The following is a 69,594-nucleotide window of genomic DNA, read 5'->3' on the forward strand; positions in this document are numbered from 1 at the left end:
TCCCACTTCTGAGTGTGACCGTTGGGAACAGCTATAAAAAAAAAAAGATTGACAACTGACACCCCTACAGAAAGGAAAGGACGGAGACGATCTAACTTTGCTGCATGGCAGACAACACTAACATACAGTAATAACACATTTAAAGTTTATATAGCAAACACTTCCCTATTTAGATATGCAGCAGGTACGGAGCAACATTTGGAGTCGTGCTTCTGGCCACCTGGCAAACAGAAGTCCAGTATTCCTTCTCTTTTAGCTCTGTTTTGATCTCCACCATCCTGGTTTGGTTAGTTGCTAAATGCTCCACTATGTTCACCAGGTAGAGTACAGGTGAGTTACCGCTGCGGTGAGAGTGAACCACAACAGTCAAGTAGTGGGTGGTAAAACCAAGTCAGTGATCTAAAAGGCATCTCAAAGCTCAGTAGAGCTGAGGGGAACTGATGAAGAGTCAGCGGATAAGAATCACACGTAGTCCTGTAATCCATTGTTAAAGTAATTCATTATAGCTGCTGTAAGAACTTGAAATAGACAAAAGACATGATGGCATCCAGAAAACTGCTGCTTTTAGTTCTGGACCAACTTTTCAAACCTCCCTGAAACTTGAAAACACCAGGGATACTTTCTGTCCCACTTTAACAGGCTCTTTCCAAGGCAGGGGGACAGATACTCAACAACTTCTCCATGATAATTCAGCCATAGTGGGAGACGCTTCTGATGCTGCCTTCCATAGGATGAACCACATTCTTTAGCTGGGCAGAAATTACATTTCCAGGATCAGTCTGAGAGGCTGCACAGTGATGTGGTCTGCCTTATTGACAGTGGGAAAGATCAGGGGTTAGAATCTCTCAGCGGAAAGATTGTAATCACAAACTGTGGTCCGTATTCATTTTATGTTTGAACTTTTCATCAAAGGGTTGAGATTGAACTTTCTGGACAAAGTAGATGGGCAGCTCTCCCAGGAAAGCAGCATGCGGCATCGTGACTCATAGAGTCCAACATTTGTTTTAAGCTTCTCTGGCAACACCGAGCTCCGCTGTGACGGAAGCAAAATGCCTCCTGAAAAGTTGCCTTGTGCCTCTCTGCGGTTAATGGTGGTTCTCAACATGACAAAAGGGGCACATGGTGGGAGAGAAGAGTACCCCGTAACTTATACAATGTAGAAAGAAAATGCTGCAAATGGCATTAAACACATTTATTTGCCATTCTAATCATCATCCTATTGATTTGTCTGGAGAATTAAAACAAAAACCTATTTGGTATCAAAGTCATCTTTCCATACAATCAACTGTACTAAAGCATTTTCATAATGCAATAAGATCCAATAGTAACCTGCAACATTTAAGAAATACTGACATTATTTCTAAATGGGGGGCTCCATCAGTTCACCCGAATTACACATTAACACATATGTGTTGGACGTGTACACTGAAGTAGCTGAACGAATAGAAAGTGAATGAATAATAACTTCTCCAGTGGTATTTATCCAAACAGACAGTTTTGTTGTGGTTGTGCTCTTGGAAACAGCAGCTGAGAAAACAGTCTCACCACAAGGTCCATTTAGTGGCTGTTCTGTGGATTTTGATCAGGAGGAAAGGTGATCAGCAACATCATCAGCAGAAGGAGTTTGCATGGTTGACCTGGAATCATACTGCATTTTTTCTTAGCATTTTGGGGCACTTTCCGTCTGCTGATGAAGACGCGATATGATTAAAAGCTCCAGAAGTTTTGGGTTTATTTTTCCAGGTCATGATTTATGTTGCCACAACATTTCAATGAAGGTGAATGACGTTCTCTTCGTGGTGCTCACAGGATGAAGATGTAATGACTTGTCACGTAAACATCCACAGACATCAATGTGAACGGTTTTCAGGGACCTTTCCTCCTGAAGAGAAGGTCCCTCTGAGAACTGTGGATCGTCCAGAGTAATAATGGATCAGTGCTGTGAGCACCAAACATAAAAGCTCCCTCTCTATTATAGTGATGGCAAAAATCTCAAAACCTGGTCAAACCTCCATGACTAGATACCACTAGTGATCAGAAAATGCTTAATAATTTTGGTGAACCTCAGGGACCTCGTCAAGGCTACCAGAGGCCTTGACCATGAGTTTAATTGGTTATTGATCCCTGCGCTGTACAGCCTCACGACTCCTCTTTCTATCTCCATCCTCGAGCCGTGTGCGGGCGGCGCTGCATGAAACAGGCTGCATGAGGTTGTGAGGACGGTAATTGACAGGAGCAGGGGGTCATTTCTGCTCAGAGATTTGAGTCTCGGCCAAACATGCGATCAGGCTGGTCGAGAGTTCAGAGGACTCATCTGGTGAGGACTTGGAGGGTGGGATGAGTGTGCGAGGTGTCGGGATGGAAGACAGCCAAGAGCTGAGAGAGGAGGCAGACGCTGGAAATATAAGAGCAACATGGGGCCTGGAGCTGTCAACAGAGCTCAACCAAGACAGTGGAAAATGTAGTTAGAAGTAGAGCTAACGGTTATTTATCATTATCGGTTAGTTAACAAACACATGGACTTTAATCACCACAGAGAGAGCTTCAACTCCACCTGTAAAAACAGTTGCACAATGTCGTCTTTGTCAAGTCTGAAAATATAGTCATCAGGGTTATCTGGGCTTGGGCTCGCAGACACACATTTTTAATAGAAAGTCTGTATTAGGGACCGGGGGTGAAGAGTTTGAAAGATGTGGGTGTTTACCAAGCAAGAAGGGTCTACTGTAAAGATGCTATCAAGTTGCATTATGGGAACTTTAGGATCCATTATTTTTGGAGCTTGGTCAGGATATCGTCTGCATTTACTTTGACCACTCTTATCTTCTGTAAATCACCTAACTGCAATACTAAATGTACACTGATATGAAACAGAGTAACATCTGGAATACGGAAGATGATGCCTGCTGGTTTTGGTGATCCCGACTTTGTGGTTTTGAGTGAAATATCTCGACTATTGGATGAATTGCGATGAATTTCGGTACAAACAGTCGTGTTCCCTTAACTTTTCATTTAGCACCTTCATCAGGTCAAAACTGTCATTTATTTATGACAAAAACCGGCAAAACTAATGACATTCCCATCCGCCTCAGCTGAACTTTTAGTGTTTAGTGCTAATTAGCAAATGTTAGCAAGTTAGTGGTAAAATTACCTGCTAAACACCAGCATGTTAGCATTTAGCTGAGAGCTTAAATACAGCCTCACAGATCCGTCAGCACGGCTGTGGACTCTTAGTCTTGTTGCTTGATGACTTTGTGAGATGAAACTGTTCATTTTCTCTCATTCTTCTAATTGCAGCTCCAGTTAGATACCCTCACGAACAATCCCGAGGAGCGAGAGCCTTAAAGCTCAGGTCTGTACAGATTTTGGATTTTGTGTGATAGTTGTTGTTTTGGATTAAAAGAAAAACATCTTACTTGTGGTCAAGGTTTGGACTTTCAATGAGTAACATGACATTTGGTTTCAATAAAAGCAGAATGTGCTGTCATATTATTTTGAAACTTCACTTAAATGTGATGCCACTGACACATTCAGAGCAAAAAGGCATACAAGAGACCTCTTTATTGAATTTATTAAGTTGTATTCAGACACTCAAAACTGATCAGCCCATCACTAGTAATGCTGTTTTACGTCATTAAAATTCATTGAGCTGGAAGAGAGACCACCGGTAAGGTTAATTATGCTACCTGCTTATAGCTGTAGGTTAGCAAGTCCAATACAGTCCGTCATATAAAATCGAAGGGCATTAATTAAAACATGATCAACACTGTGCAATGCAATAAAAGTTCCTTTCAAACATGACCATGGACCATTGCTGAGAAAAGTAACAAGACACCAGAGAGGGATTCTGTTAATAACACTACATATACCTAAAAAGACCACCACTGCTTAACATTTGACCAGTTTGTGACAAGGTCTAGGATGAAAATGAAAAAGAAAATGAAAATAAGCAGACCTATGTTGAACTGTACAATTGTTCAGAATCTCTAGAGAATTTCCTGGTGAGCTCACGAGCTCTGCAAGCTGTACTAAAGGAGGAAGAAGACAACATTGCAACATTGCACCCTATAACAACATTAGAGTATATTTTTTTTTCCACAGACTTGCGACAATGGCTAGTAGTCCAATTTTCTGTTTGTGTGCTGTTTGAACTCTATTCTAAAAACAACCCCCCCCCCCCCCTTTGATTGAGATCACCCAAATTGATGCAGGTTGCCTACTGGCCTGAACAGAAACAGAGCTGATTAACAAAGACAAGAGTTTAACATAGAACGAGTCGTACGTTCAAGTCTTTGCAACTCACAAAGCAGGATGTTCAACAGTCTTCAAGTCGCGTGCTGATTTTCTTAACACGGGACTTCTGTGATTGACTTGATGAATTTGTCAAATAGCAAAGCCGAATTTAAAAATCCCGTCATACCGGCTTCACGTTGGCCTGAAGGTGTTGGTTCCTGATGTTCCCACACTTTCCACAACTCCACGAAGACTTTGTTGTTCAATATGATGTACGGTAACGTGACAAGCCCGTGTTGCTCTACAGAAGGTTGCGCATAATGGGAAGCCAGATGTGTTTTCAGGTTTTTTTTTTCTTCTTCTATACTTCTCAAGACTTTTTTGTGTATTTTCCAACTTTTTCCAAAAGCTGGACAGTACCAAATATATTTTCCGCACTTTCCATTAGGAGCCTTGGATGAAGGTGTCTTCTTGTGTAACAGATGTGAGGAGGGAGGGATTCTTGGTTAGCAGTAACAGTCCTTTCCTGGCACTGTCTCAACACATTGATGCCTCACAACAGACAGTCTGAGAAGCCAGGCGTCTCAAGATGGGAACAATTTGGTTTTTCTTCTGATTGTGAGCGTAACTTAACCCGCACGTAGAGAGTATTCCAGGCAACATCACTTGCATCCAGTCGACCCTGTGAAGTGACAAATGAGGCTACACCTTCTCATCAGCAAATCACACTTGGAAAATTCACACACGACACAATCACACATTCACAGGTTTCTCGCTCGCTCATCTTTCTTAAATGGGGTTAGTCTGAACTGAATAAGAGATACAAATGTGTTTTTTAGGCGTTGTAGTGATACATGCATCCATTATACTGATATACACTTCTTAAAAAAAGTTTTAAAAAAAAAGAAAAAAAAAAAAAAAAGAAAAGAAAGAACATCAACAAAAAAAGGTATTAGAAATGCAGCTATACAGAGTCTTTTAGCTATTCCAGGGGAGTGAGGTTGACGGTCTGACGCCAGGAAGCCACGGAGCCCGATGTCCAGATGGGGGGGGGGGGTATGTGTGTGGGGAGGACGAGCAGGAGGAGCCGGGTTAGTTACTGCAGCAGGGACGGCTGGTGGGCTGAGCCGACTCTGTCAGGTCCACTCCCCGGTTCCGCCCGCTGCTGGCTCCAGCGGCTTGAGGCTCATTCTTGGGAAGCTTCTTTGCTGCAATGACGTAGCAACAAGGTGAGTGATGACATCAACATAACTAATCAGATAACCCCACCTATGATGACACCAAAATGTACTCTTAAGAGTAGCTTAACAGTTTGAGTTAGTAAATTACATGTACAGTCACTTTACACTTGCAGCTGATCCTGGTGCCAGTCTGCAGTGTTCATTATGAAAGAATTTAGTTTTTAGTTTTTCAGATAAACACATAACATAAACAACCATTTCCCCTTTGAGGCCCTGCATGCCCACACAGGCACTTTGCCCCGCCCTCACAGGAGAGTGATGGAGCCGACAATCAAGCACAGTCTGCTTGAGAGGAGGCCTAATTAACAGGCCAAGTAACATAAGTGAAAACACCTGTGTGGGTGGAGTGTGGGTGGAGTGTGGGTGGAGTGTGGGTGGAGTGTGGGAGTGTAGGGAACGAACAAGACATTTTACAATTGAAAATGTAATTTGTCAGCACTCTCTAGTAGACAGTTTGTCTACTGGCAACATCGTTTCTACACCTCAAACTGCATTTAAATTGTGAGATGTCAGGCCTTATTTTGCAAGAAATCTATGTGATTGCTTTATGGTAGAAAACCTGTTTTCAAAGGTCTCAGTGTCCTTTAGACAACTAAACGCCCGGCTACAACCACCAGGAGGTTACCAAAAGAGAGTGGTGAACTTGGGCCACAACACCTATGAGAACATTATGGGCTGCAACATTTAATTTCAACACATCATGGACCAACACCGGCTAAATAGTAAATATTGTATATCCACTTCCATTTATCTGTAAAACTCCAATTGGATGCTACTAACACAACCACAGTCTTTTACTGTTGTTCAAAGGACATCTGGACAGTCGGTCAGGAGATGGTTGTATCAGGGCACCAACAGTGCGGCAGCTGATAAATAGTTCTGCTTAGATGTATTTCATACGATGATACTTCTTCATATAGATAAGAATAGGAAGTTTGAGATATAAGAGATACTTACCAATGGCCATGAATATCTCATTCACGTTCATAGAGGTCTTTGCTGATGTTTCCATAAAAAGCAAGCTGTTATCATCTGCGTATGACTGCGCATCCTATGGGAGTGAAACCAACATCAGGAAATCATTGGTTAAAATCACTTTCACAACTTCAGGTCTGCATGGACAAAAAAATTAATGTGGGGGAAGCAAAGCAGGTGTGTCCCAAGTATCCAACGGACAGATTGTGTTATTCTGTCAACAAGTGTCATGAATAATAATCAGTCTGTGAATGTTTTTTGTTAGCTTCAACAGACAATAACACAACCTCCAATTTATTAGTAATTTCTTGTTCGGTTTACATTAATAAGGATTTAAGGAACACAAACCTGGAAGTCCAGTGCTCTCTTGTTTGCGAGATCAGCCTTGTTCCCAGCCAGAGCTATTACAATATTTGGACTGGCTTGTCTCTGAAGCTCTTTAACCCAGTTCTTCGCCCGTACAAATGACTCCTGGCAAACACAACAGGGAGGGGTGGGGGTGACTCAGTTAGTGAAAATAACAATAAGATCCATGTGATGGAAAGATGAGGACAACAGGAGCCAGCTATGATGCCTGGCTAGGCATTTACCAATCTTCTGATCAAGACCCAGAATAGAGAGAAGAATGAGACAAATTATAATGTCCTAAACTCAGGTATGGTAAAAAGCTGCATTTTGTAAAGTATGCTATACTGCCATACTGGGATACATGTCTGTTGTTTGAGTTCTGAAGAGAGAGGACTCTTTGTCCATGACCTTGTCTTTAAAATCTACTGTAATAAAAATTATTTTAGCAGGTTGAGTAGAAGTGTCAGAAGGTACTTCATACCTTTCTGTGCTTTACTTTTTTATAAAAGTTCAGATTAACGTAAATTACTGATGGCTTCGTCACTGAGGGGCGTGTAGCCGATAGTAATGTTGACAAAAGATAGGATGAGGGGGTAGATAAACTTTTTGCAGAAACAAGCAGTCACGGTCTATCTTTCAGGTATAATTTACATATACAATGTACTAAATCAGCTGCTGTCTTGATGGGAGCTGTTTTTATTTTATATTATGGCTGTTTTCAAATGCAATCAACATTTCAAAATCTAAAAGACAGTGAAAGGTGGACACTTACTGTTTAATATATAGACTATGTGGAGGTTCACACAAAGTCCAATATCTTCTCTTTGTAATCAGCGCATTTAATATATGATGTGATGTGTGATGTTTTTGAGGTCAAGTGACTCACGGATGTATTAAGTCTATATAAACTGTCTACAAAACACCGTGTGGTTGAGTGATGATGACTCATCTCTTAATTTGTCAAGATACCAAAATAAAGTTCTTTTTTTGGCTTGACTGCTACCAAGAAAATGTAATACGGAAACCCCCATTATCTCCTCATCACTGACAACAATGTTGTTCCACTATGGTTAGTGAAAGCAGCGTTGGCAACAGCAACCACATGACAGAAAACCTGGCACCTGACTCACCTCATTTGTTATATCATACACAACAATGGCTGCCTGGGCGCCTCTGTAGTACATGGGGGCCAGACTGTGGTAGCGCTCCTGACCAGCTGTGTCCCAAATTTCAAACTTGACTGTTGTGTCGTCCAAACATACCGTCTGAGTCAGGAAGGCAGCTGCAGGGGTACAAAGCAAAGGAACCAATGACAAATGGGCCTGTAGCTACTGAGCTACACAAAATGGGTTATTGTGAAGGTAATAATCTAAGACGAATGTTGGAGACACACACGGGAGGATTATCTGGTCGACTCAGTCCACATTTCCACATTTGGGCCTTAGTGATATCAAACTCAACATCCAAAATCTAGATGGGCTGCTGAAGCATTAAGAAGGGTGGGAATCACTCAAACATTTTTTTTTACCTTTATTTACTTAGAGATGCTTCACTGACAGCAATGCTCTTTTTACAGCTTCTCTTTTGTCGTTCTGGGGATCGTACCGGCGACCTTCAAACCTTTTGACACTTTGTTTAACTGTACCTTTGTCATGTTTGTGCCTAATCATCCAGCGTGAGCGTTTCTACTTTTTGTGATCTGTGCTGTCTTGAATTTAGTCTCCAGGTGTTTTTATTCGGCCTAAGGTGAGTCTGAATATAGAGATGCAATGGAATTTGATTCAACCAAGCGATATTCAGTGTTGTCTGCCAAAGGGCAATAGGTGTAAGCTTATGTAGATGATAACAGACTGCTTTAACCTCACGTAAGCTGCTGGACATACCAGGAAGTTCTCGGCTTTGATCGGCCATTTTCACTCACAATTCCATCTTTCATTTCATCTTCAATGTAAACTGAAAACTCATCTTTAATTTTTAGCATGTTAAACAACTTTTCTACCAATTTCCTCTGCTCTTAGTAATATTTCCTATATTCTGACAACACAAATGTTGATTTTATTGTCATTGTAATCTATTTACTAATCGGCAACTACGACTCTTGTATGTTTGTATCCTTACGATGATCATCTAGATATTCAATGCTTATTCCGATGAGAGATTCATTGCAAGTCTCTCCGTGACAAGAAGGTAAATAAAAGTAAGTCAGTAATATCAACCCTTGCATGCACGTTTGCAGGGCTGTTCAGAGAGGCCTCATGAAAATACATACCTCCGATTGTGCTCTCTTGGAATTCGTGAAACTGTCCCTTGACGAAACGAAGTACGAGACTTGACTTCCCCACAGCTGACTCTCCTAAAAGCACAAGTTTGAACTGGCAGATCTTGTTGCCTGCATTTGGCCCATTGGGTCGCGTAGCTCCGCCTCTACTTGCCATGTCACACTGTCCGGTCTCTTCCTCTGGACGCTGACGTGCTGTAAAAAATGCAGAAAATACCTAAAGCAGGGGAGAGAAAAGAAAGCTGAGTGTCACTGTCAAATAAAAAATCTGAACTATTCAAAAATCAGGAGATAATTTCGGTTAAAAAGGATGTTGTTGTGTTCATTTGAAAGTCAAGCATTTATTTTCACATTTTATTGTCTGCAACTACAAATCATGACTACGATCAGCAAAGCACTGACTGATGATTTTCTTGAATTATTTAGCTGAGGCTTTTTGGTAGCATTCATAAAAACATACAAGCAAACCCTATTTTAACAATTGGGTTTTATGTGAAAACAAGTGCACAGTCCTTAATAGAGGAATGCTGCTGCTTAACTCTATATGTTTATTACAAAGTAGAAAAGTCTTGTCCAGGTGTACAGCTCATTAATGACCTACTGTGCACTGTTAAATCAAGACCATTCTTGGTATAATCCAGAATTCAAAATATATTATACCATGCTTTATGTAAGATTTTCTGACAAAAAGGACTATTTATACTATTGAAGCACATGCTTTCAGAAATCATGGACTAAAAAGTTAAACTAAGTTGTCTGTTAGAAACTAAAATGTTTATGCACAGATGCCACTCATTGTTTGTCGAATGGGGTAAATATTCAGGAATATCAATGTTACAGTTTTGTGCTGTTGTTCTAACAATATTTCCTTTAAAACAAACAGTCCAAACCCTGAGGCCAACGTGTCACAGATGATACAATGACCATTAAGGGGAACGTTACTGTAGTTCATTACACACCAAGTCAACAAGAGTTTCACATTACCAGCCACACTTTCTTTCCTCTCCAAACAATAGTTGGTTGCTTGCCATATCTCACTCAGCAAATAACAGGTACGGCAAAAACATACTGTGTTTGGTAGATACTGTAGTGAGTGTCAATTTTACATCTGACAGTAACCCCAACATTTTGGCAACCGGTGTCACACAACTGTGAACTTCTGCTTTCAAAGTTGCCAAAGTTTCTCACCTGTACCAATTTACCTGTAGCGTCTAGAAATGACAGAAAGTTGACCAACTGGTGTAGCTGTGACAACAAACCTCCTGCTTGTAGCTTTAAGTTATGCAGGCAGATTGTCAGTGTGACACGGGTCTGGGCACATATGTGGGAAAATGTTTCAAGGTTAAGTTACAGACAGTTTTCTATCTGCCAGTGTGTCTGTCTGTAGATTTAAGGTGAATAACAACATCAACATACCAACCACACAACAGATTCTCTCTGTAGCTTAGACATTTCTCATTGCCACCAACCAACTAAACACAGAGCACCAGTCCAAAAACAATTACTGTAAACTTCGTCGAAATCGCGTTACGACACACAGTTCAACCACAAATAACCATGTTGTTGTTGACTGGCTCGAATTAGCAAAGTAATGACTGCTAGCGTTAGCAACATAGCTAACTAGTAAGTTCAAAATGTTCAGCCTAAAACCAATCTCTGCCTTTAAGAAAGCATAATTTAACCTGTGTGACGTTAGTTTCAATCTGGGTAGTATTGTACACACCAAGCATATGCACATTGGATCTGACATTTATATAGCGTTTACGTTTGAGAATGCCAAAACACAGATGATGCAGTTTTGGGTGTGTACAGCTAGTGACAGCTAGCTAACCTTAGCTGCATGACGTTCATTTAGTTAACTGCCCTATCTACCAGTGGACTAAATAAAGTCGCAGATCTTTGTTATGTCAAACGTGGGTCAACGGTAACGTGTTAATGGTCTAAACATGACGAGTGATCCCGAATCACCAGCCGCTCAACGTTAACTTACTATGCTAATTAGCTTGGCCCTTCCAGTATCGGCTAGCTAACGTTAGCTAGCCAGATAATAGACACTGGGCAGGCTAGCACAGTCAGCGAACGTTGTTTAGCTGTGGCCGTATCGGGAGGAGCCCCCCGGATAGCCATTAGCTAGCTAGCTAACACTAATATTAGCTACTCACCTACCAAATAGAGGAAGCTAGTTAATGTGAATGGTGTATCCAAGACAATATTTGTGGCACTTCACAGTGTGTCGAGTACCCAGTCAGCTACTGAAACGTTAGATTTCATAAAGCTCCGCGATGTCCCTCTCCCACTTCTTTCAACTTCCCTTTTCGCATTGTACGAACGATGATGACAGATCGTATGACTGGAATTGACAATCCGCCTACGTAGTAGTGCGACGGACCAATCATATGTTAGGATTTATTCCCAATTTACTGGTATGTGGCTTTCCAAAAAAATAACTACAAGATACAGCAATAACATACAAGACTTTCAACTGGAGACTAGGCCGAAAGAATGAATTTGTCGTAACGTTACTTCTGGGTTTAAAAAAAAAAAAAAGCAGTCGTTATATATAGATATAAAGAAATGCAAAGGATTATTCGTCATATTTGCGTTTGACAACTATCAATTACATAACTCAGTCATACAATTTACATTTACACTTCCATTAGCTTACATTGTATTATATTCACATGTAAAGTATTTTAAAAATGCCCTCTAACCGTATTTTGAATTGAACGGTCTGATGTTGCTAGGCAACGCAACTCAAACAGGTGCAGTTTACGCAGAAGAAGAATTAGGCGAGGCTAGGAAGTTGTTTTTAAAACTTTTCCCAGGTAGAGAAGACGAGTGTTGAAAAATAAAGGCTAAATGTACCTGGGTTGCCTCTGTTAATTCTCCATGTGGATTCAAGATGAATATGACGGACAGAAATACCTCTTACCGATTGAAATATACAGATAGATGTCCAAACATATCCATGGTAAGTCAGCTTTAAGATGCTAGCTAACGTTGCATTAGCTTACTCCTATTAATGTAGCTAGCTATATGGAGCGTTTCAGCTAAACTGTCCACTGTACACTGGATACTGTATGTTATTTTTTCTTTTAAAACTAGGCCGGGAAAGTAATACCTGTAGGAGACAGGGCTGAGGTCTGTTTTCAAGAAGAGACAAGGGTAAGTCCATTTATTATGTGTGTGTGTGAGAGAGAGAGAGCATTTTGACAGCTGGATGTGGGTGCTGAGTGTTTATCTATCTATTTATATACAACATCAATGTTATCTCTGGATGCTTTTGCACAACAGAAAGTATGAATATACTTTAAAGACAGCTATGAAAATGTTTCTCTCTGATATGCCATATCAACATTTTTACTTCTCAGCCCCCCACCCCTCCTGTCGTGAGGAAATTCCGCAACAGCATCCAACCAGAACCAGGAGCTATCAGAGTGCACCAAGGGAGGGCAAATGATCCAGATGTTGCCAGCACCCTGGTTCATGGCATCAGCACCAAGTCTTCCCTCACCGTGAGCACCACACATTAACACAGATACGTCCCTGTGGGTTAAAGGGGCAATAAGGAGGTTTTTGGTCTCACCTATTTTTAGATTATTGTCAATTAACCATTTAATACTCAGCTTGGTGGTGAGATTTATGGCTCTCTGTCTTTCCTAAATTGAGGACCAAAATGTCTTTGCCTGTTGGCATTTTAAGATGCTTCTAATTAATTACTTAAAGCTCATAATGCGTAATTTCTGGTTTAGGTAATGGTTCAATTTAAGAAAGTTCATTCATTTTTACGTGATTCTAACAGGGCAGAAGCTTGATAAATCCTCCCCAAAAGACCTTGTTCCAACAGAAGTTAGAAGAGCTCAGTGAGGCAGTGTACACCTCCAGACAAAAAGCACTGTTGGGCAGGTCACATGATCAGCATGTTGGACTTCCCGCGTATGGTGTGAAAACACTTAGAGGTATGTGTATCGTCAAAGCAATGCAACAACAACGATGCAAATATTTATCTACCAAAGAGAGGGTAGAAAGAGTAGGAATTGTTTTACTGAAATTTTAAATGTCTCACGCTCCTTTTTGTCCAGAGTTTGATGTGCGTGAGATTATTAACCCTTCAAAAACAGCAGAGGAGGTGGAGAGGGAAGCTCAGGAGGGACATGAGGCTTACATTCGTAGCCACAACTCCTATTTTGTTGGTAAGAAGAATGGAAACATTCATGTCATTCAAAAAGCCTTTATTGGTCCTACCAACAACTTATTTGTTGAGTTTTGTTGATCATTTGAAATGTGATGTCTGCCTTTCATCACAATACAATCACCTTGCTCTACTCCAGGTGAGCGGATTGATAGGAAGTACGACTGGAGTCACCGTGGTAAAGACGGCAGGTTTGGGATCCTCACGCCTCATTTCAATGATGGCCGTGATCTTGGCAAAACTCTCTGCTGGCTGGGGGAGACACAGAAGTAAGTGCTGAAATAAGTGGGCACACATGTTTTGTTCTTAATATCTATAAATAGGTATCTATTCAGTGTATGTCTAACTGTCAGGGAAAATAATTGCACTCATATTATTTTACCGTAGGTTTTACAATCCGAAGACTGTTTGGAAGAGATCTGGGAACAGGGAAAAGATGGCAACACAAATTGGCAAAACAAACAATGTGTAAGTTTCTGTCACACTTCTTCTGACCAATTCTGATACTTTACTAACTTATGTTTAACTTAATTAAATCCACCTTTTCAGGAGAGGAAATACCTTGAAGTTTCCACCAGATCACACCTTTGGAAACGTCTTGCCGGTGGATGAATTTGGTAGAGTTTATAAAACATCTCTCCTGGGTTACATATTGGAACTTGTGTCAGCAGATATGGCATGTCCTGAAAAGAAATACACACAGTGATGTGTTTTGACATTTTTGCCTGCTTCTTGCACAGGTGTTGGAGAAATAATCCACTCCATGGAGCCGGGACAGTACGTGAGAGGTCGAGACCGACAGCGCAGCCTGGTCAACGCAGTGCAACACCACCTCAAGAAGCTCAACTTCCACAACTTCTCCTCCCTGCTGCAGGCGTTCAGACATTATGACAAGGTACGACTGGCTTCACTGCAGGCTGGGTGATACTTTGACACCACGTTGCTGACTTATACTTTCAATCTGGTGACTATTCAACTCATGGCAGTTAAAGTAGCCTGAAAAATTGACAGTGACATTTTATTCAGCGTACAAAGTTGACATAGCATTTCCCAAACACGTTCTTTTTTATTTTTATTTCATGTTAAGAATAATCAAAGAAATCAGAGTGTCTTTTCATGTGTTTCTGTTTACGTAAATCACTAGAAAGGCAAGGGAATGATTGACAAAGAGGACCTGCAGGCAGTGTGCCATCAGTTCCAGCTGGGCGTGAGCGGACCGGTTCTGGATGACCTGATGGACTACTGTGACACAGACAAGGATGGACTAATCAACTTCCTGGAGTTTGCTAACTTCCTCAACTGGAAGGACAAGATGCCCATCAATAGTCAAGAGCAAGACATAATGACAAACGGTCAGTTAGATTTATTGTAATGTTTCAAGTTATTTACTAAGATGCTGTGGTAACCTTAAAATGGGCACGCTTTTCTAGAACCGCTCGGCTTCACATTCACATTTTTATGCATGCTCAGGTCTCAGGTCCTGAATTATAAATGCAGTTAGGTGATTTATGTTTGTGGTATTTGTACAACAACACAAACATATGGCAACAAAAGACTTAAAAGCTTTCAAGTCAGGACAGCTCCGTTAAGATTTATCAGGGTGATGCAGAGGTTACAAGTGGAGGCTCATTTTCTGGAACAAATCTCCTGCAGAGCGTCAGATCAGCTCGGCTCCGGCCAACATAGAGAGGAAGCCTTCGTCAGATTCAGCACAGCTTCCTGCCTCCCAGGCCTTGATCAAGCCTGAGGACCTGGAGCCTGTTGAGCCAGGCAGCTCCCTGAAGACCCTCAGGACCCTGAGGCGACCCAAGGCAGTCCCAGACCACTTCATGACCACCTCCTCTCTCATCGGGGCTGATGCTCCGGTCCTATCAAGTAAGTGTTGTTTTATAAACGCTAATTTAACATATTTCTATTTCATTCACTCCCATCTCCTAAACATTCTTACTCATCATGAAGTCTCTCTTTTCGTAGACAGCCGCACCTTTGGGATCCCGTCTGTGCGCTCCGATCTTCCTGCTCCACGCATAAAGAGAGTCAGCGACACTAACAACTACGGTGACACATCCACGGCTGGAGATCTTCTGCACCCGTCAGTTCATGCCCTTCAGGGTGTTCATGAGAAACACTTCTTCTGTCCCCGCACCAAGAAGGAGGTACGCACAGGATCAGCAGTATCACTGAAAACAAAACAAAATCCATACTCCGTGGTCCCTCTCTGCCCAACCTTTAATTATTTTCTGTTTGTTGAATTGCCCTTTATTTCTTATCTCTATCTTTTCCACCACCTGCCTGTTTCATATTCATCCAGTCCTTTTTTCTGGTTGGTCATTATAAGCCTCCCGCTGCTGCAGGCTGGGATCAGTGCAGTTAGATCAAGTAAAAGACAAATAGTGATACTGAGGCGCTCATCCTTTTCTTCACAGATTGCAGAGATCTTCAGGAATGTGGGTGTGAATATTTCTGAGGAGACGTTCGAGGAGGCCTGGAAGCTGGCGTCCATGAAGCATCCGGCCGGGGAGGTTTGTGTCGAGGTCTTCCGTGATGTACTCAAGGAAATAAAAGCAATGTAATAGTCGAGATGTTTTCACCGGCACAGTGTTTCCTCATCACAGTCAATCATTCTGTCTAAACAATATCTTGGATGAAAACTTTGTAGCTCCAAAATGTTTTAGTTTGATGGGAGTGTGTTTTTTGACTTAATGAAGAAGAATGGATTTCTGCAGCCAAAAATATCAATTAGTATTATTATTATTATTATTATTATTATTATCAATCAATAACTTTTTTTTTCAAGCCATGTAGGAATGAACAATCATCTGATGTGCTTACTCAGTTGTCCCATGACAGCCATAATGTACAATTTCTCAGTAACTTCAAAAACTGAACACGTTCAGTAATTCAGCTTTCTTGGATGTGAGGCACGCGCATGTTAAATCTTCGTGTTTTGGGGGGGGGGCCAGTGGAGTCTATTTGAGCTGGTAGGTGACCTAACCAAATACTAAATACAACATCCTCTTTTTTTTTTTTGCTTTGTTTCTGTTCAACTGACTCACCTTTTATTTCACACTTATTTTATCGTGATCTTTGTTATGAATCTGTTGAAACAATGAATACAGAAAGGGGACTCTCCATAAAACTGCGACAAAAATGAACCAATTTTTTACCACCAGACTATGTTTCATCATATAAGCCTTTATCTGAGGATCCTCTTGACCTATTTTTTGGATTACGGTTTTTTGGAGTGTCGCTGTTCCTGATATTTCATGAATTCGCTGGAAGCCAGTTAGCAGTTCCTGGCAGAGCACCCAACAATCAGAGGGTTATGCGAAGAGACATACTGTAGCTGCTACACAATTCTCAATATATGGACTTATTTCTTAGAGAGCATCGAGTTGCTTTCATGTGATGACATGCTGGAGAACCGAACAAGCAACTTGCTTGATGTAGTATTACATGCAGTGTTTGAAGTAGCCATTAATGCAATAAATACACGTTGCTAGAGGACATACCTGTCAGGTGCATGGGTGGGTTTTCTTCTTTGTTAAAAAAAACAAAACTGTCTTCTGAAACCAACCAGGTTAGTATTTTCTTCCCCAGCAGGGGGCACATCAGCATGCAAGTAATGTTTACTATGATTGATTCGTGTTCTGCTCTTGGTTTTGAGATCAAAAAGTTGTCTCTGTCTCGACACAATGAAGAATCTTCTGCACAAGTTATTCACTGAATGGCATAAAAAGTAAGGGAGTTTGGGTTTTATTTTATCTCCCTGCACAACATACACGAAGGCATTTTAAAGGCTTTGTCTTGCTGTCAAGTCGAAGTATTCAATAGTCAACACAAGATACGATATTAATAACAACACAACTTCAGAGATAAACATGTCAGCAAACAAAAGATGTTTTCCCCTATTACATGTCTGTTTATGGAGAATCAATTTCTCTATGAAAATGAAAAATAGAATTTCACGTACAGAAACGGTTCCTTTGTCATGTCAACATGTCACCTCTCTTTTGTTTTACGCAACGTCATCTTTTGTTTGTACACATAAGCAGCTGTGAAACAGTGTTAAATCTTCCGTTGATTGCTTTGGACTTAACAATAACAGCCGGTGTGACTGATGTGTTCTGCACCTTATCATTTGTTCTGTCAGAGTATTAGATTTGATTTCCAGGCATATTTATCTTATAATTCTATTAATCAACCTTAAAATGGGAGTCCAACAGAGATAGCATAATTAATTTATGGCTTCTCGGAGCTGAGACGCATGTAGACGTACAAACAGACATACAGACTCTCAAAGAGGTATGAGGAATTGTTTGCAATCTGTTTCGCTAACAAGATTAATGAAACAGGTTGGCACGCAGCCTTGACTGATCCACACGTCAGAACATTACAAAACAGTAATATAACTAATAAAAAAAACCATTAGCATTTTGTATATTCACCACTTGTTTTTGTTTTCTTGTTAATTTCCATTAAACCGAGTGATGCACACGCGTGGTAAATTGTTTAATGTGCTCTCACCATATCCATGAGCATATTGACATGTGCTAAGCTAACCGCACTCATTTAATCTCATTATGACTCTGTGAGATGCTCCACTGGAACCAAAAAACCCCCACGCAAACTTCCACAGACCACACATTACTATGCAGGAAAATTAGAATAATCCTCAGCGTGTTTCATTATGCATGAATTAGCGGCCGCTAATGACAGAATCCTCTCTGTTTGTCAGATATGTTGTCAACATTAATAATATTGCAGCAAGCTTTAACAGAATGGGATGACACGCGGCATTCACGAGCCTGTCAGACATGATGTTTTTGACAAGTGTCATGTTTCTGGCAGTGGCCGTGGGCTCAGACACAGGCTGCATTTGAGTTTGTTAAACGGGTGGAGAATTTTCTGGTAGAATTTGTCATTCTTGCTTGCAGCGATGCAATACAACTATTTTCACTTGGTGTAAGACTCGATTCATAAAGTTCTTGCTTGACAACCGTGTACCAGAACATACGCACCTTCCTGCTTATTATGGCAAATGGATTATCTTGTACCAAGTTGCTTGTTAACACAAGTACCACAACACAAATATATTTGGTCCCTTATATGTTTCATAAATCACATGCGGAGAATTCAGTGAATACAAGTCGAGATGAAACGAACGAAGCCTTTTTAGATCAGATCCCTGGTGGTAATATGTGCAAAACAATACAAAAAAATCTATTTCTTTGTATTTGTGAAACAAAACGTGTGCTTAGGTAAGCTTGAACCACCCTATTTCAACCAATACTATGATGACATAGAAATCCGTCATACAGACACTCTCGAAACGCTGTTTCATCTCGACTTTGATGTTAATGCAGCGTCTGCTGTTACATTAGCCTGTCGATGTCGAGGTGAAATGTTGCAAGGTTAGGGGCTGTATGGAAATTATTAGGGGAGAGTAGGGGAGGGTATTTTACTTATGTCATCCTAACTAATATGGTTCATAGTTACTTAAATAGTTCCACAAAAAGACAACTTTAATTTGTGGCACAGTTCCTGAAGGTGCATTTTCAGCTCTGCACATGATTAAACATGTACTATTATTGTATTTTGATATGTTGTGAAGAGGATTTTTTACAAAGTGAAACATAAGGCTCAGCCCCCCCCTTACCACCCCAATCATTTTTATACAGTCCCTTAGCTTATCAGTGCAATGTCTGATGGTGGAGTGTAGGTGAGATCTCATAAGTATTGATTGTGAGTTGGGGTCGGGCAGATTTCCTGTGTAAATTAAGAGTCAGGGAACAGTTGATAACAGTGTTATAATCACGCAATTTATTGAATAACATACTCGTTTTAACAGCGTCAAAGTTCTTGTCCTTGGAAACAGTGGTTTGACAAAGATCAAGGTCCACTTACCAGCCTTTTCTGGAACTTTCAGCAGCATTTAATGGTCTTCCTCAGACTTCTCGGTTGTCATGGAGATGGCTCAGTGACCATATGCAAGCAGCTGTTGTCACGTGGCCAAAGTTCCATACTTACTGTGGGTCGGGTGGTGACAACTGAGCCATCACCACGACAACTGAGCAAACTCCATTTGTGAAGGAAGACTGAGATGTGGTTGAAAGCTCCGGAAAGAGCTACCTGACAGGAGTCAAGTTTTTATTGTTTTGGCAACACAGATATCTTTTTAGCAAGAGACAGTTTAAAAGACCTCATCACTCTGTTTATATACTGTATCTAAGCTAGAAACACCTGATTCAGAGGACTTGTTGTACAGTTTGCTGTGTCACTGTAAAATCACTGAAGGGGGGGCTTTAAAAGGCATCTGAGGAAGGTGGGTTCATTTATAAAGTTCTGAGGGTCTCAGTTGTCTGCACAGCTTCAGCGCTTTGGCTCTGGGTCCCATTTCATGTAATAGACAGTCAATCTATTCAACAATCAATCTGCTGCTCGCTGTGCACGCGGTCCACTGTCAAGCCGTCTTTTACGGATAAGCAGAAGTAAAGTCAGCTAATCACTACTCCCCTGCTGCGCCCTGATGGACTGACAAATGGCCCTTGCAGGGTTGAGTCAAATCACTCAGCCTGTTTCCAGTGCCAGTGCCAAACAGTCTTGACCGTCCAGTCCGGAGAGGCTCCCTTCGTCAGCTCCCGGTGGAATCTGGAAGGAAAGGGGGCAGACGTGTTTAACAGGAGCTAAGGTAGTTTACTCTCATTTTTAACACGAACAGCTTCCACAGACTGATGTAAATCATGCGTGCCCCTGTGTGTGAAGAGCTGCAGAGGAGCATCCTGAACTCTTTAGAGTAGTACAAGTGTAGACTAAGTTCTGCTTCTTGTCTCACCTTGAAAACAATGAGGTGAGGATTCTGAAAATGGCTTCCTTATCCTGCCAAACTGCCAGCCTTTGGGATAACATTTGAAGTGTAACCGGCTTTCTCAGAGGGGATTCTAAGACCTGAGACAATAGGAAAGAGAATCTGGCTAAAACTAGATAGGTGGGCATTAGGTAGAATAGTCACACCATGTGGTCCAGCAACTAACAGGATTACTGATTGGAAATGGAAAGAGGCTTTGACTGTTACATGCACAGAGTGAAATTATTTCCCCTTTCTGTTACAGTGGCAAATCACATCAGTGGTTCTTTAGACCCAAAATCAGAACAACTGAAGTGATGCAGCCAAAGATCCTTTTCAGACATATACATAACATGAGTGGCTTCTTCTACCTGTTGAAGTGGTGGAATGGGTGACCGTTAACGTTAGTTCAAAAATGTTATACAAACTGATAGTCTGACATAAACGTAAAATGTCAGGGTGTTTCGTTTTATTAGTTGAGACACATTTATAGATTGCTCTTAATAAGGCGACATGCTTTAAATTTTTTCTCATTGCACGTTTAACCTTTTGCTGCTTTACGTTAATCTGACGGCATTCAATTCAGACGTGTGCCGTGTTGAAAGTGATAGATAGCTTTCGTGACTTTCACATTAAAAAAGGACTTGGGGGAGGGGGGGGGTTTATTCAAAACACACAAGACCCACATGTTCAATCGTCGCCACATTTACGTAACGAGGTGCATGAAAGGGGGCGAATAAGTCACTACTTGAGCTTCACAGTGCACTAACCAGCATTGTGTCTCAATAATAATGAAAATATTTGCCACTTTGCCTCACTGTGAACCTACAGATGTATTACAGAGTCTCTTGCTCCGCTTTTATTTACTTTTCTTCCAATCGGAACTTATATAACACAATAATATTTCTTACTTTAAAGTGCATCAGTCCTCCAGTGAAATAAATACATCACTTTCACCATTTCCCCAAGTGAGGCATTAAATATTAGATGGACTCTCATCCACCCACACGACACTTTGGAACATTTCTCCAAAATGATGCTTTCCACATATATTTGAAAAACATTTAGCAGTCAGCTGGTTCTGTTACCCACCAAACAAAAACAGACATGCCATATGTTGAAAAGCCTGCAGGTAACTTCGAGCGTTTGCCAACATATAATAATCCCTCAAAGTAAATATTTGTACCTTTTTAATTGTGCTTCAGCGTGCTCTATATATGGAGAAATAAACCAAACAAGAGATTTTGGCTCACAACATCCAAGCAAATGAATGATCAAAAATGAGCTTCAAGCTAAGAGTCAGCACACACTGCATGAGATAGATGTGAACATGTCAAAGCTGAACCATTGTAATCCATGCTTTTAGACGCATGGCATGGTTTGCTATGTGTGCAGACGACAAGCTGATTCCTTACTCATAGACTGCTGTCGCTATTTTCTTCTGTGGGCCGCCGTCTTCACAGGCGGCCACTTTGAAAATCCTCGTGCCCTCGGGGTCATCGGGGCCTTCGTGTGTTGACAAGAACCAAAACCTCATGACGACGAAGCAGAACTTTCTACCTGCGAGGAAAAAGAGAAGAAACCAGAGACCATCCAGCAGATGAGTTCACGTTTCACAACCACACCTGAGAGCTGTGCGTTATCTCTACAGGTGATCCTCCTCCAGGTGCAGGGAGGGTCACATCGGCACAGTGTGAAACAAAACACATTACGCTGGAAATTAAAACGAGAATGAGGTTCCAGCTCTGAGTCCATGACGCCTTCATCTATTTCAAGAAGTACTCTGAACTGGTTTGCTCTGGTTTTGAAAGACCTCACCTGACCAGAAGGGAGACCCTGCAACTCAAGTGTCCTGAAGTTACTTCTTGCACATGTAATGCATGAGGACTAATCGCACAGAAACTCACCGTATTGATCAAAGACGACAGACACGTCCTCCGGCAGCATAAATACAATATCATCCAATGTGACGGCAAGCTGCCGTCTCTGAGCGTCGGTGAGAGACCTGCACCTCTTCTCAACGTAGTCTATCATCTGAAATGACAAAAGAGATCATCAAACAAAAACAAACTGATGGTGATAATTAATCCTCATCCCAATAAATGGACTATTTGTGATCGTTAGACACTAGAATCTGGACTTCCATACTGCTTTGAAGGAGGAGAGACGCTTTTGAAAGTGACCAAAATGCCCCCAAAAGGGTCTAATTTATCAGTACATGTAGGTTATCATAGCACTAACAGGCTGTGAAAGCTCAAACATTTATCTGTCATTTGAATATATCTCCCGCTTGTGTGTGTGAGTGTACAGTACGAGCACGACTTGTTACCTCATGGGACACTATCCCCACCAGCCTGTGGTATCTGCCACTGGACATCATGCTGGAGACGTGGACCAAAGCCTGGGATGGACGAGGAACAACAAGGCGGTTTATTCTCCTGCGTCATTGGTGGGTGATGTTAGTCCCCCTGATACAGATGTGTTAACTGAGGCATCTCATTCAAACCAGGCTCGGGACATGTGTCTTACACTGACGCTGGGTAATAACTGGCTAAATGAAATACATAATATTAGAACTCCCAGAGAAACGTCAGGCTTTATTATTGAAGTCTTACAGCCTGAAAGGAGATTTATGAGGTTCATTCTTAAGTTAAATACAGTAAAGTGACATTTTCTAAGTTGCTGTTGAGATACATCATCTTAACTTGTTGGGGATGTTTTCATCCTTTTATATTTGTAAATGATTTCGTCTTCTATTATGTTTAATTTCAATCTGCAGAATCACAGGAATCTTTAGCTCCATGTGACACAGGAAGTGAGAAAATAAATGGGAGATAAGAGGCCTTCTATCAGCCACATCTGGACACATGTTACTGCTGCAGCTGGTGGTCAGTGGTTACCTGCTTTACTCCTCTGTCAAACTCCACACAGTTGAAGTCTAACTCAAAGTACAGATCGATGAGATACATGATGACTTTACACCGGATCCATGTGATCGGGTCCGGGATGCCGACCACGGAGATAGCGGGCTGACCACCGGAGACCCGCGGCGGCTCGTCGGCTCCAGGCTGAGAGCTGAACAGTCTGTGTTTCTGACCGGCGAACACGAACCTCCTCCGGGCCGCCGCTCCGGGCTCCGCGGTGAAAGGACGCGCAGGACGCACACACCCCCTGGCCCACTGCCGGTGCACTGCCGGCTGCTCGCTGCAGGTCGGGCCCCTCTTCCAGGCGCAGACCCCGGGTGAGCAGGCTGCGAGGCCGCCGAGCTCCCGGCATGCAGCGAGGCTGGTGATCCGCTGCATCAGAGCGAGGAGGACGCAGCGTTTGAACCACGATCCGGGGCCGAAACAGCCACCATTGCCACTGTTGCCTTTTGTAACCTTACGCAACTCACCCCCATGCTGTACCCATAATCCTTATCGTGCTCACGACGTACACACACATGACTGCTGCCTTCATGCGCTGTTGGAAATGCAGAAACAATCAGGTTCTAGATATTTAGCTTTGGTTTTTAACTTCCACCTCTCAGTTTGGAAGTTGTCTCTCTGGCTTTGGCTTTGTCCGTTAATTATTAATAGCCCATTTATGTTATTTTCTATGAATGTATTTTATATTGCTTTAATCCACTAACAAAGTGCTGCTGCTCATTGTCAAAGCTGCAACTGAAATGAGGTTGTGGAGGTCAAATATTAAAATGGACAATTGGCATTTGACATTATGCGCGAGTACAAACAGATTATTATATACAGATTATATACAGATTATATACAGATTATAACAGAGATTGTAGAGTTTGTGGGGGCTGTGAGCTCTGACAGGATGACTCGTGCTCCACAACATAAGCTTTACCAACAACAGCAGCCTAATAAAATATTATTTACAACCTTTATATTGTTGTTTAAGTCTGTTTTCTTTCTAATTTCCAGGTGATAAGCTGCTTCTAGGTCGCTTTTATTTGCTAATCAGAAATGTGTGTTTAGCAAAGCCATATAAAATATTTTCCCAGAGCACGTAACTGCATATGGATGCCTTATTTTACGTGTTTAGTCCCACACTTTTGCATTTAAATCAGCTGCATGCTTCACGTGTTGTCTCCCATGCAGCAGGTCTAAAATGAAGTCAAACAAAAGCTTTCAAGGGACAATATTTGTACTGATTAAGTGTTTTCTCTCTTTATGATGGAGTAACTTACAGGGAGCACTTGAAGGCAGCAAAGTGGCTTTACTGACAGGATCCAGCAGAGGGAGACAAATATCCACTTATCAGCCGCGTGTCGCGTGTGTGTGCGTGTGTGTGCGTGTTATAAAGTATGAGACAACTAGAAAACAAACTTTAAGTGTGTCTGAGCGTGCATATATTATTAACATAATAAAACACACACACACACACACACAGACGCAGTTGTTCCTACGGGCCAGCAGTTTCCGCCCAGGCTTTGTTTTCTGTGCAGGTGCCTAAAATGATTGTGCGAAAATGTGAAATTTGATCATCAGACCAACACATCGTGAAGTCCCCGGTGGTCTCGGTGTTTACAGGTCAGCGCCGTTTTCCCGTCGCGCGCTCTCTCCCCTCCCCGCACTCGCACGCACGCACGCTGCAGACACCTGCGCGCGGCCCCGCCCACCTGAAGTTCTCCACAACTCATTTTATTTATCAATAATTAGCAGCGCAGCACTTGGTTATTACACGGAAACCTTTCCGGGATGTATCAGTAATTATGTGAGTCAGCTGAGATGCTTTTTACATCTGCGAGTGTGAGTGGAGCAGAATATTAACGAGTCCACACTGGGCGGGATTATTTGTTGGAGAATCTGCAGAGAAACACGCCAGCGAAGAAGAGTGAGACTGTTTATTACTCCACAGTCAGGACATTTAACCAGGAGAGAGTGAGAGGGAGGACAAGAAAGCAACAGAGAGTAAGAAAGAAAGAGATGCTTGTTTTCACATGTGAGTAATTAACATGTGATCTGTCTCATGAAACTCTCATATCTGCATGTATCTGGATTCACAATGCAAACGAGAGAGAAACTCACTTTGTCCTTTGGGCCCCGAATCAAGTTTGAGTGTGAAATCAAACTTATATATAATGATACAACCCACAAACTCAAGTTAAACGCCTTTAAAAACAGTCCAGCTAAAGGGCACCGAGGTCGCCTCCTCTGCAACAGGAGTTCACACTCTCTTCAAGTACAGACAATATATTCCTGACAGATATTCCTTTGTGTTAATATCTTTAAATGTGACTGCGTTAAGTTAAACTGAGATAATAATTAAGGGATTTAGCATTTATGCCCCAAAATGATGTTCCTGGCAGTGTGGCTAATTCTTTAGCAGTTGGACTGTTATCTAGAGAACAAACGAAACAGAAAATATAACTGAACACTTTAATAAATGACGAGATAAAAACATTTAAATGTACAGATGTTTGGCGCGTGGCACTGGGAGGGAAATGGATTCATGACCTCAGTAGTTCTAAGATCCTGTGAAGGTTTACCTGCTGCACCCACCGCAGGACCCCCCTGCTGAGAGCCTCTTACACCTAAATGTGACTGAGCGTCATGGAGACGGTGTGTGTGTGTGTGTGTGTGTGTGTGTCTTCGTTGGGGCTCTTTCCTCTGCTGTGCCACTGAAAGGCACTGTTGTCCACAGCTGAACTGCTGGGTAACATCCACCGACAGGGATGAAGACGTCGCCTTGAACAAACCTCCAGAGTGTGTGAGGAAGGTCATGGGTTAAATATGGAGCCTGGTTAAGACTTAAGACTCAATAAGATATGGTGCTCTGGAATATCATGCACTCTGCTTTCCGCTGACAATCCCACGATGCATTTACAGACGTGGAAATTACAGTTGTGTGACACTACACCTGTCAACGACGTCCAAAATCCCAATTTACTGCTCACTATAAAGTGAACTACTGAGCGTCTATTACACAGGGAGTGGTGAACAAGTGATTTTGGATGCAGCCTATGTTTATTCTTTTCACATTTTCCTCTAATCTAATGTAAATCATTGTCCTTTTCTCTCTAAAAATGTAATCAGAAAAGAAAAAAACAACCCAACCATGTGTGCAGCCTGCGTCATTTCTTTGTTTTAAGGGTCAGAAGCCACAAAAGGTTGGGAAGCATTCTGGCAACGCACATAATAAAAAACTAACTCAACGTATTTCATGTCTTTTCCCCACAACTTGTTTGTTATGATTCCAATTTTCCGTCTTTTTTAAAATGTTCCATTGTGTGAAGCGATAATGGACTCAAAAGAGCAGATTTCAGTTTTTGTCTTTCTTCATTAACAGGTTTATAAAATAACTTCGGTCAACTTTTCTGCTGGAAAAGGATGGCATGTTAAATCTAGGGGGGGAAAAAAAAAAAAAATGCTGTTTTTGTAAATTTGAATTTAATCTGGGCTACAGGTATTGGATTTTGCGTCTGCTGGCAGGGAGCCACACACAATAGCAGGCACAGGTGTTGACCAGGAAAAAAAAAAAAGAGAGAAAAGGGAAAGGCAGAAAGTGATTTGAATTATCATCGTAGAATGCGTTTGGCATCTCTGCAATGGAAAGAGCTTTAAATAGTGCCACAAAGTTTTATGTAAAATTGATGCATGGATATTTACAAAATTTGTTTCTCCATTTCTTTTCTCTCTCTCTCTCTCTGCTGAAGGTTTTTTTTTTTTTTTAACTAACTCTCGATTTCAAATCGTGCAGCTTGTTGATCAAGAGCGCCGATATCTTTGACTTGAGCGTGGGGTAATGAGAGAAATTAGCACAAATGCTCTAAGTAATAGTTCCTGATTTTTTTCACTCACAAATTATTTTTCAACTTGTTTTTGTATCTATGCATAAATTAAAAAATCTGCTGAAATTTATTATTCATCTGAGATGTGATTAATATGCAAAATTATGCAAATTAAGATGCAATTAGGCTCCAATTCTCTAGTGGAATTTTCCATTATAATTTAATACAAAGTAACAGAGTAATTGGTGTCACGTGTAATTACGGTTACTCAAGTGCACTTTCAGGCATGCAAATGATTTGCTATATGTTGGTTATCCTATGCAAATGTACCATGTGGTGTTTTAACAAGTTGAGGAGAACACAATGGCTGCGTGGTTACCCAGTGGGGTTGGAACAAGGTAAAGACACCAGGGTGTGTTTCTTTCAAGTGAGAGGGAGTTGGAAAACTTTCAGCGCTCAGATTATCACCAGCGAAGACTTCCAGTTACTCTTTCCTTCTTTGTGAATTTTTGATGAATTGTGGAGAGGCGTTCATCCATCACCAATCCATTAATGAGAGAGAACTGTTTTTGGATGTGACGCGGGGACTCGTGCGTTTCAGGGAAAGGAGGTGGTTTCCAGCGTGAAACTGTTGCTTCAGTTGACACACCAGAAGTATCGCACCACCTCCACCTCCACCTCCACCCCTTCTTCGACTCAGTCACGGCTTTGTGTGTCTTCATTACAACTGCGCCCTGTTTGATCAATGACACTGCAAATGTCACAAGCGATCACAAAACATTATGCGCGGGGTGGGGGGTGGAGGGGGTGGGGGGGGGCAATTACACCGCAGCTCCGTGTGGCAAACTTTGCAGTCGGCGGCCGAGCGGAGAGAAGAAAAGCGATTATGTAATTGATATCTATTTAGATAGAATGAAAGTCCTGAGAACGCTCGGAGGGAGAAATGTCTCGCAGAGCAATTCCTTCTTGGGAGGCAAATTGATTTTAAATTGTTACATGGCTGGTTACATGTCCTGACATCTTGCTTTGCTCGCTCTCGCTCTCTGACACACACACACACACACACACACACACTGGCATTAAAAACACACACACACACACACACAGATACACTCACTTGTACACAGACACTCGTACAGACACACACCCTCTGCTATCTGTCTTGTTCATGATCAACGCTCTGAACAAAGACATCCTCCCTCCCTCCTCCCCCATCTTCTCCCTCTCCCTCTCTCTCTCTCCCTCTCCGCCTCCACTGCCTGCTTGCACAACTCTCTCAAAGAACATAATCCCTCAACAAAATGGAAACACAAAGGAAACTTGAGCTCAATCCTATAAACGCGCGGACACAGCAGACAATGCCTCCTCCCACCCGTTTCCCCCTATCCCCGTCCCCCTGCCTCCCCAACAGCCATAAATGCCCCGTGGCACAGATCAGGCTTTATCAGCCCTCCCTTCCTCCTCCTCCTCCTCCTCCTCCTCCTACATCCATCCATCCCTCCTTCCCTCCCCGATTAGTACCCCACCACCACCACCACCTCTACCCCGCCCGTCCCGCTCCTGCCACCAGCGTCTCCCATACCTCCACACAGGCCGCTGTCATGCAGCAGGAGGGTGGAAGGCCGTTTGATGATTTGGCTCCTGTTTGCGGACAAAATCTTCCAGTTCTTACGCGTCTTTGATTCCAGATGTGCGTTGAGCCGCTACATCTGCTGCTGTTAATGTTCGTCAGAGAGTTCAAGTAAAGCAGCAGTTTGACTACTTGCAAGTTTATCCCGTTAATTTCAAGTCAGCATGTGAGTCTTGATTTTGCGAGATGCTCACTTTGCTTTTCATTTTTCCATTTGTGTTAAAACACTCATTGATGTGGCAATCACCTGTCAATCAAACCACTGTGTCCGGTACATTTGTTTTTTTGTTGATGACGTTCAAGTGTACGTAGGTGGTGCTCAGCTACGACGACAGCCAACAAGTCCTGTCCTCCTGATTAAACGTACGTAATTAAAGTACGTTGCTCGTCCAATCCCTCCAGAAAAACACAAAGACACGTTTTCTGATCTGACAGGACGACATAATTTGTCTGTTGCTTCCAAAACTGCTTCAAATCACCGTTGATGAATCACTGTTGATGAACGCTGTGATTACGGTTTGGTTAGGTTTAGGGAAATACCGTGTTTTGGGTTAAAAAGACTACTTCGTTGAGGTCCTCCCTACGTTGTTTTGGGGCACTTGTCTCATTATAATCTGCTTCTTGATCTTGTTTTTTTTTTTTATCCCAAACAAAAGTAGCTGTTAACATAAAAACACATCACCTCCTGCGTGAGAGTTTTGCCAGGAAATACGTGGCAGACATATGTTGAGTTTTTACTTGTAATGTAAAGTCTGTCGGGAGTTTGCCTGAAAGTTTGCAGAAAAACAAAGTAGTTATCTATATGAAGATGTCACTTTGTAACCTTGGACTGTAAATATCCATCAGTTTACTTTAATCAGACTTAACAACACTGAACTCTACAGTCACTGTGCGCCCATAACATGAAATTACAAGGATACATGCAGGAAAGATGTGAACCGAAGATGGCTTGTGGGTTTGGCAATGTAGGTCAGCGTCAGGTCCCACCTTTGACTTTGACCTTTGACTCTGACTGTTTTACTCCCGTTTGTTATTAGAGCTCATCCAAACCACCAAACCTGAGCGCCAGTGTCCTCCGGAGAGTGATTCCTGCCCGGAGCCCCAGCAGCGCCGTAGAGAGGGAGCCCCCTGGAGGTGGAAGTGAGGTGAGTGAGGTTTGATCTACTCTAATCTGGTTGTCTGTGGGAGGAGGGGATGGGGTTGGGGAGTTGTTTGGCATCTGTACCGGGACTCTCTGCGACTGTGTGGTCTTCGGAGAACCACTTACCGCCCCCGTGCTCTCCTCAAGTTCCAGGCTCGGGAAGGTGAGGTGAGGCTCTCTCTCTCCTTAACCCCCCCTCCCCTCCCAAACCTGCTGATTAAATCAACCCTACGCAGGGCAAGGCGCGATAACAGAGGCAAAGTAGGCCGCCTTCACTCGCTGTCACAGGAAGAGGAAGTGCCTCGGTGTACCTTCACCTGTGCCTGGTGCCTCGCTGGCGCTGCTGCTACAACCCGTTGCACAGCTGGAGACGAGACAGCGAGCGTGTTAGATCAGAGAGCAGCTCATGTGTTGCGTTTCCTGCTCCTGCGACTGTGTCGAGTGACCATCTGAGGCCTCAGAACAAAAGAGACGCAGAGGAGACGGCTCATTTCTGCCTTAACGGAAATTACTAACCGCTCCTTGAAAGTATCAGGATGATTGTGTTCATGACACTGAAATAACACAGTGCTGAGTCTAAAACTGTAATTTACATTCTACCTTTTATGCATTTAATTTAAAATATTCTCTCCTCAAAAGAACAAAGTAACATTCAAACACCATGCGTGTGTGGATAAAGAAAAAAGTCAGGTAGGTTGCTGCAAAATGTCTCACATGTCTCTCAATAATTCAACTAAATCAATTTGGAAATTTAGCAACTGAAGTAGTGGAAAGAAAAACAGGTTGGGATTATTATATATATTTCCCTACATTTAAGATGCCAATGAGCAAATCCCACAAACATCAGAGATCTGGGATGGCGAGTCCTTCTCTATAAATTCTATAAATGTCTGGTCTCTTTTCATGGATTACTGTCATTTGCCATCCGCTATTGTGAGCGCCTGCCAGGCTGGCTTGCCATTTCTGGGCCTATGTTTCCAACCTTGATATATTTGCCAAATGAATATTTGAAGCTGTAATTAAATTTATCCCACCTCTACACCTTCTGTAAGACGGCCACCTTGCACATTTCTCACATGCCATATTTCAGCTATTTTTTGTGTGAAAAAAAAAAGAAAAAGAAAAACACAGCTTGTTGCCATTTTTTAATGATTTGGAATGAGGATATTTTTACTGGAATAAATCTGATTTCAGGACATTCATAATGGTCCTGCTTACGTATTCAGACATAAATAGACATCGTGTGGCGAGAGGAGCATTCAGAGCTGTCACTGGCTTCATAAACAAACTTCATAAAATGTCTGTAAATATGATAAAAAAAAAATTAGGAGATGGAATTACAGCAGAATTGAATGTATTAAGCAACAAAAAAAAAAAAATCAGGCACTGCTCCCGACAAACAAGTTCCTGTTCCCAGACAGCCAAGAGAAGGCGCCTAAAATCAGCATGAATGTGTCCACATGCAATAATAGAAGTCCTGTCATTAACACATCAACATGTCGACCACATTTTAAAGGTGCATCCAAAATGTTTATTGTGTATTTGTGTAACAGAGGGTACAAGTGAGCTTTAGACTGGAGGGAAGGTAATGATTTATTAATAGGTGACATACGAGGAGGCTTAAGCTATTGTTCATCCTGAGACACGAGGCCTTGACGCATGCAAGAAACAAACAAAGCATTTGATTAATTCATGATAAGGAACAATGTAGCTTCAACTCTGTATTTTTTTTGTCTTTTGTCTTTTTTTCTTTTTTTCTTTTTTTTACCTCAGAAACAGATTCATGGACACTTTTCTAAAAATCACATTTGGAGAGCCAAATGTGACATGATTGTTTCTAACTATCACTTGTCAAAAGTAACAAGGATTTTGAAGTAATGGGTTAAGAGATCTGTCTTTACACAGTCATATATTTTGTTTTCATTGTGAATTTTTATTTTTTCCAGACAGTTTATGTCTCACTCACAGTTATCTGGTCCATCCTCTGTCTCTCCATCAGAGGATCGAATGACTGACGGGTCCCATCGTCGCTCTCCTTCTGAATCCTATTAGTTACACTTTAAAGGAGCCCACTCCTCATAATTAAAATCTCCAAGCCTCCCAATAATTACCACAGGTTCCCCTGCACTTTTGAATTGCACTTGTGGTGACACAATTCATTAGTGTTTGTCCAAAGAAATGATTTAGAGTCTTTAAAGTGCTCCTCCATGCAGAATAGCTATTAAAGCAGCCATATGCACATATGCTTGGAGTGTTAAACGGTTTGTTGAAGTCAGTCGGGGTACAAGCGATGATAAACATAAATTATGACTAATACACTGCACCAGTGGCTTTTTCTAAAATAAAAAATTACTGACACAGGGAAACCACTTTGGATCCGCCGTCGCAGCGTCGCGCCCCCCCCCCCCCTCCCCTCCTCCCCCTTCATCCGTGTGTGCTGAAGCGAGGATGTAGGAAGCACAACACAAATGGCTCGGGCATCACCTTGAATATTCAGATGGGTAAGCTAATCGTTTATGCCTGGATACACCATTGTGATTACCTGGCTCCTTTGGCATCACTTCTGAGCTCTCTCAAGGCGATGCAGAGTGCCTTTTGTTTTCATTTGGGTCCATTAAAAAGTTTAGACCACACAATGAGACTCTGTCAGTGAAGTTAACGCCATAAATTCATACCAATAAATGTTATTTGCTTTTGCTTTAACAACCTGTGGTTACTGTGCAAAGTGCAAGCCAGCCCCGGCTTCTTGTGACAATGAGGAGTGTGTCTCCAAAGACCACAGAGAAAGATGGTGTCACCACCTGAACACTGTCAACAAAGTGTGTTGCTATAGTGTGTTACTATATACATGGCTCTTTGATTTATGTCCTGCATAACACAGAAAAACATAACACATTCAAAATTGAAACATCTTCATTTTATGATTTATTGGTTCGCTCATAAGCAACATCAAAATAACAACAAAAATACATTTAACTAAAATAACAAACCATTAACAGTAGTTAACACAGGCTCTAATGTTGACTACGGTTGAAACAATTAGACAAAATCTATCAGAAATTATTTTGCTAATCGAACAATTGTTTCAGTCATTTTTCAAACAAAAGTGTGAAATAATCCAGCTTCTCAAATGTAGGGATTTGCTGCTTTTCTTTTGTCATATATGATAGTTAACTGATTATTTTGGGGTTTTGAAGTGTTGCTCAGACAAAACGAGTTATCATGGAACACAACAATGAACCCATTAATCGAGACAACATCAGCAGATTAAAAAAACAGAACTTAATGTGATGGAGTCTTACTTTTGCTTGTGGATCTATATATTTTTTTCCTCCATCCTGTTTTGCAGCACTTGACCAGCAAACCGCTGCTGAATATGGTTTTCATTATTATTAATGTTGCCCCGTCTTGCTGCCACCCTACACTGTGAAAGCCTCCGGTTCATGGTGAACACGGCCTGATGTATTACCATACACCCTGCATTCATCACTTTGTTTCCCCTTTTGTGTTTCTCCTTTTTTAAGAGAACTGCAGGAATTATTAGCGGCTTAGCACCGAGAGGCCCCTAAGTAGCTCTCGGGGTGTAAGCCTCTCTCCCAAGTCAAGGCCAACAGCACTCTGAGCCCCCGGCCCCATTCAGTGATAATGTACATGTCAGCGGGGACATGCAATGATCCCTCACTTCTCCATGCTAAATGATCATTTTCTTTCTTACACTCTGTCTTTCATTCAAGTAAATCCACTCCCCTAAAAAAAACTCCCAGAAAATATTAACACGCTGTCGAACAATAGTCCTCAGAAAGCATGAATCAGCAGATGATTCCCAATTCCATGCACACAACAGGGGATTGTATTGAGGCTACGTGTGTGTGTGTGTGTGTGTGTGTGTGTGTGTGTGTGTGTGTTGGGGTGGGTGGAGGGGAGCCTCTGTTAGCACCGACGCTCCCATCCAACAAAATTCCAAACCCCCAGCATCAGTACAGAGCTTATGATCTGTGGGAAAGCTGAGGCGAGTTGCGGAGCGGCGGAGCACCTCGAGTCTCCAGACGGCTTGATTTGGGAACGCCGTGAAATCCGTGGCACCTCTCCTGGCTTCCTGGCTGAACGGCTGCCATATCTTGTGATGGACTGAGGCAGGAGAGAGCGAAGCAGCCAGGGATGAATACGGCTTAATCTTTACCCAGGCCACATGTGTGTGCATGATAACATGGTTGCTTTCTTCCTGTGCAGGGTTATTCTCCGCCAGCTGCCAGGTTAGCTGCCTCGCACAGCCGTGTTTCGCTGCGATATTTGCCCGCTGTAAAAAGAACTATTGCACCTAAGGTGGGGGCTAATGCATGTTTTTGGAATTGGCGGTAATTCCTGACACATTTCGAGAGACAGATAGGGTGTCTTATAGCAAATGACAATATATGTAAAGACACCTAGCTTTTCCCCCCCTTTTAGTTCCTAATATTTTATTTGTGAGAAGCCTCCTTACGCTGGGGATAGAGGTTATTTTTATAATTAAATGGCGGTGTTGTGATCAAAAGCAGCTAGACATGCGGCAAAATACCTAAACACACATTTAAAGTCGGGCCGTCGGCCTGCAGACATAAAGAAAATGCTATTTTTGCGACACAACATCCCACCAGGTTAGATCTAAATGTGTCTGTCGTTAATTTTTTTTTCCAATTTTGACTTCTGAATTTACAGACAACAAAGACAACAACATGAAAGCAGCTTTATCCCACATTCTTTACCATTCAGGATGTCTGAATTTATGTGTGTGAGTGTGTATGCGTGTGTGCTACATGCAGGTGCTCTTCACTCCATACATTTTTCCATCATCTACATAGGAGTTAATGCAATCACTCCGGCAGCTTGCTGTAAATTTCCCTCTTTTCTCTCCTTCTCGCATAAACTTTCTCCCCCTCCGCTCATCTGCCCGGCCACACAAAGCCCATTTATTATGATTGCATTACCATAAATGATTTTATAACATCTGCTTGTCAATAATTATCGTACAAATTCCCGTGCCCTCTGACCCGTGCTCTGAATGAACCCCAGGTGTAAGGCACTGTCGGGCTAATGAGTAGCGCCACGCTAGCACATTGTCCCCACGTCAGTGCACACAGCCACCCAGCCACTTCAATTACAGGCTGGCACACGCCTTAATATTAGCCGAAAATTGAGGAATCATGCGCTAATTGAAAACATTGCATTCAAGAAGAGCGAGGCTGTAAGCAAACGGTGAGGATATTTGATCTAATATCCTGAAGGATGCACAAATGGTTGTTTGTCCTCTACGAGGGGAACACGGAGAGAGTGTGTTGCAGAGTTTGGATGCTGTTTGAAAAGGGTCTTCAAAACGTACAGGTTTTTATTTGTCTTTATTTGTCTGTTAATAACGTTTCTGGCACCAATTATTTGTCAACAACTGTAACGTAATGAATGACTGATAATATAAAACATAGTTGTAATCATATATTATATGAATATGAAACGCAAAGTATTTTTTATTCATTAATACTTTTATAACAACTGAGTTAACTCCATCCACTGATGAAAGCCATGAGATGCGACTGAAAGCTCTGGGATCTTACCCTGCACTGTAACTTTATTCTTGTTTTATCTGTTTCATTCATTTTCATCCCGTCTTCTTTTTATATCACCTCGTGTTTCTTTTACATTTTGTCTAAATGTCTTTTTTTGTCTTCCGTAAAGGACTTTGAATTACCTTTTAAAGGTTACATAACACACTGAGGATTTGTTGCATCATTAAATATGATTACAGCTATGTTATACACCAGTTACAGATGCCTCATAGGAGTTCAAGTTACAATCGTCGTCAAATAATTAATAAAAACATCCGTAGTTGCGCCAAATTTTGTACATATTGAATCAATGCCAGACAAAGATGTCCGAAATGCTGCTTCTTTAATACATTTAGGGTTGACATTGTGTGAGTCTGTATAGCAGGTGTGCATTAGATTATATTAAATTGTAGTTTTTAACAACACAAAAGAAAACATTGTCAAGTTGGTGATAATGGTGCTCATTTAGAGATCATTCAAAATCAAAATGTGTACCTTGATGCACCTCTAAGTAAAGCAAAGTCAAATATTTTTGGGACTTTACCAACACAGCTAAAGTAAAATTTGCAAATAAAAAAGTTGAACGTTGTGTATGCATAAAAGAATGAAAACTACACTATACTTCACTGCTTCTAAAAGTACCATACAAACTGATGTAACTATATTAAAGGAGTAAAATGTAAGTGATTGACATCTTGAGCCAAACCAATCGTCCATAAACGTAATGATAGCAACTACCTAATAACAGAATTAAAACAAATACACAGTACAATCACTTTAATGCCACATGCTCACATTACAAACTGTTATTCAAGTGCTCAAAGACACTGAAGTGCATCAATCTATTACACAAGTCTTTTTCTCCCTGAGCAACAGTCTAGTTGCTCTACAGCAGACACAACTGCATTTTCAGATGCAGTCCTAATTGAAAAGTTAATTAACTTTTTGAAGTCATCAGCTGTCATTCCTGCAAATCAGACTCCAGTCTGGCCCCCGAGACGAACTGTATATCAGTCTTGATGGCTGGGGACCCGCTGCTTGGCTACGTGGGAACATTTGGTCATTGAAAGTACCATTTATAGAGTATTGTTTAATTAAAGTCAAATTAAGAGAACTGTATGCAGAATTTAATTTCTGGTATGAATTATTGTCGAAAACAGAGTGCAACTCAGATAATCAAACTTTTCATTATCTTCTCCACCCTCCTGAGGTGCCTCCGCTGGTTCTTTGTTGACGACTCTCTGAACATAAATGAGAGGAAGCTACCTACAATGCATTGCATATCTACAAGTTTTCTCTCATACGTCAACTTCCTTCTGCCGAACATGTTTGTTTTTAACCAACAAAAGCTTCCACTTGCAGCCCGTCTAGAGCAGATAACTGTCTCAAAAGTGTCGCTATCAGCGTGATATTTGAAATTCCACAGATATCATGAGGACAGACATGAGAACTTAAACGGTACGTCCCAAACAGTTAGAATACACCAAGGTAAACCAATACCTCTGCAAATGAAGCATGACTAAATGTTTGGGACACAAATCAACAACTACCTTTCTTTTAAGATCATTTCTGGCATTTTGTGCATTTAGTAAAGTGAGGACATTTTTGTAAAGTGAGGACATTTTTAGATAGGACATCGTCCTCACTGTGCAGGTACTGTATTTTATTTATTTATTATTTTATTTCTAAGAAATTCCATAAGTAAATTTTTGCATTTATTTGGCAGCTTACAGTGTAGCTAGAATATACAGACAGAGAGAAATCCTCAAAAATCCGAATCAAACCCAACAAGAACTTGACAATGTAAAGACAACCTGGACATAGCAACATATTACTATGTTCTTATATTGTCATAAGTCCTGGAATTGGATTTTATATATCAATTCGTACTTTTTGACGTCTTCCAAGTGTACAAGTAGAAATTCTTAAGAAATTACGGACCTGTAAAATAAAGTATTGCCAGCTGGTTTTGTTGTTTTTTTTAACATGAGGTGGGAGTTACTTCCAGACCCTTACTGCACTATTTCAATGCATTTCGTTCTGACACAGTCTTGGCTCCATCACGCAACCCCCCCCCCAAACTGACTTCTGAATTCAGGCCAATGTTGTCAACTTCAGCGGGACACGAGTTAAGATTCAGCCGTACTGCCGTCTCATTTGAGAGGTTCTGTGGAGACGAATCCTCCCGTGTTGTTTCTGGGGGTCAGCGCAGGTTTAATTGATTCTCCTTCTCCCTCCGTCTCTTATTAGGGCCACAGCGCCTCTCCATGGGAACTGCTAATTGGCCCTCCCCAGTGGCCACTTGGAGAAGCAGGCAGACGTGGCCCGGTAGACACTTCTGCCGGTCCACAGGGACGACGGCAGATAAGAGATTCAGGCCGACTGCGCGGCTCTGTGGATCTGCTTCTTTAGGGACGACAGTCTGATGTCTCCCTCCTTCACCATCTGGACACCAGATTTACTGACGAACCGATTGAGACCAGAGAGACTCAACTTCATTTTTAGAAGATAACACTTCTGTATGTTCAGACTGGTGTGTGTGTGTTCTTGTACTTCTACCCGTGTGAGGACCAGTTTGAGTTTTGGACTTTGAGAGTGATTTTTAGAAACTGAGAATATTTTTGAAAAGTGAGGATGTTTTTGAAAGGTTAAGACATTTAGGACAGTGAGGACAAACCGTGATGCTGAGGTTAAAGTTCAGGGCTTGGGAATGCATCCTGTCAGTGAAGGTCCTCGCAAGTCAAGAAGGACAAACGTTTATGTGTGTGAGAGACAGAACCATAGAGACAGAGAGACGCAGAGAGAAAGTGTAGGAGTGTATGGGATGATTTAAAGGTCGTGTGTTGTAAGCATGGCACGCGTGTGTGTGTGTAATTGTATTACTCATGTTGTGGGGACATACATCTGGGGACTCGCCGCAAAACGCAAGTCCCCATAACGTAATTCATAAAATTTTGGGGAGAAGACTTGGTTTAAGGTTAGGGTAAGGGTGAGGTTTAGGCAAGTAGTGGACAGGGTTAGGGTAAGTCTCCAGAAAATGAATGTAAGTGAATGTAATGTCCTCTGAAGTGATGGAAACATGACTGTGTGAGTGTGTGAGAGTGCATGTGGGTGTGTGACGGTGAGGTTTCCTAAGGAAGCAGTGACATTTGTGGGCTCACTGTATGTGTGTGTTTGCAAGAGAGTTTAAGTTTGGAGGAAGTGGGAATTTTGACTATGGGGTGTTTGTGTGTGTGTGTGTGTGTGTGTGTACATGGCAGTTTAGTGCACGCTTGTGTGCACGTGGCGAATAAAAATGCCCGAGTGTCTGCAAGTGGATTTGTCCTTTGCGTCTGTTTGTGTGTGATAGGACATTTGCGTGCGTGTTTGTGTAACTGACCTTGATGTTTGTTACTCAGAAGTGAAGATGAGCAGATAGGCAGCAGACTTTCACCTCAGTTGTTTCTTCTTTTCTCGCTTTCCTTCAACCACAAACACACAGAAGAAGATGTTCCGTTTATTCCCTATCAAACTGAAGTTTACTCAGCCCGTGCATCCTGTCTGTGCTCGATATAAAACCAGCATGTTTCCTCGAATATGACATTTAAATCTTTTTAGGTAAACTTTTGAAAGTGAGTTGGGAGGCAGTGCAGGGTTGTTGTTTTTTTCTGCCTCCAGCCAAACTGATTTTCTTTTCACACTTTTTTTTAAATAAACCTGAGGTGCAACACAGAAAAAAGAAAATGGTTTCATATGCACATGTTGAGATATTCTCACGGTGCTGAAAGGTTGAAGATGCATATTTTTTACAGTAACTTGAATAATATCAAAACATTCACACCATTGTGACTCAACAAGTGCCCGCGGCTAAACTTTGTCTTTCAGTCTCTTTGTTGTGGCACGTGTTTTTAATGAAATGCCCCAAATTTACCTGAAGTGCTTGTCACCACTTTCTCGGTTTCGTTTTTTGTAGACCATCAAACGGAAATCAATGAGAACAAAAGGTTTTCCACTGTCTGCTTTAACATGTTAAATTATAAACACTACGGTTTATTGCAGTTTAAATATCAACGTGATCATTGTCAGAGCAAAAGGTGCAAAAGAAAATCGTTTTAAAAGATATTGAGCAAGGAAACATCCTGTGCAAAAAAAAAAGAAAAGAAAAAGAAAATCATATCAAAACTCACCAGTCATAATGGTTGTAAAACCACAGCGAAGTTACAACTGTGCAGGAAGAGCGGAATTGAAAATGAATCAGGCGTGAAGTTTCTCAGCGTGAGTACAGAGAAATCACAGTGGATTCCAGAGAGAGCCCGGGAGTCAGGATTAGCGTTTGAAGGCTAAATGGTGTTATCGGTCCTGATTAAGGAGCATGTACGTGGTACTCGCTCCACCTCTGAGACAGCCATGGATGTCAATAGGGCTAATTGGCTCATTAGAACAGGTATTTAACTGTGCTATAATCATTCTGTGTCATCACTTAAGCCCTGGTGGAGCACGAGGGGCTCTGGCGATTGAATACCCCCCTAACCTCTGAAATAATTTGAGATACGAGACGGAGAGGCTTGTCTGACAGGAAGAGGGCAGGGTGGCTCATGATATCTTCTGCTGGGTGGATTTTCAGTTTCCTTTTTTTCTCAGGGGAATTTTACTTTTCCAGCAAATATATATGAAAGGAATAATCGACCGTGTTTTTTTTAACGGTTGTTTTCGCATCGCTGTGGATAATGCACTGAACACAGAACATGATGTCCCGTCCAGATATTTACCTGGATCTCCTGCAGCCACGTGACGTATTTCAGTGAATCTCTAAAGCCAGGAACAGAGCTGAGGTTTATTAAAAACCCACAAAGACTAGACGCCCCACATACAACAACGGATTTCCCCCCAAAACACAACAGTGTCATAAAAAAAGCACATTTTGAACAACTAAGTAATTGCGGTGGGCGGCACTGAACGACAGGTGCAGAATGATTAGAGATCTGGCACAAGGCAAGCCCCCCCAAATCTTGTGGGAATGAGTTAATTGTTGCATTTGACTTTTAGATGGACATCTATAAAAAAAAGAGCAAACAACATCACACCTGCATACTAACAAACACCCATAAAAGAACGACCATGAATGAGCCACGACTTAAAAAGAATGTGGACCAGGGGCGTAAAATGGGGGTCCCTACGTCCGGCGCCCTCGCTCGGACCACATCCATCTTCAAACTCGTCCTTCATTTTGATCTCAACTACACACCTGTAAAGTTTCGTGACCTAATTGTTTGGTGAAAACAGGACTTTCTATTATCCCTATAAATTAGTCTTTGAAGCATATAAACAAAATTCCTTTTGAAATAAGTTTCTATGATTTTACATTCGATCATCAGACATTATTATTACATTGCTTGTTAACTGAGAGGACATCATGCTGTTGACGTTCTCTCTCTGTTAGTGTTTCTGGGCGTCGGGTCAAATGATCCTCATGTCTCCTTCGTATCGTGATTTATGCACGTCGAGTTTGGGAAGGTTTTCCACGGGTCTGTTTCTGATTGGGTCTGACAGCATGCATACAGCTAAAACACAAACTTAGATACAGTTAAAAGCCAACGAGTGGGGGTGTCGACCGGGCACGACCCTTTGATGCACGTCACATCCCTCTCTCTCTTTTTCCCATATTATTTCCTGCCGACGTCTACACTAAGTTTCCCAGTAAAGGCACAAAAAGAAAAAATAAGCCAAAGAATGAACGTGTGTTTTAAGCTGCCTCTTAAAACATATCCCGGACTGAGCTAATCAAATATTTGGAAGGACAGAGCTCCTTAATCGAGGAAGCTCTGTCCCTAAATCATACCTGTAAATGTCCCAAACAATGTAGTGTGTGTCCACCCTTAATACTATATCTAATAATGGACGTTTCCTTCTGTAGTCCTCATCAAAGTCAAATTAAAAACAAAACTGCAGCACAACTGAAATTATACAGAAAAAATCTGAAAAGTTGAGACCAAACACATCTTCCCACTTTGTTTGTTTTCCCGTTTGCACAGTTCCACACATCCGTTGGAAGCTCGTGCCATCACTGTCGTGGTCTTTGCTTAAAGGAGGGAGGGGGCAGGGGGGGGGGCTGGTGTCCTAAGGGCCTGTGGAAGCTGGCATGGCGCTGACCACGCCGCCGTTTCCTCTGAAAGGAATGTCTGGTGTGGCATCAGTCACTGCTGGCATTCTGGAGATGGTCTGCCAGTCCCTCATCATTGTGCCACTGCTGCACACACACACACACACACACACACACACACACACAGAAACATAAACGCGTCACACTCAGCTCCCACCCTGTGCATGGCAGTGATAGGCAGAGGACGAAGAGCGCACATCCTTATCGACGCCAATCCAGATGAACCTACAGACACGCTTCCCCAACACCCCAGACCCACTCGCTGCACAGTTGGCCATCATTAGCCTTCTTTTAGCTATGACAGTCCTAAGGCTAAGGGGAGGGAGGGGGGCACCATTGCCAAGGTGCTCCCCTGATTTGCTACATTTCCCAGGGCTACGGGGCCTCTAGGCTTACTGGCCCATGGAGACATAAGCCCCGGCCTCCCTGGAGGCTCTCGGCCAACCCAGACGCTTGGCATGGGCCGAGCCGCCCAATGGGAGCCGTCCAAGAGCCGTGGATGACTATGATATGTTTCCACCGAGGGCAATTTCAATCATTGGGAATTTTGACGGATGAAAGGAATGGGTTTCGCTGGGGGTGGACGGAGCGACGGCAAGTCAGGCTGCCGCTTTCACACATTACCCCGTCACATAGCAGAAATGAGAAGGTTTCCTTCATCAAAACGAGACACAATTTAGTGCTAAAACATAAACCATAAAAGGCATTAAAGGGACATTCACCTAAATTATAATGCAATATTTTATCTCGCTCACATATATAAAGTGGAATGTAGCCATGCAAGTAGTTCTGGTTTTATATATAGATAGATATCTATTGAATAATTTAAAAAAATCTGTAGATATTTAGTAAATTACATTTACAAAAAGTCAATAACAGCATCTCTTTCCTCGTACAGTGTCGTCTTTCCTTTGGGTCATCCAGACCAACTGTTACAGAAGTTAAAAGTAGCTCCTGAGAAAACCCTTGGCAGTGTGTTTAACGGCACCATTATAAATGTCAACATCTTTTAGTATTATTATTTGCTTTTTAACTAAAATAATATCAAAACTGAATAAATCTACAACATCCACTTCACATGGATTAGGCCAACTGAATCAGGTTTTAGTGCTCTAACGCTGCTCCAACACCACATTGTTATTGATTCAGTAAAACCCTGATTATGTTCAGTGGCGTTTTTCTCATTCAAGGTGACGACAGTATGGTTAATGCTCTACCTCTGCACCCTCTCTGCTGGGCTACTTTTTGGTCGCCTTGTGAGTCTGTTGCCCAGCAGAAGACTTCCAGCAGCTCTATTCACACAGCTCAATGCTGAAATATGTTCATTGTAACATTTAAAAGAAATAAAAACAACATCGTCAAACCCGCATTGTAACAGCTCACACTGCCATGAACATGCTGGCAGCTGCTGGCTTTCCTTTTGCTGTATCAAAGTGTTATGAACCATAAGAATGATCAATAATCTGGGTTAGACAATTCATAAAGATTGTCATAGTGTCAAACACATTTATAAAAGATAGCACACCCCCAATCAAAGGGTTAAAGGCACACTGATGAAGGATTACGGTAATTTTTAATCTAGACGTGTTGTTTTTTTAATTCGCTCTGACTGCTCTGCCTTGATGGTTTTGATTAATACGGCCAGGAAATGTTTGTGAGCAAGACATATAGTGCGATTCATCTGCAAAATAATCCAATCATTACCAACTAATGACAGGGGGGGGGGGGTGAAAAATGATGCAAACCCACCACTGCTCCCCAACATGCATCAGGGCCCCATCGACGCAGAGGATTGGAGGCCCCACCTGTCACAGCGATGCAGTAATTGCATTGTGGGCTCGCTCCTCTCCTCAGCTCGCGCTCCTCTCTTCCCCATCCACCGCCGTTCAGCTGCGCAGACAATGCTCGTCTTAATGAAGCCGTCTGACGAGGTGGCAATTACAGACTTCTGTCACTGTCACCAGGGGCAATCGTGGAGGAGGTATGAGGGGGGGGAGGAGGGGGGGGGGGCGGAGGATATCTCACCCCTGAGGGCTTCTCCACACCCGCTGTGTTACGCTGGATGGCGGGGTGGCTAAGCTGCTGTCAAAGGCAACTCGAGAGTGCGAGCTGGATTAGAGGTTTCACTGTATGAGTGATTGTTAGAAGTGAAGTGATGCATCGCAGCGTATGGAGATGTCTCCGGTTTGACGGATGATCCAGTGACACTCCCATGCACTCTTAAACATGAAGTAGCGCTTCCATGTGCAGTTTTTGGGTGACTTTCTTTAAACCAGCTGAATTCTCTCAAAAATCTAAAAAATCATGGCTTTCGCTGAATCTTTTTTTGACCATGTCTTTGAATCTCTCTTGTTGAGTCCCCCAACTTTATGGAAGTTATCTCTGGTGGTAGCCACACAGGCAGCTTTGGTTTTATTTAATGTTTACTCGTATAGGGACAAGTATGTGGTATAAATCAGTGCCACACATCACAGCGTTTATAGCCTGCGCTAAATTGCGATGCCAGTCCCGACATTTAAAAGTCAGTACAAAACACAAACTCAACAAAAAAGTACGGACAGATATCTGTCTGCCTCCACATCAATACGAAGGAAAGTGACTGGACTATTTCTTCTGTAGAAAGTAGTTTGAGTGAAAACTGTTCGAGTAACATGGACAGAGAAAGAGATGTTGCTGTTAAATTAAGAAAATAATAAAATGCTGAAAATTCCATTGATTCTGTTGTACTGGGGCGACACATCATTTGTGTGATTTGTGTGAAGTGACCCTTGAACTCAATGCTCATCATTGATTCAGGGTCAGACATGGCTGAACACACGACTAACACTCACATTTTTTTTTAGCATTTGTTCCACCTCATCCCGTCACATTCAGTGTTAACAGCACGCTTTGTTCACAGCGTCGGTAACAGAATTAAAACAGTGTGCGTTAAATTGTGCTCTCGATTCACGCACAGGTGCCATTATAACTTAGTCACCACACAATGAATTACCGTACGTTCCTAAAGTCACCTAACCTGCTGTGTCTTCTACTTGTGCAGCAACAGACAGTAAGAACACAATTAGGTTGGCCAAGCTTTGCTAAAACATGTATGCAGAATTCTTCTGGTTGCAGCGGTATCAAAAAAGCCACGGTGGCTAAAAGGGAATTTTCATAAGAGGCTTAAAGGCATTCCAATTCTTAATGGTGATGTGATGGATGCACCAGTACAAAATGGCATTGCAGGCCTGGATACATGGTTCAGTACAGATATAGCCCTGTTAAAGGATAGACACAAGCAGCCTCTATGTTCCATGTTAATGAAAACAACTGGAGAAAGAGTTTAAAGTTAATGTGTGTGAGGAAATATAGTAAACTTTCTATTTAAAATGTGGAGTAAATGTTGCTCTGTAGAATCATACAACATACTGTGCACCAAACAACAACATCTGTGTACTTAACATTCCCCAATCGGCAGTTTAACATGGCTGCGCCTGTAAAGTATCTCTTACTTGGACTAAAGTTAACTGAATCAGAGTCTTAATGCTGCGCTTCGGTGTTTTGACGTCTCCAATGAAGCTTAAACTTCAACTGTGTTTGCAAAGTAGTTCAGGCCACACACACACACACACACACATACACACTCTTCCTTTCACTCTAACACAGGTGTGCCCTGGTGCCTACAGATGTTGCCATGGTTACATCGTGCCTACCTGCCCTATATGATTATGTGGGATACCATGACATGGTACACAAAACAAAGTGGCGTAAATTCGTCCTTCTTGCGTCTTTATGGGAAAAGACATCACTGTCTCCTCTTTAATCTGCTTGTAAAGAAACGACGGTGAGATGCAGAGTAACATCTCTCCAAAATGTTTTTTGATGTTTTTACCAAACAAAATCTAAATATTTATATTTATCGGTAGTCAGTAGTTTGTCATATTAGTCATATCAGCCAGGAACATTTCTCTTTCTTTCTTTCTTTCTTTCTTTTGCCAACTTTTTTGGCAATGTGCACATGTGAATGTAAAAGCACTCCATCATACCCAGTCTAACACATTTGCTGGTAAGAGAGGTTGTAAAGTATCTTTGGTATCGGGGTCCTTCGTATCGGTGTTTGAGGCTGATACGTGCGGCTGATATTAACATCTTTGACTGGGACCATTTTACTGCCAAAATACTACCAGACATCTGTGTTTCCCTTCACAGATTCATTCTCATCAGCGTGCAAAAGCCTCTGAAACAGCATTTACACCATCACGTGACTCTCCACTCTCCACGGTGAGCTGTTAGTGCTACGTCTGCCGTAATGTCGATGTTCTGCATGCAGCAGGATGCAACTCTGCTGCCGAGGCTTCCAGCTATCTCCAATCTACAAACCTGTGCCGTACTCAACAGGTTGCTGCTTTCCACCCACTCTAATCTCATCACGTAGTCAAATAGAGCGGGTTGTAGCTGAAGATAGAGGAGATGGTTAGCAGTATGCAAACTCTTTATTGGCCCAGTCCAGATAATAAAACCTTGAAGCTGGATGTTGTGCTTTCTTTGGTTGCCATAGCCACATGGCGAGCAAGTTGAACAAAGTTCAACCATCATCAACTCCGACACAACGGCAAATAGGTGTTCAGTTGTTCTGTCCTTGCAGCTACTGTTGTTTCCCCGGTAGCTACTGTTGCTACGTCCGTTCTAGCACAGCACAAAGCAGCTTACAATAATAATGGGTGCAGATTTACTACTTCTCAGTACATTTTTTATAAACAATGGGTCTTTGATTTCACACACAAGCAAACAAACAAGTATATTTTATCAGCTGTAGCTGGCATGCTAATTAAAGCTAACTCCATAAGTACGTAGCTGATTTTGATTGTTTCCAGCTAACCTGTTTTAAAGCGAGAACCATGTAAAAAGATCTTAAATATTCACTTGATGGCTACATACACGATTTCCTGCTAAAGCTCGGGAAAGTAACGGATAATGAGTTTGGCTGAGGTTGCCAGAGCGTAAACTTCTCCAAACCAAATAACGAGCAGGACAGAGACGGTAGCGTTAGCTTAAACTCTAATATAGCATCTTTGCTCCCACACGGTGAACATGCCAGTCGTGAACGGGGGCTTTTGTATTTTCTTTCCAAGGAGTTAATGCTCCTTTGCTTAAGTAACGCGAGGTTACTGCTATAGATAGTACGCTTGTTAGCTTGGCATGCTAACGTTCCCGCACTATGTTACGTGGTTGAATGGATACAATCTCCCGCAAGTAGTGCGTAACGCATTACAGCACTACGTCACACGTGGGTCTGGCTTGGTATTCTCAGTACGGACATCATGGCAGAGGACGCTGACGGAGGAAGCTAAGAAGAGAAGCAAGAGGCCGGACAAGAGTAAATGTTGGACTTGCGAGACCCTCGCCAAATAAAACTGTCCCTCCTTGCTGTGGACCAGTAAGTACTATTAGCTGGCTTACAATGTATTGCTTGATGCTAGGCTGTGTTAGCAAAGTGGTCCGAATCCAAATCCTTCAGCTTGTCAACAAATGCACGTGTCCAGCTGTCCGCGAGGGTGAATTACACCCCCCGAAAAGTAACATAAAATGCACAAAATTCTTGCATAATGTTGCTTTAATAACGGCGGCGTGTACATGTGGTCACGGAAGAACGTATCTGCATGATATGGACGACCCTGTTGATATCGTGGACGCTAACGGCACAAAAGAGGAAAGTTTGAATGGATCATTTAAATGAACCAAACTTGAACTTTTTAAGAAGCTATAGAAGGCCTCATTAGTTCGAATTGGCACTGACCCAATGACATATCAGAGCCATATTACCTGCAGTGGCTCTTCAGAACCCCTCAGCTCACTCAGACATAGACAGACCATTGTTTTAAATAGCACTGCCCTGGATGTCGGGGTTGTCTGTGATTGAGTAATGAGTGCACAATCAAACTCAGGAGACGCAGAGGGCAGAGGAAGTTCAAACTTTAACTGAGTTTCTGAGATTCTGCATCTTTCTGCTGCTTGTTTCTTCAACTAAGTACTTCTGAGTAGCAAGTTATATTTTTTTGACAGGAAGAGTTTACACTTGATGGTGAATTGAAATGACTCAGAGTTAAAATCCCCCTAAAATATTAGCACATGGAGTTACTTCAGTTTCTGTCTCATCTTTCTCCGTCTCTGTCAGTGATTCATCTTTTACAAGTTAGCGAGAATTTCCCTGTTGCTTTCCACCTGGTTACAACTGACAGCCGTGGCTAAATCCCACCCACGCATCTCGCACGAAATAACCAGTAATCAATCTGTTATTAGTTCCTGTATCAGTATCCTGACACTCATTTTCTCTTGACAGTCGACACTAAACTGTGATTGACAAACTTCAGACATGGACCTGAAACGTTACTCACAAGTTAACTCTGCAGCTCGCCGAGGTGTGTGTGTGTGTGTGTGTTAGTGTCTAATAGGCGCTATTAATAAAGCCAAGCCGTGCGTAACTCGACTTTCTCTCTGCAGCCGCCTCTCATGGCTGGCTCCTTACCGGGGATTCAGTTGTGTGACTTTGGATCAGTCTAATCACATTTGTTTAATTAAGCACAGCTAATAGACTCTCCAGGAGATAGGGTGTCTCACTGTGACGGCGGCGCTGCATTGAGATGCATGTCAAACACTGAGGCCTGGTATCGCTGCGTCTCCCATAGCTCTGTGCTGGTTGACGTGCCCGACATCCAGCAATGTTTGCGAGCCTGACACAAACAAGCTGGAGGTCGAATGCCGAAGGTTATAGAATGGATGTCTGAACGTTGTAGTGGTTGTAGTGTGCAGTTGACTTTGTAACATCTTCCTCTTCCCTCCTGACGCTGCCATGACAGAAAATATGCGCGTTTAATGTCCTTTGCATGCAGGTTGCGTCTCCCTTAAAGTAAATAATCTGTGTTTACATAAAAAGAAATGTCTGCTTTAGTGATCGCCAATTGAACATGTTGCCAATTCATGAAACCCTTTAGCTTAGCAGCGCTTAACACCTGTTGCCTGGTTGCTCCTCTGCATGAAAAGCAGTTTGTCTGAAATGGGAATTCACACTGGACGTCAGCAGCACGACCTCTGTTACAGCGTCATTATCAGAACAGCTGTGGACAACACAACAGAAATGCAGTGGACAAAAACAGGCTTTATAAGAAGCATTATTGTTTTTATTATCTTTTGATGCATTTATTGTATTTTCCCTGCTCACCGTAGCTCTTAATGACACCAGGAAGCTGACAGTGAAACTGGAGACCTTGATAAATCATTATAGATATAGTAAATAAGTTAAGTATATAAAGACAGTTGGACATTTGGCTGATTTGAATGGCTACCTTTGGAGATTACGCTTCACTTAGAGAAAAAAAAACCCATAAATGCTGCTGCTTTAAATGACTTTAAGAAAACTACGACTTTCATTTACTTTAGAGCAACAGCAACCATATGTGAATATACAGATATTTATTCAGTTGGTTGGGAGTAGAAGGTCAAGAGGTTACCAGCTCGAGAGAACAGCGACAACGGCATCAGTCACGTTTACGTCAAAGCGACAAAGCCTTCAAGAAGTCGTAGCAATTATGACAGGAGAAGAGGAAGTCAGGTGATGTTGTTATAGAGCTACGAGGAGGGTGGGGTGGATGGATGAATCAACAAAACATCAGACTTTAACATGAGGCCGCTGTTCATTTCATGTTTCTATCGACTGTCAGCGTTGGTTTCTTTCAACCCTGACTACGATCGTTCTCCAACCGTATAGTAAAGATATTTTGTCATTTCATTTAGAGGACTTGATGGTTGAGGATTCAGCCATAAAATGACTATTTTTAAGAGAAATCATTACATTAAGGGAAGAATTGCTGCCCAAGAATTAACCAACCAAGAAAAATCAATTAAAATTAGATTTTGGGGGCTACCGCTGCATCAAAACTTAAATTCTCTCACGACTTACTTAATTTCCCTCCTGGGGATCAATGAAGTCTTGTTTTGGCACCGTGTGGCACAAATTCACAAGCAGGTTTCGACAGACTCTCAGAGGAGTGTTGCTTAGAAATGATCCACCTGAACACGGGATGTGTTTGTGGTCAAGAGGGAAGAATAATCAAGGTGATCCAGGTTTAAAACGGTTGGTTTTTATCGACAGGATGACTGGGAACAGACACCCCAGTACGGCCCTGACAGTTTGATTGACAGGTGTGTTTCAGAAACACCTCAGTGTACCTGAAGAATGAAACCAGCAACTTACATCTGGGCAGCTGCCACCCGTGTCCAGCTGACGCTCTCCACATTCAGTAATGTACTAAGTGACATTAAGCTGCCACAGCTGATGGGAGAGTTCACACCAGACAGTAATTACACTTCTGGGCTGTTTTCTTTCGCCCAGCTGACTGACATCCCATTAACATCTGGAGGCGTGTGCGCTTTGAAGGCGCCGCCGTGGGTCAGCTTTTATTGTTCTGATTGGCTCTCATCTCCGCTGTCCTCCTTGGCAGCACACGAATGAGGATTAATAGTGTTTCATTTGAGAGGTGAGCTCGTGGAGCGCTTCTGTTTCAAAATTCAAAGGATGGCGGCGAATAGAAAGGCGGGGAGGAAAAGGCAGAGAAATCCACGCTTCAATTTCACTTTGGCGATCCCAGGAACAGAAATCTGAAAATCCAGTCGTTACCCCCGGATAAAGCCGGTAGACAAGTGTTAGTCTTCTCAGGAATCCTTGTTAATCTTTAAAAGGTGAGCAATTATAAAAGAGCCACTGAAGAAAGTTGCAAAGGCTAACCACAAAACCAGCGCAAAAAAAAGTGGCTGAGCATTCCAGATTTAGACGAGACGTCTGTCTTTTAGCTCTTGGGCATCTTTCTGAGACAAATTACTTTCAGTAGTCAATAGCCTGTAATTAAAATATACCCACTTGATGGAGAGGCAACTGTGTCTCTCTATTTAGTTATGGGTTGGAAAGATTAATTCTGGGGTGTATAACCCTTGTAATTTTCCAAGTGCTTTTTATTGTTTTCAGAGGGAAAAAAAAAAGAAAAAACGTGCAGACGATTGAAATGTCTGAGCTCAAGGTCTGCTTTGATTTGTTTGCACTTCACACACATTTTTTTGTGCTTTACACATGCCCTCTTTATGCTCCAGCAACATAGATGCACATTATCAATTTGCATTAACGTTTTGGAAGTCGTCCACAGCTCTCACACGTCGCCGCTGCACCGATAATCTTCTCTGTGTGTGAATGCAGAGGTCAGGGTTTGCTGCTTTAGAGTCTAGAAAATCATGAATATTGGCACAAGCAGCTGGATGGCAACATGTTAAAACCCAAAGTATAGAAAGTGTCTGAAAGAGAGGGGGTCATCTGTAGCTGCACTCCCCTCCTCTTCTCTCACTCTAGCCTCTCGTTAAGATGAGACTCAGCGGTCCCCCTTGTGGTCAAAGTGACAACTGCAGCACGTGTGTGTGCTTCGGAGGCAGCAACATGAATTGTTGGATAAAACAGGCTGCATTGAAATCACCAGCTGTTGTCTGTAATGATGAAAACATCCCTAACTTTGCATGAATTTATAATTATGCAGAAAGCAAATTTGAATCTCTTTACTGGAACTTTTCAATTCCCATTCAGTCTCCCAGGAGAGAGCTGGTGTGAATCGTATGCAGAGATTGTGTGTGTGTGTGTGTGTGTGAGAGATTTTTTTCTACCTCTTCTTTTTTTTTTTTTTTTCTGTTAAAAAAACGTAGATCTCAGATGCATCATAATGAAACTTTTGTGGAGTCCCAAAACCACAACAAATGAACTTTTCTGAGAAGTATTTGGACGCATCAGCTTACAATAAGAGCTCCAGTCCTTCTGTGTCTCTCCTGCAGACAATCAGAATAATTTTCATGATTTTTTTTTTTTTAAACCAAAACATTTCCTTCGGCTCTCACCTTCTGTTATCTTGTATCGGCTTCTTTTAGCTGCTTTCTCTCCCCCCTCCCACTAATTCTACCTTCAATGGGACGTGTAAATTAAGTGTAAATGTAAATGGATCAGTGTGTTATTTATACTAAACCCGGCAAGAGAAACACATTCATATTGTAAGTAAACAGCTGCATTACCTTTGGGCTCCTGCACACCTGCTAGTGCAGAGCAGTTAGCCTGTGTGCAGATGCAAACTGTCAATCATTCCACACACAAGCACACACACACACACACACACACACACACACAAATAAAGGCATACACACAACAAATGAGTGTAGCCTAAATGTCTGCAAGGGTGCACGCAAATATAAAAACACACTGCACACACACACACACATTATAGGCTCACATATGTAACCACATGTGCATGAGCTGCTCTCTCTCACACACACACACACACACACACACACACACAGGGTGGACATGAATAAGTGAAGAAGAAATGTTCATTCATGCATTCATTATTTTATAATTTTTTTTTCTCATTTGGAAATCTGTTGTAGGAAACATGCATGTACATGCAGAGGTATATAGCATGAATCTTCTGTAATATGTTCTTCATTAAGACTATTTAATTTAATTTAGCACTCTCTGAAACTTGAGATTTTTTTCCCGTCTAATTTCAGACTTTAGCAGGGGGGGGGGGGGGGGGAGAAAAAAGGCGACTTATATTCTGCACTTTTCACACAGCAGTCAACATGGCGACAGCTGAAAATCAATTAAAACAGCACAAATACATTTAGACACTGAGGGCGAAAATAAAAGCGTTATCTGCCACTGTCCTCTGTGCCTCGGCTGCTTCTGCTCCAGGCTGTGTTCTTCAAGATGTCCAAGAAAAGAAAAAATCTAATTATTCTGCACTACACGTAGATTTTTTTTTTTATATTTATTTTCTCATAAATTTGCATTTCTTAAGCGTAGATTTTTATTTTTAATTTTTGGATAGGCCCGTTGTAAGACTCTAAAATGTGAGAGGCTGTTTGCGTGTGTGTGTGTGTGTGTGTGTGTGTGTGTGTGTGTGTGTGTGATGGCCGGACTTAAAGTTGCAACAGAAGAAAAAGCAACAGCTTGCATTAATAAAATAAGAGCTTGTGATTCAATAATGATGCATTAGAAATATTGAGAATAACCATTATTACCCAGTGACAGCCTTCTTTACAGCGGAGACATTAAAGGGGCAAATAGCTGTCGGCCAACACAGACTGCACTATGAAGCATTCTTCAAACTTAATCGTTCTTGAAAACTTTTTTTTAAATTTTATTTTCGCACACTTGGGCTTTCAAACAAATGAAGGCATTTTAATAAACAGCTCTTTCTGTCGGTGAGAGCATCTGATGTACAGCAGCCTGCGCCGGGCGGTGCGGTTTCAGTATTCCGCTCAGGTGTGCGGGAGGAAAGCTGGCAGGTTGCCCTCCGCTGGTAAAACAACAGGCTTTGACTCTATGCGGAGCAAAACGCACGTCGCTGCGCGCAGAGGACTATTTACCAGACTTTTCCCCCCTTCTTCTTCTTCTTCTTCTTCGTCTTCTTCTTCTTGACATGCAAACATGTGGCGTGTAAATATGAAAATGAATGAGTGTGAGAGCTCTGCTGGCACTGACTCTCTCTCTCTCCCCCCTCCCTCCCTCCCCCCTCTCTCTCTCTCTGTCCCCGGAGAGCAGCGCGTCGGAGAGGAGCGGCTGTAAAAACCAAAGTGGGGCAATGAGACAAGCTGCGCCACAGCTGGCAAATCATCGATTTGAGCATCAGAAACGGGGAGGGGCGGTTCGTTTACCTGCCACCCTCTCAAAGCAGCCCTCCTCACATGCCGCTACTCTCCTCTCCTCTACTTCACCCCCGCTGCCCGCAGCGCACGGTTGCTCACATTTTCTGCGCTCCACCCGCCGAGTGCGCTCCCCAACTTCAACCTCCGCCTGTGCGGTTTCTACAAGACGACTCCCCCCCCCTCCTCAACCATAGGACTTTTGACTTTTTAAAGCATTTTTTTTCCTCCCACAGAGCAGTTGCCTATTTTTGGATCTCTCGCCGCGGAGCAGTGACAAGAGCTTGTTCAACTTTTGATGGAAAACAAGAGGTCGGGCGACTGCTGACTTTAAAGGTACGATCTTACTGCACACTGTTTATCCTCCCGATCATCTGCCTCACCGTCTCTGCGCATGCTTTACATCACATTTATTTTATTGCATGATAAAAATAAGGTGCATCTCCTCGGAATTAGAGGGATAAATGACTCGATTCTAAATGAATTAAAAGCAATTTACAGACCTATCTTCCAAATCACTTAAAACCCACACCGACCAAAAGTGGCTGCTGGGTTTTAATATTTCATAAAGTAAAAAAAAAGCTTAATGGTAAATATAAATGCACGCTTTCAGAACTTTTTTTTTTGTGCCACCTAATGCAGAAACATGCCTGTGTCATTTCTGCACGAATAAGCAAAGCACTCGTGATATTGGCGGGGTTAAGTACATCCATCTCCTCTAATTCATTTAACAACTTATTCAGCGCGCAGCAGAGCAGCAAGAGGTGATGCTGCCGCTGCTGCTGCTGACCTGATGGCTTCAGGAACCAGGAGGCTTCTGTGGTGAACAAAGTTGGAGAGCTCACAGTTATTATTTCTCTCTCAGATTGTGCATCTTAAAGTAATATTTGTGCATCTTGTTTGTCAGGACTGGAATTCAAAACAGGCCTTTACTTTCTTTTTTTATTTACTCATTAAAGCGAAGTGTGTGTTGACACAGTTGTTATCAAACCGCTGACACGTCTATTAGAAATGCTGAAGCTATATTGCAGCCAAACTGCCCATCTACTTTTACTACTTTTTATTAGGCCATTAGAGCCACTTCATTTATTCTCTCCGCATACTTAATATTTAATTACGTGTCAACTTGCTCCAACACTTTTGTTGCTGTGGCATGAAATACTTTGTGCATCTCTCAGAAACACACTGCAGGTACTACAGGGGGGAGGGGGGAGAAAAGAAAGAAAAGAAAAGATGTGACAGACTCAAAGGGGAACAAACAGTTCATGAATTTATTGCTTTCTTTCTGCCTGACTTGGTGTGAGGCAGCCAGATAGATGTGATGATAGAGAAATGTAATGCTGTTTGGTCTGCCTTGTGGCTTTTGTCACAGTGCTGATAAAGTAATTTCAGGTACAACCAGACTTGTGTGTGTGTGTGTGTTTAAGAGAGAGATAGAGCAGTTATGAGAAGATGTATTGCCATCTTAAAACTGCGTGGGCACTGATGTTCTGTGGTTTACAGGTTTTTAAAGGTTTCACTCTCTGCTCTTTTAGAAAATAGCTGACATTTCACACACCAGCATGGCTAGTGACTTTCACTCTAACATCATTTATTTATAAGTATCTGCACAAACACACTCACCTAACATAGACTAGAGTTTGTCTGTCATAAAGCTTGTATTTGTTAATACACCCATAAAGTAAAAGCAGAGAAAATCACAATAAAATCCGGTGAAGAAGTTTGCATTAAATCAGAAACTTGATCCGATAATTAAAAGCAAATTGTCCTGATATAATCTCCAGCCTTCGGTGTCACCGGTGGTTTATTCTTGCTGTTGTTGTCAGGTTGTGTGCTTTGCTGATTACGAGGTCAAGCATGGCACCTCTGCATGGGAAGAAAAAAAAACAGGTTATGGCACAGCATGAGCACAAGTTTTCTCCTTTTATCTTTGCAGATCTGTGGCAGTTCAAGGTGCTGTGGCTTATCTGGTCAGTACCTTTGACAGCAATGACACACAGCCCTTTTCCTGTCTCAGGCAGCCATGTGTCACTTCTTGTAAAAGTCCTCAGACAAGACGAAAGCCTCAACGGCAGCTTTCGAGCGTTGAAACAAAACTTCTCGGTCTTACTGCTCGGCTCTGAGCCTCTGTTACAACATCTTTTTATCAGTTTGTGGTTTTGAAAAGTGGCACAAATTTAAAAAAAAATAAAAAAATGCTCACGTACGTATCCACAGCACCGCATCAGTCTGCTTGGCAAAATCTCTCCACATAAACTTGTTTGGCAGGAATGATAAGAATCAGAGTGTGAGGACGGCGGCAGCGCTGCGTATGACTGCCAGGTCACACAGATTCAGCAGTAAAGCCTAAACATCTGTCGCAGCTTATTAGTGTGTAATTAATTCCTTTGAATGTGTTCTGTCGTGTTCACAGCTCTTACAATAACCCTACTGTGGTTTACAATTAGGAAGAAATCTGGGAAAACACCTAAGTGTTTCCACCTTTCTCCCTTTCTTCTTCTTAACTTACACGTTTAACCTTTTTATTCTCATATTTTTAGTTTCCTCCCACAGAGCTTTCTTTTGTTTTCATTACAACTAATCGAAACTAGTGCACGCTGCGTTCACTGTCCTGTAGTAGTGTAATAGCAGGAAATCAGCTTGCTCACAAACAGTAAGAGATCGCTCGCTGTCTTTTCCTTTAATTGTCTCTTCAGGTTGTCAGGTCGGAGGTGTTCACGTTGGGCGTATCACCAGTTAAAACCTCGTACCCTCCAGTGCGGACCAGATTAATTAAGCACAATGCAGCGGCTGCATGTCGGCGTGCCGAGCTCTCACTCAGTCTCAGGTTAACAGACGCTGAAGAGCTTGTTGGCAGATGAGAGCGAGAGTAGGCGACAAAGTTTGTCCTGTGACCCTGAGAGACCAATTAGTCTGCACATTGGAGAGCACATTGTGATTTATTTATTTTTTTTAGTTGTTGTTGTTTTTGCTGTTCAGTCTGATCCGAAATGATATTGAGAAAGCTTCATCACTTTGATTTAAAACTGAATTATGCTCTGAATCATCACTTTTATTGCTTACCGGCAAAACAAACTAAAAAAGACACCTCTGTATGTTTGCTGCGGCTTCATTGTCTTAGCTTTGCGTTGGAGTCGTGCTTTGAATTCCCGCAGCAAAAGATGCAGATTATTAAAACCCCTACTGTTGAGTGTTTGCTGTGAGTGTAGAGCTGGGCTGTGCCTCACTTTGCTGAGACTGATATCTCGGCTAAAACCATTAATCGTCTTCCTTTACCACCTCGATAATTATCGCTGTAGCAAAATAACAGCTCAGCAAACAGTGAAATTATACCTGTGGTAGGGAGCAGAGTAAATACCTGTTTAGCTGCCAGCAAATGTATTTATTAGACTGTCGCCAGTAAATAAGAGGCCTGTCTCGTTTTTTAATGTGTGGCTCTTTGGGGATTCCACCCCTCCAACCCCCCCCCACCCCCCCTCGCCCGTCCCTCCTCTGTATGAAATAGCTCTGTTATGATTGCTAATAGAGGAGAAAGATAACAATGATTCCCAGCATTTTTTTTTGATGACATGTTGCAACTTGTTTGGAAAAAGAAAAGGTTGCTGTGTTGATAGGGACCGCTGCATTCCAGGGCTCAAAAATGTAAGAGAGCCCCCCCTCCGACAGTTACAGACATACCACCCTGGGTGAGTGCTTAGTGTGTGATTCGGGAGTTACAGCTCATTTTGTCATTATCTGGAAAGTTCTTTATAAAAAAGAAAAAGACTGGGGGGAGTAGGGGGGGTTATGTTGTCCCAGCATGTTCGACTGCATTTATTCTGGCATATGCTTTGCATACTGTTGATCCAGATTCCTTGGCTTAGTGATAAAAGCGTCACATTGTTTTTGGGTCCTGACAATCAGCCCCGTTTAGTCGAATGGGTTGGCGTGTCCTCGCCGGGAGATAAAAAACCCAAAGTCCGTCATGTCGGTTTTGTCACGCTTTTACAAAATGACATCCCTCTTATGTTGGATTTTTTTTGTTGTTGTTCTTGTTATTTAGCGTGCTTCATGCTACCATGGCAAATATAATTTAGGAAAGCATATACATCATAAGTTTTCACGATTCAAATCACATTATTACAGGTCTCAACGTATGTTTTTTTTTTTTTTTTTATTCTAAAGAAATGTATTTCTTGTGAGGAAAAAAAAAAAACCTCATTGTCTTTTATTCCGATGCTTGTCTTTATCCAATCTGTGTAGGTTTTTCTGAATCCTTTGTTCAGAGGGAAAAAAAAAAGAGAGCGATTTAGAGGAAAGCGCATCCCGCTAAGATCAGGTTGTTAATACCCACCCACATACTCCAATGAAACAATTTCAACAGATACTGTATTCTCTCTCTCTCTCACACACACACACACACACACACACACACACCCTTGCCTTATCAACTGTTTTGTTCGTCAGTGGATGGATGATGCATCCTTTGACAAGGGATTAAATATGCAAAGAAAAATATGTAGATAAAGAACCACATCCTTAAGTCTGCACCTCTCATTCAATACTTCTGCCTAAGCCTCGATATTAAGAGCCGTTTTCCCCACAAAGCTCACATCCCATCTCTTTCATCTCAGCGTAGCATCACTTCTCGCACACTGAGGCGAGTAACACCATCCCAACACCTGCCTTCACTTCTTTAACACTCCCAAGAACTCCCCACAAGGCCGGGGTACTGTGCCCTTCACCGCCTGCCCCCCGGTTCAGGGAAAACCCAGCAGGACGTGGCAACCTTTCTCACCCCGTCAGTCTGTCCTCTCTCAGTGCCATCTTCAGGATCTCTTCCTCTCTCGTGCACACAAACACCCCTGTCTTTCTAACTATATTAATTGCTTATTTGTTGCAATCCACGAGGCAGAAATTAGAGTTTAATTATTTGGTCACGTGACGACTGAAGTCCAGCGAGCGGTGACAGAAAAGTCATTTCTTTAAAAACGTCCGTGCCTCTGATGCCAGTTGATTGTTCTTTGACTAATTGGTTTTATAATTTGATAAAAGCGAGGAGAGCAAGGGGGGGGGGGGGGGGTGATAAACAAGGCGGTGAAGGGTCCTCTCAGGGAGGGAAGCAGTTTTGAATCTTTAATTCCTGTGAGGAGGGCCGACACAGGCCTGAACTGACCTGGCTCGGTGGTAATTATGTCGACCCGATGACACAGTGTCAGGGTTCAGGCTGAGGCCCGGTCCCCGAGGGCTACAGGCCTTGTTCGACAGCAGCGCCGAAGCACGCTCGCCGCCACCGAGCGGATGTACATGTGTCTGCATGTGTGTGGTGTGCATCTGCGTGGGAGTTGCATTATGTACAGTGAACACCACACATCGTAAGGGTGGGTGTCGAGAGTTGCGATGCGAGAACAGGGGGTGTGAGTGGAGCGGTGGATGTCTTTTATGCATCGCCGAAGGGGGAGAAGTTTGCCCTCCACGGCCACGCAGAGACCCGTCGAGGCCAGCTGGCGTTAGGCCTTCCTGTCAGCAGACCTGGGCTGGAGACCACTCGCTCCGCTTCTATTTCTGTCGACTTCATGTGATTATAAAACAATTAAGCACTTAGGAGTCGACTCTCAGTTCATTACATCCCCCCTGTTCTTTCTTTCTCTCGGTTCTCCCTCCTCCCACACCGGAGCGCGGACATATGAAAATGTAGAAATCACCTTATTTTGCAAGTAATTGAAAGCCGCACTCGCTGTGTGAGAAGCTAATGGAAAACATGAAACTAATTTGATTTGGAGGATGTGTTCATAATGGAATATTTAGTCTATCTGTGCTTACCTCGTAACAACTGATTAAGCAATTTATCATGGTCCTCAGATGTCTTATGAGGGAACACTAATAAACCACCTCAACCCTGAACTCTATACAGAAGTGAACCGAGGGTGTGTTTTTGTGCAACAGTTGTGCAGAGAGATCAGTCGTTTAAAAAAAAAAAAACAGTTGCATCTCTGAGAAGACAAAGAGCAAAGCGAGCCCTCACCGACAAATGGCGACGCGCTGCGCTTGAAGTAATCACTGAGTGTGTCGGATTGCTAGACTTTCCACATTGTTTTGTGTAGAAAACGTGTTGCGTATGCATTTTGAAACTCATTTGCCCACATGATGACCTACAAATACCAACGGCACTGAACTAATTCTTTGTTCTTTGTTCAAACGCCTCCCTAAAAAATAAAATCTGTACTTGTTAATACGTAAAATACTATCTAATTCAGCGCTTTTGTTAAGACGAGAGATTGATTTCTTTTTTTCGTCGCTTTTACTACTCATTTAACTGCTTGTTGGTTTTGCATGGCATCCACTGTACACAACCCTCATTTTCCTTTTTTCACTGTACGTGACATCTTCTGTCTCGCTGAGTTTCATCCGTGCGCCCACACTGATGCAGGCGTGTTTTGACACGTTCCCCCGACAGATTATTAAATCCTTTGCAGCCTCTAATAATACTATTATGTTTACGTGTGTGTTTTTATTGTGCGAGACACTTGCAGAAAGAGCTCAAAGTCAAACCAGTGACAGCGCTTAGCCCCATGCTGTTTGTGTTCGCTCAGACTGGATGCGCAGACTAATTTGAATTAGTAATCCAAATAATCGTATTAATGCCCATTAGAAGCATCACAAGTGGCGAGCATGAAGACATCACAACACCTACGTACCGTAAGTGATGGCGCCGGCTTCGCCTGACACAGTAAATAAAGACGCTTCTCGATGTTGAGCCAACAATGATATGTTTTCTTATTCATTTTCAGTCTTTCCCCGCCTTTGTGTGTTGATTATTAGTGTCTTTTATATAAAGAAATAGACATAATTTTTCATTCCTCCTGAGACATAAGCATGCGGTTTAAAAAGCAGAAGGCCAGATGTGATAGTTGTGATAAGTGTGTTATGGCGAAAACACACAGTACCTGTGGTAATACACACAGTGAAGGAGAAATGTATCTGCGGTGTAATGCTATGACTCCTGACATTTAAATATGAGGTGTCTTTTGTTGCAATTTAGCATCCAGTCTGTCATGTTTCTCATGTCATTTGTCATGTTTTCTTTACAAATGTGGCCAACAGGCACAAAATCTCGCCTGAACAATTACACTTGTGTGCATGCATAGTGCGCCACGTACTCTATCTCCCCAACACAAAGCCGCACAGGCTTGTAAAAACCCACCTTGAACAGAGCTAAATCTGTATTCAGCCGATGATTATAACAGCACACAGCTAGTATTTTTAAACAGGCTTTCTGTGTTTCAAAATCATTTTTTCCCCCTCTTTTCTGTGTGATACAAAACGGTATATGTTAATTGATAATCAGCAGTGTTGATTCAGTGGTGCATTCAGTGCAAATCTGTGCCCTTCTGGATGTCAGAGGGTTTTCACAGGCACGTCGGTGCCAACCTAGCTGGCAGTGCCGGCACCTGTTGGCGGTGCCAAGGCCTGGCAGGGGTTATCGATGCTCTCTGATGGTGCCCGACAATCACAGTGGAAATGACTGCGGCTGCTTGCGTCATGCCAGATAGAAAAGAGCATTTGCCGACAATGGCTCGCTTTCACCGTCGCTCCTGTTTTTCCGAACGCTGCTAACTGCGGCCAAGGAAGGGAGAAAAAAAAAAAAAACACAGAGAGAGAAACGGGAGCTGCGGTGAACATCATGTAAAACATGTCAACGTGGAATACATGTCAACATGCAGAATGTAGTGCAGCAATGCCGTGCTGGTCTAGGTGATGCAAAGTGATCTGCTGAGGAGAAGGTTTGGGCGTTGGGGGTGGGGGGGGGGGGCTGCAGCCTGTCTGTACGATTCATGTTACTACATATCACAGTGACACCAATGAACTTGAACAGTAAGCACAATCTGGAAAAATGAAACACTCTCTAAAATGCTGCACATCCATTCCAGAGACAAAATATCACCTGATATTCATTAATTATTATTAAGAAATTATAAATAACATAGTCGCAGGACAATTTCATCCTCTTTAATGTACCTATCACGTAGCAAGGAGCTCCAGATAGACAGTAACTTCAGTATGATTCATTTGTGAATTTTACTTTCATGTCTTCAGCGACTTTGTAGAAATCTCTGTCACATTTTTCAGAAGCTGAATAATATCTCATGTTGGAATGAATCTCAGAAAATATAGTAATTACTCCACAGTTTGGGTCCTTTATTCAGACACATAGCAAAGCCATTTAACCACACTGCACACCGCAGCTGTGTTTAGTACAGTGTTGGCAGCTCACTGAAACCCAGAGAATGGTTAAGATAAGAATTGATCACTGAATCTGTGCAGCGGCCCCTGCTCATAAATTCAAACATGTCGGGGTCTTGTATGAGCAGTTTCAATAACTCATCCATTTCCTGTTAACAAACCACAGGCGTGGGACCCTTTTACAATGCAGCCGCCCCCTCAAAACTTACACCTCATGCTAACTAGGTGTCAATATTGCAAGACGTTGTTCCATCTCAGGTCCGAAAGGTGAGTTTCACATTGTATTTTTCCCCCCGTTAAAAGCTTCTCTGCTGGTCTTCTGCTATGAATTACTAATGCTGCCTTTTTGGACACAAATGTATTTTGAAATGTGCAAACTTTTGACCTCACATTGGTGGGTGGAACAACGATTTGGTTTCACAACCAGGGGTTGAATGGGAAGTGTAACTGTACTGTTTCTACTGCACAGTGATACAACATACCACCATCACTTCTTCCGTGATTGGTTATTTGATCTGTTCCAGTTTCAGCCGTCTTTTGAAAAGGACTCCAGTAGTTTTTTTCCCCCTGAAACTGAGGTGTAAACACCTTCTGTAAACTTGAATGATTTTCTTCATAGTTGTTCCATAGAGTTTCTTAGTCACCTGACAGTTGTTCCTGTCAAGCTAAGCTGAGGAGCTCACGTCTGCGGTGTTGCATTGTTTATGAAACAACAGCTTTGTGCGAGACGATGTACCATTACTGTATTTATGGTCTCACACAGAGGGAGTTTATGAGCCCTGCAAAGATTTGATAGTAAGCATGCAGTGTTATGTAGCATTTCACATGCACCTGACCTCCACGGTCGGCTCACAACCTCTGGCTTTGTCGATGTGATAGGTGCACACACTTCCTGTTTTCTGTTGGTTTCCTGTTTTTGTTCTTACAAAACCTGGACAGACATGCTCGTTCATTTTTCGTTTGATGTGGATATTGGTCTGATGAGTCTGATCACATCGCCCCATCTTGCTTGTTATATACGTCTTTATGTCCAATCTGTTGCACAATGGTGACAAATTAATGAATACTTCTTCGATATTACCTTTCATTGCTTTCATCCTACATACTATTTATAGGACATGAGTATCACTATATTTCATGTAACTTTACACTCTCACCCCTCTGGCTCCTAAAGCCAAATACATCTACACCTCACACTAGCTGACAGCATTGGTGCATTTATTGTCACCTGTGTGTGTGTGTGTGTGTGTGTGTGTGTGTGTGTGTGGACCAGATATAGTCTGGCCTTTGCTCATAAAGTCAAACAGTTATTATTAGGCCACCTTAAGGTTAGGTACAAACCGTTTCAGGCCTTTATTGACAATATCAACAGCGATTACCTTGTCTGATATTTTGCAGTTTGCTTGAGGGCAACAAAGCCCTCCAGCAGGGAAAGGTTCATGAAATAATTACTAAATAATAATAATAATAGCTCACATGTCAATTTGAGAAAAACCTTCCAGCTTGCTATTGTTGGCAGAGATTGTATACCTCTCCTGCCTCTAAACAATCCTCTTTTCATTTCTTGCCTCGTTTCAGTTCTTCCTCCACTTTGACAGTTCAGGGTTTTGTTGACAATATCAACAGAGATTAGCTTGTCTAATATTTTGGTATAATCCTATGTGTCATAATACAGTATGACCTGCTATGGAGGTAAAGTTTGTGAGATAATAACTGTGCAAAAGCGAAATGTTGGGATGGGAAATGTCTGCCGTCTTTATATTCTTTGGGTAAGAGATCTACAGAGATTCAGTGTTAGGAAATCCCACCAAAATTAACAATTGACTTTTAAGGCAATCATAAATATCTATTAGTGCGAATCCAGAATGTACTTTTTTTGCCAAGAGTTCAAGATGCAAAATAATACCTACTTAAATACATAAATGTGTTTGTATTATAGTCCATGTCTAAGAATGAACATTAACTTGAAGTAATATAGTTTATTGCCATTTGAATAAAGCTATTAGCCACTTTTTAGGCTTCATGATTTGTAATTTCTGATATCAACACATGGTTCATATAATAAGACATAAGTCTATAACCAACTCTTGTTTGTTAAAAGAAGAAAGAGACATGAGACATGCCTATATTCTTTTTTTTTTTTAAACAAATGGATGTAAGGTTTAAGGAGGTTTTCTGTAAATGTAATATGTATTTTTAGTTTTTCTTCAGTTTACTGTGATATGTGTGTGTGTCAGAACGACTACCACTGACCGGAGGTCAAATAGTTCACCTTACCTTACACCTGCCTCACCTTTACCTATTTTCAACCAAATCACTGAATGTAAAATATTTTGTAAAACAAAAAACTATTTATTGGGCAAAAGTGAAATAATAAATGAAGTGTGTGTGTGTGTGTGTGTGTGTGTGTGTGCGTGCGCGTGTGAGCATCTGTGTGTAGCCGGTAATAAATGCAGGACCGCCTCACTCTAATCAAGCTGATTAAAAATTCCTGCGCGCACAGCCGGAAATCGCACCACCGTTCTTCTCTGCTGTGTGAGTGTGTGTGAGTGTGTGTGAGTGTGTGTGTGTGTGTGTGTGTGTGTGTGTGTGTGTGCACATGTGTGTTTATGTGTGGTTTCTCTCCCTGTCCACTTTCTCCACTTTATTGGTCTCCGCCAGGACTTTTCGGCCTGAGATGCGGAGGAATCATGTTTTCTTTTAAAAAAAAGGGGGGATTATTTATCTCTTCCTCACACACACACACACACACACACACACACACTCTCTCTCACACACACACACATAAACCCCCCTCCTATCTTCTATTTTTTTTTTCCTATTTTTTTTTCCCCCCCTCTACCACGCCATTTGAAATGAGGAGGAGAAAGGGAAAGCACAAGCAGCAGCGGCAGCACCAGCAGCGAGGAGAGGAGAGGGGGGAGTGATGAGTCAATACAACTAATAATTTAATGGGGACAGAGAGGGAGAGACGGAGTGAGAGGGGGAGAGACAGAGAGGGAGATAGAAAGAAAGAGGAGCTCCGTCCGGACGCCAATCCCCAACCAACAGGACACCTCCTACTATTACTATCGCAGGCAGCTCTCCTATGCGTCCACAGCGAGCCTTATTTATCCTCGACATCGGAAAGTAAACCGCACTTTTTGACCCCCCTCTCCTTGTTTTATTTTGCGAACCTGTTCCGACTGTCCGCATATCGTCTCCACATCGCCTCGATAGCAAGATCTCACTGTCGGTTATTATTATTTTCCTCCCTCTCTCTCTCTCTCAGTCAGTCTCTGCCGGTAGTCAGATCTAGCTAAGCCGACGTTAAGCTATTTTTGTGTACGTTAGTCCCCTCGTGAACATACACAACGAGGGTTTGTTAGGTCTCGGCGGCGGTTATTATCATTACAACTGTGTCCGAGGTGCTGTGGTTCGTACTGGCGACGGCTAACTGTGCCGTACGGGCTGCCTGCCTGCCGATAAAGCGATTTGGATGTTGTGGTGCGAACTAAAGCAGAAGTCGCCTTCACTTGTAACCGATGGACGCGGCTAACCGCTCACTTTGTGCTAAATGTCGCTCGTTCTAACGGTTTCGGTTGCCGTTTTTTTCCTCCAGTTGGACGGAATTAGCTAACGTTAGGGCTACCGCACACACACACGCACACACACACACACACACACACATATAACCGCTTACCAATGTTCGCCTATCACGGTCCATCTCGACCTCGTCGTCTCTCCCACAGACCCGGGTTGTTGTTTTTTCGCACCGCCGGCCAGACCTCTGCGAAGAAGAGCAGGAGAAAGCGTCTGTTTAAACACTGATTTATTTTAAAATAACCGTTCGCTGTCATGCACTCGTAGAGACACAGAGAGAGAGAGAGAGAGATAACAAGAGAGGAACCGGGAAGCGGGAGTTGTTTTGGGGTTTTCTTTTCTTTCTTTTTCTTTTTTTTTTCCCCCCTACACTGGCCAAACTTGAAGAAGACGCGTTTTCCAGGCGGTGTTTTATGCTCCCCAGTGCTGGAGTGCTGCGTTTCAGGTTGGTTTGGAAGATTTTTCTCTCAACTTGTCCTCCCTTAACTCCCCTCTTTTTGGGGGGTAATGTGTCCATTTGAACTATTGCTCCTGTTTTTGTGTGTGTTTCTGTTTTAAGGTCATTTAAAAATCCTGACCTGGATCCGGACTGTATCCGGGTCTGGATTCCTTTGGCCCCTTATTTGTGGGGAATTAGTTGCCTCATTGCATGTTATGAATGGGGGAGTTCATGATCTTTTGCGTGGGGGTGGATGATTTTGCCCCTTTCACTCTTTGACAACGGCATTCCAGTTCATCATCAGCACAGCGCATTAACCTGCATGCAGAATCACCCAGAATTACTTTCCCATTGCAGTCTTATAAATGAACACATCTTGCATGATGCTTGATCAGATCTTAAAGTTTACCCAGGGACTTTAAAAGAAATGTATGTATTATCAGCTCCAGCCTCAGTCAGTGGCGTCGTGTTTGTGCACTGAAGCACCTGTGGTGAAAGCTGCCATAGAGACTCCATCTTTCCCTCCTCTCCGTGTCTCCCTTGTCTTTTCTCTTCTGTCTTAACTTTTGATGGCTATCCTCATGAGTCAGCAACTGTCTGATTTAAAGTTTTCCGATGCTGCCTCCCCCCCCCCCGTCCCAAAGTTATAAACTTGCAATGAATATTGCTCTGCACTTGCAAAATCTAAAAATAAAAGTTCACACCTGTAAAGTCATGTAACTGATAGTGTGTGTGTGTGTGTGTGTCACAGCAAAATGACGTTGCGGCCTTTCACCCCCCCTTTCCCTCCGAGCTGCGTCATGAATGTGAAGCCACATGAAGTGACTCAGAAACCGAATTACGTTAGTTTCCCCTCTCTGCGTGCGCCGCAGCAGAACCTTGTTCCTTGAACTGCACTGTATTCATTCAAGTGGAATCTCCCAGCAAATTAATGTGTTTGCACTAAAACCGGGGCTTGTTTGCCCCCTCTCGCATGGGAGTCTCTAGCGGGACACCCATACATAATACATGCGTTGAAAAATGGGAACATTACAGCGGCACGAAAACGTCACCGTGGCCCGAGTCGACATAACTGAAGCGAATTGACAGTTATTGCCGTAATGGGTCTGTTCTCAGAGGTTTCAATTACTTAAAGCACATTTTTTTTTGCTCTATAAAAATGTCCCTTCACGTCCTCACATGTCAGTGATATCAACACAAAAGATTTTGTGTTCATTGCTCCCCTCGTATCACCTTTTCGGCTGTGCTTCTTTTACGCCGCACGCATATCTCGGCTGACAGCTGAATTATTCTGTGTCTGTCTCGCCAGGTGATAGTGAGCAGAGGTGCTGAGAATGATGGACCATCTCAGCGAGGCGTGTTTGGGAAAGGAGAACTCTGAGCTGGTCAACAGCATGGGAGAGACCAAGGCCCCGCCGGCCAAGCTGCCCCGGCTGGAGCAGAACGGCAGCCCCCTGGGCCGGGCCAGGCTGGGCAGCACCGGGGCCAAACTAGCCGGGGTCCCTTACAAACCCACCGGCCACCTGCTGAAGACCTGCCACAAGAGAGGTAAGAGGGAGAGAGTGTGTGTGTGTGTGTGTGTGTGTGTGTGTGTGTGTGTGTGTGTGTGTGTGATTAGTCGAAAAATGCCAAACATTTGCTGCTTTCGAACATCTCAAATGTGATTTACTGATTTTCTCCATTTCATATGATTGTACAATTTGAAAGACTTGCACTGTTTATTGGACAGAACAGTCCAAAGACTGAACCTTGGATTCTGGGAAATTTCTGATAAATTGATTAGTTAATTTTGAGAAAATGAATCACCAACCAGCAAGTCATTTTTCAAGCAAGAATATTATATTAGCTCCTCAGTTGTGAGGATTTGCTGCTTTTCTATTTTCTGACTATTAATCAAGAAATAATTGATAATGAAAATAATCATTCTAATTCCTGACATCTCATAGACTAAACGATTTATTAATTTATTGCATAAGTATTTGTTAGTTGCAGCCTTCGTCTTTACAAACTGATCATGAAACAAATAAAGTTGAACTTACGCGTGTAAGAGAAGAATAAACCGTGTAAATAGAGGAAAGCTATTTAAGTGCAGACCCCCTCCCACGCACACATACATACCACCTTCCACCCACCACCACCAGCCCCTGCATGCTCTTTAAAACTCTTAGACCTTTTTACAATGCATCTTTGGTTATCACAGCACGCACACACACACATACTGCACACACTCCCACTTATTTGCCCAGACAATAGCTAATAGAAGAGCACTGTGAGAATTATTCCTGTCGTGCTGCGTAGCGCTGTGTCACTGCTCCTGCAGCCCTCCTGCCCCGACATTTGTTTATTAAGGGAAAGTTTCAGTCCTTTAAGAGCCATTCCTGTTTAAAGGGAGCCTTTACTTTGAGATTATGACATAGCTTTTTAATATAACTGGTGTCGTCTCGTGAAAAACACGGCGGGCAAAGCTATCCAAAATATGAACCTTTTTATGATTATGTTTTTCTTTTCTTTTTTTTTTTTGTGGGTTGGAAATGAGTTTCAAAACCTGCAGGTTTGGAGTTGTAATAGCACTTGGCAGCTAATGCTCGTCTGTTTGTTTGTTTGGCTGGTTTGGTTTTCTTTGGGCAAGAGGGACTCGGGAACTCTTGGAATGTGGCTGTGTGAGTGTCCTCAGATGGGCCGTTTCTCTTGTTTGCGCCTTTAATCTACGCGTCGCACTCCAGCTGAGAGAGCCTAATTTTTCACCTTCATCATCTCTGCTTCTCTTGGCCACCTACGATGCTTGTTCCTCCAAGCCTCCTCATTGCACTCCCCTCCTCTCCCCTTCCTTCTCATCAGTTTCTTCCTGGGTGAAGGGTGAAGAGGGAGGCAGGCGGTCCGTGGCGGAGGCTTCGCAGAGGGCCCACAGTGGGCATTGTGTCCGAGGCCGAAACAATATTTACCGCAGCCCTCTCTGGGCTCCCTGGAAACAAAGCCAGTATTGATCCCCCAAATGAACCTACACAGCAGTCTTTATTGTTAGATCTTTATCTATTAAAATCAGGGGAGGAGAAAAGCAGCTCTTTCAGCACATTCCCTGGCATCTGTCGGCTTATTGATTGTTTTGCCAGAGCCGTGTGCATCTTCTGGAATGCCTTGTTTTGGAAAATATTAGAATGTGAATCATTTTAATCGGCAAAGACAATAAATGTACAGAAATTTGTTCAGGTGACAGTAGAGTGGAGACAGACTGAGGAAGTAGGGCAACAGGGCAGTAAGCTATAGATGCCCTCTTCATCAACACTTTTTCCGCTGTTGGTTTCACTCAGACTTGAAAAGTTGTGCCATGCCCTTAAACTTTCTTAAATTTCAGGGATGTTATTTTAGAAAAAATGGCATATTGGGTGATATTTGCACAGTGGGTCCCTTGAACATTCGGCAGTCTTTGGACAAGGATTGCTCATTCCACCTAAAAGCAGAGCCACTGTTGACACAGACTAGTAAACCTCAGAGTGCAGAGGTGGCTCAGGATTTGAAGCGCTGCATCATGGGAAGATGATTTTGGGTTGGAAGGCAGAAGGAAAGGCTAATGTGATCCCAGAAACTTGATAGTGAATAAAACGTTTATTGTGCCAAAGAGGAGACGTACGAGTTGAAGGATATTTGTGGTTGCTTCATGTTTGTTCACGCTGAGCCAAAGGTGATCATTCTTTCTATGATATATATTTACTTATTAAACTCATACAACTCATATTAGTCATTGCAGGCCATAGTGCAACCTCTCTGTATTATTCTATCATCATCTTAAAACCTGGAAGATGAACCTAAAACCACAGGAAGGAATCCTCGAACATTTGATGAGAAAAACTTCATAAAATGGGATTGCAGATGGAAAAACCATCTTTGAAAAAGATCATGGATGTTACATGATAAAAGAGAGCGTCTTGTAAATAAAAAAGATAGGTAGAACAAATTCAGTTCCTACAAATTGTGCACCTAAGGAGTGTTTGATTCCTCACGTTGATGTGAGAGTTTGGCGTTGAGACAAAGAGGTGAGACTTTGGACAGAAATTGCCCCATAAAAGATGAAAAATGTCTCTGTGGTCCAAACTCATCCTTTACTTAATTTCTGTCCAGAACTTCCTCCCAGCAGCAATCTATTCATTCACTCATAATCCCTTGACACTCAACCTCAGCGTAACTTAATCATCAGCGTGAAATATTAATCTCGTCCCTCCACAAACACGCAGAATACTGAAGGTCAAAGTTTGCATGTGAAGAAACGTGAACCCTTTCCGTTCTCACTGTCTGTGTGTCTCCACGTCCTCAGGC

General features: G+C 42.4%; 4 protein-coding genes across 4 annotated transcripts in view; 2 read left to right on the forward strand and 2 right to left on the reverse strand.

Annotated features, from left to right (window-relative positions):
• Positions 1-3,552: 3,552 nt before the first annotated feature.
• Positions 3,553-11,377, reverse strand: rab5ab (RAB5A, member RAS oncogene family, b). Its single transcript, XM_070911562.1, has 6 exons — positions 11,239-11,377; positions 9,064-9,289; positions 7,925-8,076; positions 6,795-6,917; positions 6,429-6,522; positions 3,553-5,438 (listed from the first exon to the last, which is right to left on the reverse strand). The coding sequence occupies exons 2-6, from the start codon at positions 9,227-9,229 to the stop codon at positions 5,323-5,325; spliced, it is 651 nt and encodes a 216-aa protein (XP_070767663.1). The 5' UTR covers positions 9,230-9,289; positions 11,239-11,377; the 3' UTR covers positions 3,553-5,322.
• A 570-nt stretch (positions 11,378-11,947) lies between these two features.
• efhb (EF-hand domain family, member B) lies at positions 11,948-15,837 on the forward strand. Its single transcript, XM_070912616.1, has 13 exons — positions 11,948-12,043; positions 12,178-12,237; positions 12,444-12,587; positions 12,875-13,031; positions 13,155-13,265; positions 13,404-13,533; positions 13,652-13,732; positions 13,814-13,881; positions 14,005-14,159; positions 14,409-14,616; positions 14,918-15,139; positions 15,239-15,420; positions 15,691-15,837. Exons 1-13 carry the CDS (start codon positions 11,975-11,977, stop codon positions 15,835-15,837), a joined length of 1,734 nt encoding a protein of 577 aa, XP_070768717.1. The 5' UTR covers positions 11,948-11,974.
• A 3,241-nt stretch (positions 15,838-19,078) lies between these two features.
• On the reverse strand, positions 19,079-23,501 carry LOC139290644 (m-AAA protease-interacting protein 1, mitochondrial). The gene is made up of 5 exons (XM_070912482.1): positions 23,012-23,501; positions 22,441-22,512; positions 22,019-22,145; positions 21,527-21,671; positions 19,079-19,915 (listed from the first exon to the last, which is right to left on the reverse strand). Exons 1-5 carry the CDS (start codon positions 23,411-23,413, stop codon positions 19,831-19,833), a joined length of 831 nt encoding a protein of 276 aa, XP_070768583.1. The 5' UTR covers positions 23,414-23,501; the 3' UTR covers positions 19,079-19,830.
• Positions 23,502-53,240: 29,739 nt separating this feature from the next.
• satb1b (SATB homeobox 1b) overlaps positions 53,241-69,594 on the forward strand; it is a 57,572-nt gene continuing 41,218 nt past the window's right edge. The window contains exons 1-3 of the mRNA XM_070911313.1: positions 53,241-53,375; positions 66,593-66,831; positions 69,593-69,594. The exon at positions 69,593-69,594 is cut by the window's right edge and continues 175 nt beyond it. Coding sequence (XP_070767414.1) covers positions 66,618-66,831; positions 69,593-69,594 — 216 coding nt within the window. The 5' untranslated portion in view covers positions 53,241-53,375; positions 66,593-66,617. The remainder of the gene's footprint in view (positions 53,376-66,592; positions 66,832-69,592) is intronic.

This window comes from Enoplosus armatus, chromosome 9 (assembly GCF_043641665.1).
Source record: "Enoplosus armatus isolate fEnoArm2 chromosome 9, fEnoArm2.hap1, whole genome shotgun sequence".
NCBI classification, from domain to species: Eukaryota; Metazoa; Chordata; class Actinopteri; order Centrarchiformes; family Enoplosidae; genus Enoplosus; species Enoplosus armatus.

Bases quoted from the DNA above. Each gene is read 5' to 3' on its own strand.
- LOC139290644 (XM_070912482.1), bottom strand. From the start codon at position 23,413: ATGCAGCGGATCACCAGCCTCGCTGCATGCCGGGAGCTCGGCGGCCTC. The intron at 22,146-22,440 runs GTAACAAGTCGT...TTGTCATTTCAG, and splicing joins TGGGGATAGTGTCCCATGAG to ATGATAGACTACGTTGAGAA. The intron at 21,672-22,018 runs GTGAGTTTCTGT...TTTTCCTCGCAG, and splicing joins TGTCGTCTTTGATCAATACG to GTAGAAAGTTCTGCTTCGTC.
- efhb (XM_070912616.1), top strand. From the start codon at position 11,975: ATGAATATGACGGACAGAAATACCTCTTACCGATTGAAATATACAGAT. The intron at 12,238-12,443 runs GTAAGTCCATTT...TTTACTTCTCAG, and splicing joins GTTTTCAAGAAGAGACAAGG to CCCCCCACCCCTCCTGTCGT. The intron at 15,421-15,690 runs GTACGCACAGGA...TTTTCTTCACAG, and splicing joins GTCCCCGCACCAAGAAGGAG to ATTGCAGAGATCTTCAGGAA.
- rab5ab (XM_070911562.1), bottom strand. From the start codon at position 9,229: ATGGCAAGTAGAGGCGGAGCTACGCGACCCAATGGGCCAAATGCAGGC. The intron at 8,077-9,063 runs GTATGTATTTTC...GTACCCCTGCAG, and splicing joins CCAAGAGAGCACAATCGGAG to CTGCCTTCCTGACTCAGACG. The intron at 5,439-6,428 runs GTAAGTATCTCT...ACGTCATTGCAG, and splicing joins TGAGATATTCATGGCCATTG to CAAAGAAGCTTCCCAAGAAT.